This window comes from Passer domesticus, chromosome Z (assembly GCF_036417665.1).
Source record: "Passer domesticus isolate bPasDom1 chromosome Z, bPasDom1.hap1, whole genome shotgun sequence".
Lineage (NCBI taxonomy): Eukaryota > Metazoa > Chordata > Aves > Passeriformes > Passeridae > Passer > Passer domesticus.
In genome coordinates, this window is record NC_087512.1 from 41,324,290 (window position 1) to 41,396,378 (window position 72,089).

The following is a 72,089-nucleotide window of genomic DNA, read 5'->3' on the forward strand; positions in this document are numbered from 1 at the left end:
TGAATTTAGGAAGTTATATTACCTTTTAGAGTATCGATAACAAAATAAGATATTCAGAATGGATATAAGATGTTTTTCCCTTGAGGACAGTCAAGCATAAAAAGTAGGTTATCCACAGAGGCCATTTAGGCACCATATCCAGAAGTTTTCAAGCCCCACTGAGTGAAGCCTTGAGCAACCTGGTATGAGATCATAACTGATCCTTCTGCAAGAAGGAAAGAAGTTCCTGAGGTCCTTCTCAAGCTGAATTGTCCTAAAATTATTTTTATTCTCATTGAAGGGCAAAACCAGAAGAAAAACATATATCAAAAGAAAATCAAACCCTTTTAAAAATTATCTTAAAGAGGTCCAAAATCCAGTATCTGCAGACAGTAAATCTATTATCAGTGGACAGGGTAACCAAAGAGGTTCTGAAGTTCTTTCCCTTTTTTCTTACAAATGTATTTCATTCCATGAAATGTCATTTAAATGTATTTTTTCCACCAACCTTTTAATTGCTGGTGGTCCATTACTTTCTAAATCAAACAAACACCCAAAAATTTAAATAGACCAAAAATGTAAAGTGATTTTTTTCTACTTTTTAAAATAGTTTTATTTTCATTTATAAGATACCTTTAAAAATATATAATCATTACATAGTCCTTAGTATTTCTTAATATATACTTAATAGTATTATATAATATTATATAATTATTTCTTAATAGATTAAGAAATCATTTTTGCTGCATTTGGAAACCCCCACTAAATGCAGTACAAATACTATTTCAGTATTTTACATTTTTACATTATTTACAATAAATATTTATATTTACATATAAATAAACTTGTGGAGTAGAAAACACACAATGATATCAGTAGTGACATCTTGAACTAAAATTTCAAAATGCAGTAGCATTCTGAGACCACAGTGTGATACAGGAGAGGAAGCAAATTAATTGGTACATGGAGTTTAATGAGAAAAACTGAAAAAATTGTGCAGGAATGATAATATTAATCTCAAATAAGCTCATATTTCAATGACTTTAAAAACAATAATAAAAATTTAGTAGATGTTATTTCATTTCATTATTATGTTACTACATTTCATTTCCTTCTATTAAATTACATTTTCCACATTTATAGGAGGATTAATAGGATACTTTAAAAAATATACTGAAATATACTGTTTACTTTTTAACTAAAACCAAAGACCAATAATTTGTTCAAAAGGGACAGATATGATCAACGATTATTAAAAGCAAGCATAAGCTAGAGTTACATAATAACAGTTTAGACAACGTCAAACCATACTAATTTTTTCCAGGTATTAATCTAATTTCATACCCTAAGTTTCACTCCACTGCCAGCTATGTCAGTTGATGCATATCTTGTCCCAGTTTTCCTGGTTACTGACGGTTACCAAAAGATATTTTTTCCTTATAGATCACAGCATTATCAGTTTCAAAGTTAATCCATCAAATTAAGTGGAAACAAAGTTTATTTTGCTGTGGATGTTCTGTGAAATGCACAGTGGATGTAAAATAGGTCATGCTATAGGTATCCTCAGAAGAAGTTTCTGAGGAAAGATAATAGTGAAAAGTCTAAAGATAATAGTTAAAAGTCCAAAGATAATAGTGAAAAGTCAGACAGTTCCCTGAAACCATTCTTCCCACAGACTAATTTAGACTAAGATTTACAAGAAAGTAAAAATTTATTAATAGAATGCAAAATATTCACACACAAATTACACCAATCATTTTGCATAGGCACAAAAAATAATAAGAGAGAAAAAGAATAATTGTAATTCATTTCCTCCCCTCCTTATTATTAAAAGGGCAGACTGTCAGCCCTTTTAAATGCAGAGGACTGAACACTCTGCTATGATGGTAACTAGTAACAAAGTCAGGAGGATTTCCAGCAGTGATGCCAGCTATTGTTCTACTCTATTATTTACAGTGGCTATACACACAGTTTAAAACCATTATATTGCAGAGACTTAATTTCTTAATTTACTCGTAAAGTTCATCATGACAGTGATATTACAGCACTGAAAGAGCTTTCTTCAATTTTCTAAAATTTACATCTTATCTGAACATGAACAAAAGTATTTCCGTGTTATAAATAAGGTGTGTATATAGCAGTCAAGTAGGCTCGGGTTTACACAAGAAAAAATCTAAGTCTAATCAGGCTGTAAAATTGAGTCAATATTTTTAAGAATAAATAGAATCTACAAAAGTACATAAAACAGTCAAGCTACAAAAATATTTGTCTTAGTAACTGCTGGATGACTTTGCTGTTTCTCACCCATCAAATTCAGTGAAAGAATCAGTGAATGTTTTAACTTGAAAGCTTAAAGAGCTGCCTGATGGAATAAACTCTTGGCTATTTAAATTAAAAAACACATCAAGTAACCTTCAGAGTTTTTATGAGACCATGTCCTGACGAAAAAGCTGTACTCAAAATAACAAATATGTACAATACTTGAGACTAATATTTAGGGACACTTCTGTACATTATGAAAATAAGTTTCTGAATATAAACGCAAAATTCAAAAAGAACATTGAAGGAACACTAGAAAGTAGCTGTTAATGTAGGAGACATTAAGAGATTGAAACCCTTTTCAAAGTATATGATAAACATTCAATAAATATCCCCATTATTTTGTACAAATTTTTTCTTTCCAAGTCCTGTGACTTCCATTGTGCAGACCTGAAAAACATTTGTCCTACTTTGCAGACATGTTGACTTTGTAGAGAAGGCTGTTCCTCATGGTGTCCTCCATCTCATTGTTCTGTGCAGGAAATTTAGGGATGTCTGACAACTGTGATAAGGACCATCTTTTTTGAAATTGAAAAGTGAAATATTACCATTTCAACTCTGCCTTCAATGAAGCAGCATGAGTATTGAATTCATTTTGCATGTAAAAACTTCTAAAAAAATAATTATTCTCTCTCGGGTTTTGTTTATTACCTAATATAACTTTTAAATCGATATATAGGATTTTTGTTGAAAAAGTCACATGGCATTACAGATGGCACAGAAGTGATCTATTTTAGTTTAGCTGGTGCTGCTTCACATATTATGATTTTTTATTAGTTAAAGAACTAGTACAGTAATATTTTTTTGAACTTTATTTCTACTACATATGTTAACTCTGTCATCTCCTTTTAACTAAAAACAGACCTCTACACAATAAAAAATTTATTCAAATTATCTTCACCAAGATATTGCTTTACAGCTATGTAGTGGTCAACCTTATCTCAGCCTGAAGTGACAGTTTAGTATAATGTACCTAAAAAAATGTGACCTGTTTATCAAAGAAGACTTAACTTGCTCTGAGGAGGAGGGAAGAGGAGTTGACATTGGAAAAGAAGGTGCTAAAATGTTTTATTCTTTACTTTTCTACTAGGTATGGCTACCAGTGATACTTCTGTTCAGATGTATATGATATTACATTTATACAATTTGGCCAGGACAAAAACATTTTTATCCTGGTTAAACTCAGGTTGCCTGGTTGCCTACTTTTGTCTACCAAAAATATTCTTTCTGTTTAACAAGCATCAATGCAGAATGACTGTGCAGAGACAGACTACATAAATTTAATTCTTGGAGGTCAATTTTACCAAAATCATAGACTGGTTCCCACATTTGATTCACCTCCTACTAAATGCTGGTTTTAGGACTTACTCTGAATCCATTTTTTTCTAGTGTATGTTACCTGTGACACCTAAACACCATTATTTTCAAGTTTTCTGTAATAATTCTTTTCTTCAAAGCGCTAGTAGAAATGTGTTCTCTTTATTGCATGCTTAGGGAAACGTTATCTTATTGCTCACATTGTTGAATCTCTGCTGTGTGTAAACCATGCATATGTGGCAACTCAAGAAATGATACTTCAGTGCTAGAAAAATGCTGATTCACTGGCAGCAAAATGAAATTTACAAAAATTCTCAAAGGCATTAACTAATGTTTTCTTTTCCTTCTGTTCCTACACATAGTCTACATGAAGGGTAGGCACTATGCAGCAAGAAGTAACAAAAATGTAACTATGAGGTTATTATGAGGTTTAAAAAAAAAAACCACGTCAGTTTGAAAAAAGGAAAACAATAAAACAATCAAAGCAAATTGAGAACAAATAACTAATTCATTAATTTTAATCAGATTATTCTTCTGTTAATGTACCACTTATCCAGTGATCAGATATGTTTGTGTATTTTTATATATGCTGCTTAATTTAAAAATGGTTTCCACTTTAACAATCATAACCATCTGGTAGGAGGTGGACTTACACAGAAGTATAATAATTTTCAGCTAACCAAGAATTGTGATAATGCATTTTATAATGTTTCAAATTATTTTATAGGATCATAAAATCACAGAATATCCTGAATTTAAATGAATATCAAAGGATTATGGAGACCAGGTCTTGGCACTGCACAGGACAATCCCAAAAATCACACTGTATTCCTGATAGCCTAATCCAAACACCTCTTGAAGTTGAATAGGCTTGGTGTATTTTAAGATGCCATAATTTAGAAAACAGGACTCATCAATTTCTATGTAATTTCACTGTATTCTGATATAATTAACAAATTGCATATCTTCTCAGCTAGGAAAAAAATCTCTCTGCAGCACTAGCAATATCTCAGTTCAAAAAAGTTCAGCAAGAGAAAAAATATCTGATTTTGCAATAGTTTTGTACACTTGTTTAAAAATTAAATACATATTCTGTACATAATTCTCCCTTTTGTTTTGTTTTTTGTTTTTCCAAGAAGAAGCCACTTCTGAAATAAATTCAAAAACATCTTGCCATTCACTCTGCAGCCACAGTTAATTATTTGTCTTAGGAATTCTACATTGTGAAGGAAGATGATGCAAATAAAATTAATTCCATCTAGTCCTGGTTCACAAATAATGAATTAATTTCTCTTCCTAAATTTTCTCTTTTCAGTGTCACTGTTCTGCTATTTGTTCACTGTCAGGCTGCCTGTGGTGACTTATTCTGGGGTTTTTGCAATTTCACATCCTGTGAAAGCTATTGAACTTAGTCTAATTACTACCAGGGCAGAAGAAGCTACTAAAGGCTAAAGTTGAATTCATCCCAAATTACAGTTCATAGAATTTTAAACTTCTGACTGAGATAGATACCAAATTTTCTGAAGTATAAACCTCTATTTAGAAGAAAAATAAGTAAATTGTCTTTTTCCTGATTAGGACTTTTGCGTAAGTAGCTTATCCAATATTATCATATTTTATTATGCAATGGTTTCCTGGAACATTAAACTACGCCATTATCTAAAAGCTCAAGTGTTATTTTCTTTCTACCAAACATGCATACTAAACTGTCATTTGCTCCCAAAATAGAGAGCAATTCTTTAATAATAGAAAAGTACAGATATTAGTCAGACACTTTACCTCTTTAGCAATACAGTAAATCTACAGCATCCAAGATTTGTCGTATATTATAGTGCACAATTTACAGTATTGATGCATTTCTAATGCCTAGATTGTGCACAGGAGCACATTAGAAATTCATTGTCCAAAACACCATGGTAAGTTTCCATGCTGTACTCAAGTATTAATCAATCAGATTCAAGACCCAGTTCAACCAAATCTTATATTTTTACAAACACATTAGTAAATATTTCTTTAATGGGCAGGACAGACTAGGCAGCTAAAATTCATTATTTGTTTTACAAAGAGTGAAATTACTCCAAAGTAAAATATTTCTGCAATTCTTCATTTTAAGACTGTTACTGAGAGTGACAGAAAACATGGCAAGTTAAGAAATATTTCTACATTTATTAATTCCTTAACATTTTATTGGAGTCTTCTGCAGAAACTTTGCTTAATGTTGAGTTACATGATTCATTGGCAGCTGTATCTATTTGTAGCTGTGCTAAAACCACCCATCATCTTATACAGAACTTGTATAGATTTTTTCCATTGCTGCTGTCTATACCCTGATATATCCATAGTTCAACAGTTTCATCAGTTCTTGACCTTTATGTTGTCAAGCAGTGGTAAACTCACCTAAACACTGGAAACATTTTAACTGAAAGAACCAGAAACACAAAGTCTGTCTCATGTAAGCCTGAGAGAGTTCCTACGAATGGGGACAACCAAGAAGAACATCCTCATCATTATTCATATTGTTGAAATTAGGTTATCAGTTTCAATTAATTGTTCTTAATGAGTTCAGTTTAAGTAGTTAACTGAAGAGTCACAAAGGCCCAGTATTTAAAAGACAAATTATAAGACATACAGAAGTCATTGAAAATTCTTTTCTGGAGCAGCACTGTAATATTCTATTATATTAAACACCATTTAAATACCAGCAGCTTCCCTTCTGTCACTTATTAACTGTTCTTAATATGCAGAAAATAATCTTGGGTGATTGTAGGCAACTATATCTAAAAGAAAATGCAAAAATACAAATTAAGAAATATTTTGATATTTGTATTGCTACAAATCTTAGTTGGAAGCAAAAAAAACCGAAAAACCTGGAGAAAAAAAAAGAGCCATGAAGGGTAATTTACTTTATGTAAAATCACTTCTGTTGAAAATTTGATGTATTTTCAAGGGAGTTTCAGTAATTCCTTGTGTATCTCTAGCTTTCAGGAGCTTCTTCCTAGAAACATTGCATCTTTCACTATATATATATATGTGCGTGTGTGTGTGTGTGTGTGTGTATGTATATATATATATAAAAATTAATCTGTCAGTTGAATAGAAACAAAACATAGTCTCAATTACCATTTTTGAGTTTCAAAGGATAGAAAATCATTAATTTGTAATCCATACACATATTTGAGATGTTTAAAAAAATTATTATTTATAAATTTTAAATTTTTTATTTGCTTCCTAAAACTTTTGCATACATCCCATACCATACTAAAGGGGTGGGAAAAAAATATAATGCAAACATCTGACTGATCTATGTATCTTAAACAAACAACAGCATTACATGTCTTAATGTTTTAGCACTTAAGGGATTAGGAAAAAATGTCCAAGAAAGTACAAAAAACTCTATTTCCTCACTCAGTTTTGAAGAATCTGAGTGTAAAATATATAAAATGAAAGCTGTGGCTCTCTGTCTGAGAAAACGAAAATTATCACCTCCCCCTCACCAGAAGGAATAAAAAAATATTTCTGAAAGAGAGGAATTAGGTTAGATAATTCTCCCATCTTTATGTATTTCTTGCTTCTTCTCCAATCTTACTTAAAAGTTCTTAAAAATTAAGATTCACATGAACATCATGAGTAACAGGAGATTCATTCTCTTAGTAAGAGAAGCAGTGTCAAATTTCTTTGTAATCAAGATTTAACTATTATTTGATATTTGTATGTATTGGACAAAGCTTATTAGTTAATATCTGGTTTGGCAGATGTTCCTCTGCAGTAAAGTGCCACTTAACAAATAATTATGGCCAGATTCAGCCTGGCACTATAAATTTTGAGGGTCTATGGAAAACGTTGGATACACAACACTTCCCTTTTTTGACAAGGGCAGAATACATACAGAAGGATTGCTTCAGGCCATTCAGTGAGAACAACCCCTAACAAGAAATATTTCATATATGCTTAGTTTCATTTTGCTTCATAGAAGTGAAAATGTCCTGGGGTGAAAGAGTGGAAAGGGAATAATTTTCTTGACAATCCCCTGCTATAAATCTCTCCAAGGTGAGGCCTCTCCTGTAGGGATAATGAGGGTGCAATAGACAGAAAAAGCAATTACTAGTTTGACATAAATCAACAATACAGAATATGAATACTGCTTTTAAGTTGTCTTGTTTCAGAAAAGAAGGAGTATGCTTTCATTAGTCTAATTCAAAGTGCTAAAACTACTACAGATTTCTTGCTTCCAGTTTGCAGGGGCATTATTATAGTATTTCTGACAAATACATAGCACTGTTTGCACTTAATTCCAACAGGCCCAGATGTTCACAGCTGTGTTAATTAGATCACAGGTTTCTTTCCCTGCTAGTACCTTGATAACATTCACCCTCTTCAAAGGAGGCAGACTGAGGGAAGTTTCTACATTAGAGACTGCAGTCATCTCTATGCAACACCAAAACTCTAGTCTTTCTGCTTAGATTGGTATACAGAGAATTTACATCTTTATTCTTCCACTTGTCATTCACTATTCATATTCATCGTATATTTATAACCATGTTTGGAAGAGTAGGATTTTCTCTTGCAAGTTTAATTTTCCCTCTAGACTACTGATTTGTTTTTCATTACTGGAGACTCGCTCATGCAACTTAGCTGCCACTGCAGTCTGTCTTTCCTCCAAAGACACTGCAACTTGCAGTTTATCAGCTTTGAACAGCATCTTAGCATCTGTTTTGCACCAGAATCTTCTGGTTTGTTATGATTCCAGTAAGAAAGGCACTCAGACTCTGCAAAGTATCAATTCAAATACCATTTATTAAAGATAACGCTATACAGAAAGAGTAATCTTAAGTCGCTGAGATGCTGGGAATTTCAAACTGTGCAACATCAAATGTGTCTTCGATCTTTGATCAGGACACACCAGACAGTGCAACTTCTGTCTGTGGTAGAATACCTCACTTTAATCATTCACAAAAAAGGAATTTTTTCCACTGCCAAACACTAATAATTTTCACACAAAACTTTCTGGATATTTAGGTGATCTAAAAAAACATATCGTGCAGGTGTCACAATTGCTGTATCAAATGAACACTACAGTCTTTTCACAGGCTGTAGCCTTGACTTCTGCTGCCCCAGTCATTTGGAGAAAGCTATCACTGGGGAATCCAGGTGTCAGTGGAGAGCCTCATCATCAGCCTGTGCTGGTGACACAGAGCACTGGAGCTGCACTAGAACTGGTGCCATGAAGTGCCCCAACATTGCCGCCATGGCTGATTGCATTCCTGGTCCACATGCTGGAAATCCACTGGCTCAGTGCACAGTTGCAGGCCCAGTGTTTGTAGGTCGGTGGCAACTGCATGGCACCACGGCATGGGATTGGGCAGTTTGGGGCTCACAAGGAATGGTATTGCATTATGTGATGTGGAGAGGTGTGAGAGGCTGCAAGTGGGCCCAGAAGCCGCTCCCCTCTTGGCCATGTCCTGTGGGTTTTGCAGAGCACTGGAAGTGCTGCAGAAGCACAGAAAAAGCCTGTAAACATGAGCAGAGTAGAGAGTGGCCCTGGCACCCAGCACCCCACAAATGGCTAACACCTCATGGCAGCAATAAATCAGGGCTGTGCCAGCGTCTGTCCTCTCTTTGCAGTGTCTATCCAGGCAGGTGCAGAAGTGCAGGACCCACACTGACCTCAGAGACACGTTGAATGCTGAGGGGGAACACTAGATCCAACACCAGTTCTCACCCTGTGCCCTACCTCTACCCATTTAGGGCAGTGTTGTCCAATAGCTGAGGAGGCCAGCTATCCACAGGTCCAGCCACAGGGGCCAGGGTCTCTTCCCTCTTCTCTGGATGGTGAATATGGAGGCTTCAAGAAAAGAGGGCCTGTCCCCACTGGCCTAGCTGCCCATCTCTTGGAGCCTTGAGGACCAATATGCCATGGCACAGCTCCATTTCCACAGACTTATTTTTCTGGCCCCATGCCATCATTGACCTGACTATTCTCAATTACATGGAACAATGCCAGTTCTGCAAGGTTGGCCTGAGGACAGTAATGAAGCTGGGGAAGGTCTTTCACTAGGATCCCCACTGGAGCTGCTATCGGTAACAGACCCAAAGCATGGACACTTGCTGGAAATATCAAGGACAGGGAACAGAGCCCTGCAATGTGGAGGTGCACTCCAGCAGCCTCCCAGACATGGCTGTAGACAATTATGTCTTGCTCCTGGAGATTATCCACACCCTCCCACAGAACCAGGTGCTGTCTGAGTGGAACTGAGAGCCACTGCAGGGGTAGCTGGTCCAGTGGAGACAGGTACTAGGGGCCTGCAGAGGTGTCCATATGAAGGTGCCATCGAGATGGGGTTCCTGAGGGATGGTGTCCCGTCAGAGCTGCTTCAGGTGGATATGGACAAGGCTGCAGATAGGGGCATGACCACACCATGTAAGCCCTTCTGTAAGCCCCTGCGCTGGCAGAGCTGGACCCAGAATATGATTAACAGAACGTGAATTTCATTAATCCTGAGCATCCAGTGAATGTCAGGGACCACTTGGGTTACCCCAATCCTATTAAAAATGTGAAAAAAATATTTATGTTCTTTAGCCCTGGTGTTATGATTCTTCTGAGGGGTGCAACACCCTTAATGCCTGATCCCAGTGGGGACTGAGCACAGCTGAAACCCACCAAACTGGGTGTGTTTGGGGTATCTGGCACTCCAGTGAGTGTGCTAGCATCTGGGAGAGTTAGACGGGCTGGAGAACTGGGGGTGGGTACCATCATGAGCAGTGACATCAGTTCAGGGAAGTGCTGATTTCATGGTAGGATTTGGAAGGCCATGAGTCTCCTTGAAGGCATAACTCCAATTATAAGTGCTCAGTAACTGGAGCTGGGGACATGAGAATGTGAGTGGATGAGAAGCTCAACATGACTCAAAAAAGTGCACTGGCAGCCCAGAAAGCAACCACATCCTGGGCTGCAACCAAAGCAGCATGAGCAGCAGGTCAGGTGGTTCATCCCCTCTGCAGTTCTCTCCTGAGACTCCCACTGGATTACTTCATTCAGACTGGATTGTTAGAAATAAGAATCGTGAATTCACAAAATACGATACCCTATCCAGTGCAGATGCTTGGAATTCTGTTCCTTTGCACTGTGAGTTTAGCTAATCTCAGGTACAGTGAAATTCAATAGCATTTTTTCATTTGTCCTCACCAGACACTCAGCTTGCCTTTGCAATTATATATGAATCAACAGGACCACTACATATTTGGGTGATGAAAAATCATCACGACATGAGTATTTAGAAGGGTCTACTTCTGAAGAATTAAGGAAACTCAGAATGTATGAGTGAGTGAGAGGAGCAATCATTGACTAAAGGGATGAGTTCATCTCCATTGTTACTGATGAAAACCTAGCAGAGAGTGACTAATTCTGTTTTTTACTAAAATGATTCATAACTCCTTTTATCATTTGCATAGAAATAAGTGGTGATTAGGATCTTGTTCAAGATCTATATTAGGAAATTAACAGCTTTGGCAATTATCCTGTTACAAATTTCTTACTTTTTTATAAGCACTCTCATAAGACAGCAACAGATTCCTTTCAATATGAGAGTCTTTACCAATGGCATGTCAGTCTGGAGGCGTTAGTAATGTCTTCTCCTGTTTAATGGTGTATCAATGTTTCCTTCTTGAAGAGTAGTATTGTAGCAGTCAAAGAAGAGGTATGGTACTTAGCTGCTGTGGCAATTTTCTTACGTGACACCTGTTAAAATCACCTTCTAAATGTTCCCTTCTGATAAACGTATACAAAGAAATAGTTCAATTCCCTGTCCATACTAAGTCTCTTCTGTTGAAAGCAGGCTAGGTAAGATATGAGTAATGAATTCTTAAGATCCCTCTGGTTGGTAGCACAATTTTCTGCCCTACCATCCAGATCATTCATCACAGAATCATAGAATGGCTTGGGCTAGAAGGGAATTTCAAGACCATCTAGTTCCAATCTCCTGCCATAGACAGCAATGTCACCCACTAGAACAGGTTGCCCAGGTTGCCCACCCAACCTGGCCTTAAGTACCTCCAGGAATGGGGCATCCACTTCTCTGGGAAACCCATTAGTGCCTCACCACCCACTGAGTAGAGAATTTCTTCCTAAGAACTAGCCTAATCTGTCCTCTTTTAGTTTAAAAGTGTCTTCCCTTGTCCTGTCAGTACCTGTCAATGCAAAAGGCTACTGTTCCTCTTTTCTATAAGCCCCATTTCGGTAATGGAAGGTCTCAATAAAGTCACCCCACAGCCTTCTCTTTTCAGGCCGAACTACCCCAACACTCTCATCCTGTCTTTGTAGGAGAGATCCATATCAGTGTCTGCTTATCCAGCCCATACTTGAACAACTTCTCTACAAAGATTGGAGACTGAGGTTTTGATTTCAAAATAAGGATAGCACTCTGTTTTTCTTGTAGCCCATTAGTGACCTTGAACATTTAAAGAGACAGAGGCAATTAACTGGCACTGACTTTACCCTGTGTTGTTAATATATTGTATACTATGTAAATAATCTCCTACACTGCAAAGGGTTTAGCAATTTGTGTTTTCCATAATCATTCTTGTATTTTTCAATTGCTGTAGTACACCAGACAGTCAAAAGCCAAAAAGTACATCAAGATACAATGGGATGCCAACTGTGAGTAATCTATTGCTGTTCATTCTTTTCAATAAAACAGATGCATTTGTTTGTACTTTTAACTTAACAAAAACAGACACTGAAATTAATATTAATAGCTTAAGCAAAGACAAGAAAATATTCCAATATTGTTCACTACTCTGATTAGTTCATATTAGACCATATTAGTCCTACTATTTAATGAAATTCTCAAATGAAGCCGTAATGCTTCATTAAAGAATAATAAAAGAGTTAAAAGAGAAGTTCTCTGTTTCTCTGTCACATTCCTCTACCTTTCTCCTTTTAATGTGAATCAGCTTGTCTAATGACCTAAAATGATTCAATAACCCAACCTTTTTCTTCACCAAAATGTATCTTTTCTTTATACTCTATAAACAGATCTTGAAAAATACACCAATTATCTTAAGACCTTCTTCTTCTCTTCTCAGCCCCTCTGGGATTGCATTTGATGTCTTGCACATAATGAAAGAGGAAAGAAATGCTGTCATGAAAGAAGTTTATTGGAGAGTACTCCTGCATCTACCATTTCTGTAGGCTAGAAGATGCTAGTTTCTAGTGCTACAAATTGAATTGCAGAAGGTAAGTGTGCCAGCACTTTAAAGGAAAAAAAAAAAAAGTAGAAGTAACTGATGAAAATGTATCTTCAATACAAAGAGTATATAATAGGTCACCTAAGCCTCTCCTTTTGCCTTTTATAAGTACTTTAAATACTTTAGGATCCCTTTTCATTTTCTTAGATTATTTACTGAGTGTGTTATTTTTGGTACTGGTATATTTGCTGACAGTCAGCTTCAGACACACAGCAACAGACCTAATATGCAAAAAGTTTTAGTGATCTGTCAAAGTGGTAAGTGCCAACTGCACTTTTCTTAACTCTTCCTTTAGCTCAGCTGAAGTTCCTCACTCAATCAATTCTTTGCCCCAACTCACAATTGTAGAGAAACTTTTCAATTATTTTGGCATCATTCCACATTTGGAGGAAAAGGACAGCACAAAGGAGGATTAACGTTACCCCAAAAAAATTAGGTTTGGTATCCTGTGAAAGCAAAGATTTGTGTTCCTTCTCACCTCCTATACAAACGATGGAAATTCTAAAACTGAAGTGTTTATTAGAATAAAATTTAAGCTCCCTAACTGTATGTGTGCATTGCAGAATCACCTAAAATGCTATCCAACAATATTTTAAGCAGAAATTTATAACAAAAGCTTTCTTTAACCAAACAATCTGTCATTAAGTAGAGTTTAATACATACTATATTAGATATGAGTGTGGTAGGATGGAGAGTCAGCTCCATTAAGGCTCTCTTTTAAAGCAGAAAAGGATGCTAATTAAAGAAGGAAGCCATAAGCAGTAAGACACAGGCACAATCTGATTCATACTATAAGGAAAGCAGTAATGAAATTGATAAGGGGCCACTGGAACATGGGAATGTTCATTTCAGTAGGATTATGTGATAAAGCACCTTGTGAAAGGGGATGTCAAGGAGAAAGGAGAAGCCTTTAACAAAACATACAGAGTGACAAAAGTGACAAGTAAACATAATGGAAGCAGAGTCAACACAGTGACCAACAATGGAAGCAGTGGCCAAGACACTGACTGATGGGCTACCAAGGAACTATGGGCTACCAATAGGGCTACCAATGGGCTACCGAGAGGGGCTTTGCAGCTGGCAGGGGTGAAAACCAGGACTTGGAAGGCTATTGTGACTGTGCAAACTGATGGAGAACTGTGCAGGAGAAGGGGACTGGGAAGGAATAAAGGGAAGGCAGGCAAAAACATTATAAAATAGACTAGTCAAATGTAAAATGGGGCAGGCAATCAGCTTTTCTGACTAAGACCTGCATGTGGTCACTGCAGACCACCCTATCTTCTTAAATAATTTTTTAACTACATCCCTGCATACATTTCTCTTGTCCTGTGTGTGTTACTTCTGCAAGGGCTAACTAACATCCTCTTGTCAGACTATGGGAACGAGTAGCTCTGCATCAGCAGCTGGAGCAGGACCACAGTACAGTAGTGCATGGCTGCTGGAAGGGGCTGAGTGTCTATACAGCTCCCCAAGTGGTGTGTGTCTGCATCCTCTGTCTGTTTCATTTGATTGCAAGCCATAAACAGGATAGTCCTTAACACTATGTCTGTTGTGAAATGTTTTATTCATTCTCTCCAGGACATCAGTACCTCAGTATTTAATTAATATTGGGATGGTTCACGCTAGTAAAATCTTCTTCCAGATAAGCGTGAATTATTGAGTGCTCCCTTGCTTACCATCATATTTATAATTCTCTAAGCATGTCTCTCTTTGTATGAAAAACACCATTCGATTGTATTTGAGGTAAGAGAATTATTTTACAAATTTGTTTTAGTAATATTTTAATATAACAAGGGAAGAAATTTCAGGTGGATTGAGTGAGGACAGACATAACCTTTTTTATTATGCTTCACCTTTATGAACTAGAAGTCCAGGCAAATATAATTACCTTCATGGATGACTGTAGTGAGTTTTCTTTGCATTACAGACTTTTATTATACATTGGTGCCAAATCAAACTGCTATGTTTGCCAGCTATAATTCACACTTAACTTCTTAATTTCTGATAGCTACACAAATAACTGATTTTTGGTCTGTAAAAGAAATAGGACTTCTTCTGAGCTCAATTGTATGGTTCAAAAATAATATGGCAATACTAAATTTACATATTTTGTGAAATTAATTCCTAGGAATATCATTAAGATAACAGATGTTTCATAGGACCAAATTTTAAACCTGAGACAGTAGCCTGGAATCAAGGAAATGTCTTTTTTTAATCTAATTTAATGCTTTACTACAAATTCTAAGAATGGAAATATCATGAACAATGTCATTCTTTATGTTTGTGTGAAAAAATTTTCTATCTCAATTGTTTTCCACAGCAACATTTGGATTTGCAAAGTAGATAAGTAATTGGGAAGCATTACTTCACCCTCATCTAAAAGGTGTATCCAAGACTACATTGTTCCTTCTCCTTGAGCCTCTGTTAATCTGCAGTTCTTCCTGCATAGTACAGAATATATTTACTTGGGCTTTGCTCCGAGTGAAAAATACCAGACCCACTGACTCTAATTTTAATTTCAGTTAACCCATGAGTGGGATACTTGTCTTAGGTTCTTATCTTGGACATAAATCTTAGTGTTGCTTTTAACTTAAAAAATAGACGGCGATGAGAGATTAGCTATATTAGTATCTATGCTGCCCTTTAGAGGACAAAATATTTTAATTTTCATCTGTTGGAGTTTTGGTTCAAGCCAATGAATGAGGTCCTTTTCATTTGTTTGCTTGCTTTGCAGATGTAAACTGATGTCTCTAGCTTTTATATCAATAGAGTTAATTTTCAGTTTGGGAATTTTGTGTATATTATTGAAAATATTATTCTATCTACAAGTCTATTCTATTTACACTTTTTTTTTTTCAAGTAACAGTAAGTTAAAAAACCAGCAAGTTTTCTAGAAGGAGACTTTATTATGCACTTAGTTGGTTCTAAAACCAATCTTCTTTTTCCGTGCCCATATATAGATATATATCCCCATACACAGATGTAAAAATGTATACATTTAAAAATTAGAAGAATATCTGCTATGTGTATAATAGGAATATACACATATTTTTACATATATTTTTATATAGTCATTGTGAATACTCCTGAGTTAGAAATACTGATAAAAAAGCCACACCGTTTCAGGATATGCTTGTTATTAATTTAGTAGATATTTTATTTCAAGACTAACAAAGACCTTTTTTCTGCCCATTTCATCTTATTGCCAAAACTGCCTGCAAACAGGGAACAAGGATACCCATTATTTTTCTATACTGCTGACAGCAGTGCAGCACATGCATGCTGGCTATCATAAATGTACACCATTCTGTATCAAAATGTGAAACTCAACTAAAATCATTTCAGACTAAGCAAAAATACCATCTTATCAAATGAAACAGACGATGTATTCAGAAAATTAGTATGATTTGATATTTTTGATGACCTTGAATATTTTTCTTTTCCTTCAGACTGTAAAATAGTAAGTAATGACTGGAGCTGGAATGCAAGTGTTTTGCTTCTCTCTTCACATATAAGCTCTTTTAATAGGGAGCTTCATATTTTATGACCCTTTTAGGCTTACAGCTCTATGCTGAGTCATGGAGCCTTTGTTGTTATTTATGTACAGATGGAGATTAAATTTCCTGTTTGTAATGATTAAAAAATAAACTCCTAAAAAGCATTTGAAATCTTTCAGAGGCAGTTCCATTTGCCAATCTGTACAGTATTTCCTATTTCAAAATAGAATCTGTTCACTTCTGCCTGAGTCTGAATATGGATTTTAAAAGTAATAGTAATGAAAAAATTTTTAATCCATCTTTGTAGCTGTATAATGAGTAAATGCATATACATCTTAAAGCGCATGTAAAAACACCCATCTTCTCAAAATGCAAAGCAACATGGAAGAGTATGTGTCAAGCCTCCTGTATTGAACTTGGTATAGTAAAAACCTAGGGTTATATATGCTTATTGCAATTAATAACTATAATTTATAATAGCATAAACTATTTAAATATGTCTTCAAAAACAATTCAATGAATTTCAGGCTTAAAAATTTGCTAATTTTATTTTGTATTCTTGCTTCTGCATTTTTATAACACTGATAAAAGAGAAAAAACAAATACTACTTTCAGGTATGAAAACAACTAACCCCAAACTATCCTGCTATTCTGACAGAGAACTTCTGCTCTTTTATTTCAATAGAGAAAAAAAATACCCCCAAAAATTAAACCTGCATTCAGCCAATGACTTTGAAAAATGAAACTGTCATTTAAGAGTGCATCTAAAAAAAGTCCATTGTAAATAACAGAGAAGAAAATCTAGATTTAGGAGTAATTGGTAGATTAGAAATGCTTGACTTGTCTAGAGAAAATGAGACTCAGGTTACTTCAAAATCAATTGAGATGGCCTGAATTGCAATCCTATAAAAAATAAAGCAGAGCATGCCTTCTCTGAAGACTTCTATCCTGAGCGCAATTCTGTATCAGATAATTTGAATCACCTTTACATGTACATATGCAACTTCGCTGTTGTCAGACATGGAAGAAGAGCTGTGAGGCTTCTGAACCAGCAGTGCCACCACATGAAGAGAGGGAAGAAGCTGAGTGTTTGTTCTGTACTGCTGAAGCCACCAGATCATCAGTGTTCAAGCAAGATCTACTGACGAACCCCAAGTACATTCCAGATGATGTGTACATCCCTATACATCCCTTACATTGCATTGTAAAAACAGCCTCTTTGTGCCCCAGTTAGAGACACAGTAGCTTTTCTGTACAGGTGAGTAGCATAGTAGCATAGTTAGAGACACAGTAGCTTTTCTGTACAGGTGAGTAGCATAGTACAGACTAGCTGACTTTACCTGGAATGTCCACTGCAAAAGCAAAGTGCATCCGTCATTGCTGGCAGAACTTTTAACCTCTGTTTAATCATTGAATTTTCCAGTTTCAGGTTTAATTTGGGAGCATGCCATATCAGGGAGGAGAGCTAAACTTACATGGAAAAGTGTTTTCCTAACAAAATAAATAACATCACATTTGACTTAATTGTGAAAGTAAGTTAACAAAACTAAGAGCAAATTAAATTTTAAAAAGGTAATATTAACTGGAGGCTACACGGAAAATAATTTCTGGTAATTTTCTAAATGTTTTTATAGTGATGTGCTTTTAGAAATACTAATTTGGAATAATACTTGCGTTTTGTGCCTGAAGTGGGAGGTGGGTTCATTAACAATGCTGAGTAAGCAACTATAAAGAACACAGGAGGAAAAAAAAGTCATAACATTGACAGGACAGTTGGCGGAGAAGTAATAAGTCTTCATCAGAACATTGTAAAGCTGAAATGTCTCAAGTTGAAAGTTTATAACAGATTTAGTATAGATGCATCACTAACTGAGTGGTTTTGTCAATATAATTTTCTTGCTATGTGAATTTCCCATTCTGAATTTTTAAATTAACATTTCATTCTTGATTTCAGTCAACCAAACCCTTTTTATTTTAAGATATAAAATTTATTATCTTCATTAAATGACATAATAAAATAAATAAATTAATTTACTTCCATGTGATAAATGGGTGAAAATATTTAATGTATTATTTCTGAAAAAAAAAAACCAACGCCAAAAAACCAAAAAACCCAAAAAAAACACACAAAAAAACCAAAAACAAAACCAGAAATAAACCAAAAAACCAAGCCCCAAATATAAGAGTGCAAATTTAAGGGAAAAAAAGACTGTAAGAAAGAAAGTGAGATATAATCATTAGAAATAACTTAAACCACAAATAAAAAGGGCAAATTCAATATTCACACAAAAAGCCAAGTAATTTGCTTTTAAGGCAATATGTTCATGCAAGCCTGAAAAACATATTGTCACTGAGGAAATCCAGATAGTTTATCCCGGTTTGAAGATATCATACAGCCTTGCAGCTACACAGTCACAATTCACTTACTTTATATGCAAGAGATTAAAGAAGCAGAAGAAGTGTTGCAAATCAGCATTCCCAGTAGTATGATAATAATATGCAATCTTTAAGTAATAATTTTGCAAAGAGTATGTACAGCATACCAGAAAGTCTTGTCTAATGGATGCTTTATATGCATGGATACAAATGTATATAGTTGTGTTTCACTAAAAATTCACTAACATAGTTGACTCTCCAGTAATCCTATCTTATAAATAAATGCAAATTTGGAACTGTGCTGCTTCTTTTTAAGAGGCCTATTGATATATTTTTCTATAATTTCAAATGTCAATCAAAAAGAAAATTTATCCTCAATTACACATGAAAATTAATATTTCAGTTGGTAGATGGATCAAAGAACTAGTCTTTTAAGACTGCTTACATTTCAGTAAAACAGAAGTCAAAAGCATAATGTATCCTATATTTCATAAATGAAACTTTGAAAGTACATCTCAAATTACCTTAGAATTTTACTGTGACTAATTTGATATTTTTCTAAGGAAAGAAATATATTTCACCCTGTAATTTGGGCACATGATTTAAGCACCTAATCCTTTCTTTGCTTGAATGCAGATTGGTGTTTTGGTAGGGTACTTCTGCAATTTTTCTTTCCCAGGTGAAAAAAAAAAAAGGAAATTGCTTTAGGAAAACCAATACAAAACATACCACAGGGAAAGTATTTCCCTATGACTGTAGTCAGTAGTTATCAAGGTGATTAACAATCACAATGTCCAGTTGTTTGTAGGCATGAATGAAGGCATCACATGTGCTGAAAAGCAAACAAGATACCACTATGTGTGTCATTAATTATAAGCAAATGGAAATAGTATGCATGTCATCTTGTTTGTACAACTCAGATCTTAGACATTTCATACAAAGGAAGGTTTGAATGTAAGGCTAGTAATGAAGATGGAGGATAGGCTGCAATGAGGGAAGCTGAGGATGCCAGGCTGAATTTCAGAAAAGTTGCTCTTTCATCTGTCTAGTCACTACTTTTTGAGGCTCCCCAGCTCTAAAACTACGTTGACTTTCTCAGCCGTATAGTGAACCCTTAGATGGGCACAGGAAGGATATGTTCACATCTGTGCCAAAGGATAATTGCTAAAGAAGAAAGAATGAAAAGAAAACCCAAATGAAACTTACAAGCAGAAGAATGATGATTAATGGGATACCATGATGAAAAATTTTCAGAGATGGATTTCAAGAATGACTTTGAACTAAGAAGCAAAACAACTATTGTGAGTATAAGTGTTGAATATGAGCTGGGTAAAGGCAAATAAGGGAAGAATCATCACAATGAATAGAGACACTTCAGCAAAACACACTCAAAGATTTCTGAACGACAAAGCAATTCATTATATACGCAATGACAAACAAAATACAGAATTGTACATAATTGTACACAGATGTAGCCTCTTCCTCTAATGGACAAGGTTGCCTGGCTGCTGGTGCTGATGTAAGTAGGATACGTTATAATGTCCCTAAATACATTTTACCACAACTTCTGAATAGCTTGGCTTAATAAGTAGGTGAAGTATATTGAGCTTTGTTGTTGAGGCCAAAGACATGTACAGCAAACACTATTTTAGGGGTTTTGTTTCATTTTGTTTCCAGTACAAATCTTCATATCTTCCCTGACAGCTAGGAAAAGAAAGGAGTCTGACAACAATTCACTCTGCACAGAGGGTACAGGACTAAAACTCAAATGTAACAAAATATTATAGGCAAGATTGCTAGGTTGTTCAGATTAGTTGTTAATATACTCTGTAATATTACTTATGTCAAAACTTCTGAATAAGGTGAAATTCAGATTTTAAATTAATTTTTGAGTGGCTTCAGGATGCCCTTTATGCTTAGGTTCTTTGTGTGCAATTTCTATTACCTGTATGTTCCCTGCACCTATATTTGTTTCATTAAAGGAAATGTTCACCTATACTGTATTTCAGTAATTAATATATGCCAACAACAAAGTTTACTAAACATGAAGTACTGGCCCTTGCTTTTTAAAAATTCTATTACATAATTACTCAAAAACTGGTGATTTTCTTCCTTGTATCATGTTTTTGGCACTTAATCTTCTATTGATAAATTATTTAATCCCTGCCCTTCTTTAATCTTCAAAATTATCTACTGACCACCCTAGCAATGTGGCACTGTTTAAATTGCCATTTTCCGTATGTTTTAAGTAGCTCATTTGACTCTAATTTATTTTCAAGAGTTTTTCTGCACTGATCTTCTACCCCAAGTCCCTGCACTGTTGTTCCTGGGGCTTTCATTTCCATTTATCTTCGCTAGCCTCATCACTGTTGACGCTTGTTTTGTATGTTAGTTAGACCAGACGGTGTACCATCTTGAAGGATCCACCCTGTATGCCATCTACCTAATTAGAGGGGCTCAATTTCTAAGGCAACAGCTTGCAGTGTCTGAGGGATCTTCTGTTACAGATACAACCACAAATCATTATTCAGAGTGACATTAATTAATTGGTCTCTTCCCAGGATTTACTCTACTTTGGCAAAGACATCACAGCACTTTATTTATATTGGCTCCCCCTCCTCTCCAGTCTATTATCAGCTTGACTTAGGAATCCTAAACTTTTATTATTCATATGAAAGAGATAAATATTTTTCTTGCTTGCTTCTGAAGTGTCAATCAATGCTTTGTCATGGGCTTGTGGCCCTTTAGTTGCTTAGCTGACTGGCTGCTTCCCCACATCCACTCATCATTCTTCATAACATAGCTGGAAAGCTTTGGGATTTCCCCAGTGGAGCATTTACTCATTTTATGGTTGAATTATTTCCTTCTTGGAAAAGAGACAAAGAACTTGTGACATAAACAAGTTTCCTCCTTCCTTTACCATGGAAGTGATGGTGAATGTCAGCCTAATCACTAAATCTTTTCAGTACATTTCTTTTCAAGTGTTCATTTTCAAAACTGCTCCAGCAATCAATATTTGCTTCTTAATATTAAAATGCTATGCAAAAATGGAATATGTAACTCCTACTTTAGAACAGTAGCAGAGAACATTCATTGATTTAATGTAACAGTTTCTGCATAGAGGAAGCACACATTAGCCTTCTCCACATCCAAGTGCCCCTCTTCCTTCTGCCATCTCAAAAAGAAAAAAAGACTTCACATTAGCAACAAGAAACGTATCAAGAGGAAAAAAAAAGAGGGAAAAATTGCCAATACATGTTGCAGCATAGAAATTTATGTTAATTAAAGGGAAAGTGTTATACCAAAGCATCTCAGTTTGCAATGGCCAAACTTATTAATTTTATTGCATACATTTAGACCTAATGTTTAGATTTTTTCTGTTCACTAGATATTATTGCAACTTGCTAGCTAATTTTTAAAGCAACCTTTGAAACACCATGCCTTGCATCATGTTCCAGCTGCAAGGTTACTGTGAGAGACACAGAAATACATTATTGCAGTAAGAAGTATTAAAATATAGGATATATCAGTGGTCATGGCATCTATAATCTGAGTTCTGCTTCTGATGCATTGCTTATGGTGTGGGTTTTTTCACACTCATCATTGATAGTAGATGACATTTGCAACGAAGGTAGCTGCACATGCAAATATCAGTCCCAGGTTTCTTTCTTCTTTAACATGTGTTTTTCACAGAGTCTTGTACAGCTTTCCAGTGGTTGGAAGCTTTGCATCACTTCCCTAAATGTCTCCCATGAATAACCATGACAGTTGTAAAGCAGCAATAAAACTTTCCCAAATTGGCTTTTATGTGTTAATTTCTCTACCAAACAAATTTTGCTTAAATATTTTAGCATATATTTATCTTCAATTCATGCTTAAAAAGTTAAATTGATGTTAATTCTTTTCTTATTTCATCAACTGGCTTAATGTAAGAACTGTAAAGCGGCAATTCCCCTCACCCTGTCATTTCTCCAGAATTATTTGTGACTTTGAAAAGGCCATCACTAATAATATTATCAAAACCAAAACAGTAATTATTATTTCTAATATTATTATAAAGTTAATAAGTACTGTTTATTATTATTAACAATAACCTTTAACGCAAACTTTTAAAAAATTATTAAGAAGTATTTTGATGTGTAGCACAGGCAGAAAAAAAACAGTAATGGTATTTTGATTTAAAAAACTTAAACTGCAAAATAGGAAGTTCAAATTTAAACATGACGATATTAATTTTTTGAAGGCGTGTTGCATGGTGCAGGTGTTCAATATATAATCAACCTGATTAATAGGAAACTTTGAGGGCAAAGTTGAACCAGAGTTTTCCTTGATGACCTTTAAAATGCATGGAGACTATCTAAATGCATGGAGATATCTCCTGTGAGTTGATACATATAACAGAGATTCTCCTCAGTGTCCAGGTCACTCAGACCTCTAAGTGCAGTTCCTTTTAAAGGTGGAAAAATAAGAATTTTTTTCTCACAGAAGATTTCTCAAAAGGTGAGAAAGGGAGTTCTTCCCTGTTTCCCCAGAGTGGCTCAAACACCAGGCTACAGGCTCCTCTGGCTGAAAACACTCACCCCCGACTTCTTGAATTATATCACTGTGCAGAACATACTGTGTAAAAGAGCAAAAAGACCACTCTTGCTCTTGAGGAGATTGAATCTTCAGTAGCAAGTCCTGTGTTGCCGGCTGGGGGCTATGTACAAATCACGAACAGGACGGGACTGCTAGGAACGTGTATTGAGCCGTTTTATTTTCCAGCATCAGTCTTATTACATGGTTATGACAATGGGAAGATACTAGCAGCTCACATCCCAGGCAGCAGACCAACAACTTAATGTTACAACTTTATAAGTTTTTTGACCAGTCACACAAAGCAAAAGCATATTGGCAGTAGTTTTATCCAACCACTATAAGCACACGTACCTTCGGTTAAAACAATGTTTGCTTATTTTGAATACAATACTTGTTTGTAAGCCTTAAAACACAATGCACAGAGCTACATTATTAAGCTTAGAAATGCCTAATATCTTGCTAGATATACTTTTCTGCAGATTAGGGAGTTATTCTAGACAAGTGTTAAAACACAGACCATTGTTCCATTTGTCCTTACTTTTCTACTTTTTACATAATTTTTGTGCTAACTTATTTTATGGCTACTGCTTAGCTCTAATCACAGTTCTGCTGTCTCTGAGGCTTGCCTTTCACAGCTTTCCCAAAACCCTCTGATTTTATGGATTCCCACAGTCCTGCACATGCTATGGTCATCGTCCCTAATAATTATTTTTTACCTGTGCTGTTCTATTACTTACAATCTTTTACTCCTAATTTATTTATTCCATACTTACATACAAAATCCTCCAAAATCTAGCAGATTATAGTGAAATTAATTTAAGGCATAAGGGTCATAAATATCTAAATTTTATACAGCTGCATAATCAAGACATTTTTCCTAAGTACTGAATTATCAATGCATGAGTATAGAGGAGTATTAGAGCACATTAAGAATCTGGTAGATGATAAAACACATTAATTAAATAAGCTGTAGTCTGTTTCAAAAGACTAAACTCTGAAATTGATCCAGATATGAAAAAATGATAAAGAAATTCTCAAGGAAAGCATTGGAATAAAATTCTATTAAATACTGATTAGCAAAATTAAGAAATCTGTGCACATATTGTAAACATCCCTTTTTAATATATCCCTTGGACTTAATGCATCCCTTGGATGTTAATACATCCCTTGGACTAGATTGAAATGACACTAAATGATCACTGCTTATATTAACATATATGTGGCAGGTTTATTTTAGAACAATTTGGTTGCAATGGAAAGGAGAAATTTAGCCATTTTGTTTATTATCTAAATTTTGTACAATATAAAATTATAAAGATATCACTAAAGAAAATAGTGATAATAGGGAAAGAAAAAAAAAGAGAAAGAAAGTATAACAGTAGGTAGTGGAGAAGAAAGGTATTACCACCTATGAATCCAGAAACAAGGCTTGATTGTCAAAATTTAGATGTATATTGGTCGAAATGATGGTTGAAGTCTTGATTTGTGGGGGGTGGGGGAAGCACACCTGACACAATGGGTCCAGGTTCAGGCAGGAACTCCCAGGTACCTCTTCAGTGGCAGGGAATATTACACTGTCTGTGGCAACACTGTGGATCATGCTCAATAGTCTGGCGGCTGTTCAGCAGGTCTTTCATGGTCTATAACGCCTCCTAAGACACAACTGCTGTTTCCTCCATCAGTGTAGTTGAGCCAGTTATGCCTAATTGGAAGGGTCAAATACTGGAATTGGACTCGAATAATAAAAGATGGAATAAAAACAGGATCGAGAGCAAAAGAGTGAAAAACACTGAATAAGCTATTAGCCAGATGCTAAGACCAACTGATACCTTAAAAGTAATCTTTACTTTTTTTTTCCAATGTAACAGGAAAGCTATCAGGAGGATACAGAAAATTATACAAAAAAGATTTCAAGACAACACTAATGCAACTAAAAACAACACTGATAAATGACTATAAGAACAGACTCAATCTGCAGTTCAAAAGTGGCTATCAGTCTAATCATCTAGTGTTATCTTTTCTGTACTTTACATGTATGCTCACACTTAAACACAATTAGCCAAATGCTCACTTTGGAACATTTGAGATCTCCAAGAAACTTGTTTAGCAATTAGACTGCAGGGAGCAGTTAAGTGTTTCATATATTCAGCACTGAAAATTTACAAAATTCTTGTTTTCGGTCGCTGTTACAGCCTTCAGTGTTTTTCACAGATATACAGCAAATATGCCCTATGGATCAGAGCACTCTAACCGCCATATACTGTTGATGTTTATTGCAGATTTTCTGCCACATAGTAAAGCATTATGATATGGTGAAAAACAAGCATTCACAACTTAACTAGATATGACAAGGTAAAAGGAGTCACTGCTTGCTGTAGTATTGCATTATCCCTTGGTATAGCTCTGTAATTTACAGCCATTTAGAAATAGCACAAATGAAAGGTTGCTAATCAGATCCTGAGAAGAGAGCAATCTCTAAGTCTAAATTTAAAGTCTTTTGAAGATTATTTGCTGCTGACAGACAAATAGTACATCCATATTCTCAGGCCTAGAGGAGACACGACTGGGACATATGAGCAAGCAGTCAGGATGGGTTTAAAACATTATTGGAACTTCTATGTCACAGAACTTCTCTGGACAATAGCATGGTTTATAGTTACTTGAGGTGGCACTAGGCTGATTGCATAGATGACTACACTTAAAGCGCTATAGTACAGAATATGAGTTGGAGTCCCTAAGTATATAGCCGTGTAACCTTGTATAGTCACATAATCTACACTTACTCTCAAGTTCCAATTTAATTTATTGAAATTATTTTTAAAAAACCAAAACAATACAAAAATCAAGAATGAGTCTTCACACAGACTGTATAATTTGTTATTTCACCAATGGTGCTTCAATAGTTTGGTATTAGTATAATTGCATTGGCAGAATTAAATATAAAAAGGCTTATCTAAACCAACTAAACCATTGCATTGATCTTTTTCAGCTGGACAAAATTTTGTATGTCACTTCTACTCTTCAAGAAACCCTCAAACAGTTAATTTTGGAAACAGTTAAAAAGTTTAAAAATTGCTGAGTGGTCCTGTTCATCAAGATTTTCAGTCTTGCACTGAAAGCTCCTTTTTATGTCCAAACACAATTTATGTGAACTACCTTTCATGAACATCTTTTTAAATTAAACTCTAATTGCTTTGGTACTTCAAAGTTATATCCCTGACCTAAAATTAATTCATTGTTTACATTCGTTAAGCTCCTTGGAAGCCTGGGAGGCTTCATGATCTGTTCTCACTGTCGAAACAGAACCACTGAATTACTCACATACGCAGAATTCTTGCTAGTGTCTTACCTGATATATCATTTATTATTACTGAACACCTATGACACCACAATAAATAATAAAGTTTGATTTATGGTGTACTAGGAGTAACCTCCTCTTCCTAAAATTAATGTGTTCTTAATAAGACCTTTTTGTAAAAATACATTTTTGTAGGGAATGAAGCGTCCTTTCCATTTGTACCAGTATTCCAGACAAACAGGAAAATGGAAGAAAACAAACAAACAAAAATATTTTAAAACACAACAAAATGCAAAACTAACCAATTAAACAAACAAATTAAAACCCAAACCACAAACAAACAAACTTCCACCAACCAACCAACTAAAAATAGCCAACCAAATAAAAAAACCACAGCAGTAAGAAAGGCAGTATGTGTGTTAAGGAACAGTGCATGTAAAGCAGCTTACCTACATTTCATTTTCTTCTAAGCCTAAAACTGGAAATTTATATTTATTGTGCAAATATGTCTGTACAAATATAAATTCAAAATACTTATTCAGAATATTTTTCATATTGGTTACATTTCCCATTTGTAAAGCTTTATGGTCAAACATTAACAAAGACTTTCAAAATCACTGAATTTTTTCCTAACCTGTGTGATTTGAAAACACTGCCTGAGAGAATAACATCTCAAGTTGTGTGTAAATGTGCTTAGAATGGTAAGACCTCTCAATTTTCTAATTCCAAAATTTAATCAAATAAAGCTCATCAATTCTTAATAGTAACCAAAGAAACAAGACAAATATAGTGTTAATACTATCTAGAAAACGGAAAGAAAAATGTAACTGCATCCATATTCAGAAATAGTGCTATTGCAAAAGCATTCTCCAGTCTCTGAGTCCTGTGTCCTGTGTCCAAGTATATGAATGCCAACCTGTAAGAGCTGGCATTCACATACTTGACAAACATAGTGTGTAAAAATATCAAAGCAGTCCAAAAAGCATAACAGAGAAGCAAGAAGGAAACCATGTTACCCTGTACAAGTTTTCATTGGAGGAAGCTTCTAAGGTTTAAAAGAAAAAAAAGGTAGCAGGAAGAATTTCAGTATAATATCTCCATTACAAGAAGACAACTTTTTAAGTACTTGTAAGCAACAGAAATGTTGCTAAGGAAGACACCTCATTATATCACTTTCTAAACACCATGTCGCTATCAACTAAGGCTTAAGAGACAACATATTTCATGCCATGATGAACATTTCTTTATACAGAATATTTCACTCAGCCTGATTCCAAGGCAGACACAGATGCTACAAAGAATGGAAAAGAAAAAGGGGAAAAAATGCAATCTCAGAAGAGGAATCATTCTGCAGTCCTGGGTAATGAACATCGTGCTCACTAGGTGCCCTGCTGGTGACTTTAGCCTCCAAGGTCTTACTTCTCCATTGAGGCCTGAGCAGTCTTTGAGCTGCTTGTTAGGAAGGACACAAACTGACAATAGTAACAGAAAAAACACAGACACTCCCAAGTTTTCCGACAGTGCTTCCAAGACAATCTGACAAAGAATTTAGCTTAAAGATCTGAGGTACTCACTATTGTATTAATTTGTTTAAAGGTGTATCTCACACATTTCTAAAATTGTAAGGTTTTTCTCAAAGTTTGTTTGCCAATAGGATTTAAAAATACTTTTAACACACCTAATCTAGTTGAATGGAGAACTGTGTGCTAAAAAAAGGTGAACCCTCAAGCTTAGTCTGGAAATGTATACCAAAGTCTCTTGCTGTGAGCAAGATTGAGCTGTATCACATAACCAGTTTCTGGGAAAAAAGTCTACTACTACAAGTCTGCAGTAGTAATGTCTACATCTCTACATGGAGATAAGTCCAGGTAAATATATCCATGGATGAACTACTCTCCTTACTCAAGTTTTTGTGAGTTGTAGCCCAACTCTAAAAAAGGGTCAGTATAAAAGTAGATTAAGGACTCCTCGAATTGTGTGCAAGCACAAATATGTCCACTTTTTAGCTGTATATAATTAAAAAGGGAGTGATAATCCTCCAACCTAACATCTGAGATAATAACAAATACTTGGTACTGCTGGAATGAGGTCTTTAATCTCAGTCTACAAAATAGCAGCACTTTTTCACTCCAAAATAGAAGGATGAAGAAAACAAAGAGAAATATTAAGGAAGTGAGATATTCTACATATGAGTAGACTCTTTGAACTCTTTCTTCTCTTATACTTTGGTGTACAACCAAATAAAGCGTAATAAATTAAAACCTAACCTAAAGTAATTTGTTTAACTCTTTGGAACACTTATAAATTGTATTTCTATAAGACTTAAGATAGTAGATAAAATTATAACAATAAAAACTCACTTTTACTTACACTACAGAAGACAAGCTAAAAATATATATGTGTATTTCTTTAAGCTCACAAACTATTCTGGAGGCATGAATGAAACTCAGGTTTTAATATAGTTATTTCTAAATAAATTACAGTAATAGGAAATGGGCCTTATTCATTTACTATGAAATACACATAGTCTTGAAATCCTTGATAATAAAAGAACTGTTAAATAAAAATTGTTCTACTAAGTAAATCACCAGTGCAAAAGACACTCATGTTTAAGAGTGAACAATGAATTCTTCCTGGATTTGTGGGGTGGGGTGGTTTGACTAAAGTTTAATTTATATTTTTTTCTGAAATAAATTATATGAGAAGCTTTCATGATCAAGATGGGCTGGTTGTTCAAAGACAAGCAATATACTTTGCCAGACAAATTACAAATTGTGATGAGTAATACTCAAGTTACAGAGAGATATAGAAAGACAAGTTGTGCACACTCCACATTCCAGAAATAAGCCTGTGAGAACTTTGCTTTTTGTTATCAGTCTTCTTTCTGAAGGAGACCGTCTCAAGGAAAATGAATCTCTCAGTCATCTTATTGCAGAACACAAATTTTCAAAGCTTCCAAGTATACATAGAAAACCAGAACGCTTGTTTTCCAGCCAACCTTATTAAGCAGAAAATTGATGAAAGAAAAAGTAGTAGATCTGAAACATTCTGACAACTCTATGTAATATTTAAGCACTGGACTGCACTGTGATAAAACAGTCAGCAAAGAACTTTGCTATTATTCTTTATCTGTAATTTGAATTTAAGCACTTATCTATGTTCTGTAAAACTTCATATCAGCAGATATTTCAAAGTGTTATATATGTATGTTTTATGCTTTGGAAAGAGACTTTTTTAGAAAGCAGCCTAGAGTTATGAATGCTTAGAAATTACTTCAAAAACTGGTAGTTAACAAATGGTAATGATATGAAAGTTTGGGCTCAAGTGTGTACTTTTGGTCTTGAAGAGCAATTAAGCACAATTTCCTAGCTATGGGGAACCAGGCCTGAGTATATGATGAAATCAGCTTAGATTTCATCAGATTCACTTAAAAAATTGAAGAAAGATGAGCTGAGGGAAAATGATTGCTTTTGTAAAGTGCAGTTGCTCTGTGTTTACTTCACAAACTGGCTGCCTTGAAGGGGTTCTTGATAGGTCTCAAAGCTGCACAAATAAAAGATGTTAAGCATTCAAAGCAACAGAAACTAATTGAAGGAAAGACTTGAAACCCATAATATAAAATATTGCAGAAAGAAATGATCCATTCATGGCTGACCTAAGTGGCAGAACAAAAGTTTATGTAAATTCAGTTCTGTTATTTTTAGAATGAGCCCTCCACCAGTGCATAAGCCTTAAGGGCAGTATTAAGAAAAAGCCACCTACTGCTTCAGAAATATCCTTTTCATAGTCTTTACAAGTAGGACAACAAAGCAAATGCACAGAAGGAGACTAACTTATTCATGTTTTTCAAAGAGCTGTTTTTTCAAAGAAACAATTTGTGTCTCTTACATCTCCCACGGAAACAAACAACAAGAACAGTTTACAATCTCAGTAAATAATATTTATTCCCTGTAGGTACATTGGAAACTTCAAAAGAGAATGAGAAAATATGTGGCATAATCACAGTTGGATGGGATTTTAGAAGATACAGAAGACACAGCATGCCATCTATCACCAGTCAACATACAACTACATTTTCAGAAGTTAGCAAGTGTTTGCAAATAAGATGAGTAGTATCCTAGAATATCCAAAAGACATTTTTTCTTTGATAATGCATTTGTAGATTAAATGAAAAATTATCTGTGCACCATTTTTGACACTATTAATTTGAAAAAAAAGCTGGATAGATTTTAAAATTCCTCTTTTTAAATTCTGGAGTTGCAAAACTTAAGATTTAAGCAGATAGTTGCTTATCTGTAGACATGTAGAATCCTGACCTACGCTCTCAGTGTAAAGGCAAAAATCTCACTATTATAAGTAATTCTAAACTACAAAACCAAATGACTATTTAAATTATAATCAAAATGTAACATCAAATACTAAATGAAGCAAGTTACAAGTACTCTGAACCAAACTCACCAAATAGTGCAGTTACCAAAAGGAAAAATCCTCTTAAGGTTGATAGAGTCAATTTTAGCTCTTTAACTTACACGTCTTGGAATCATGAGACACATTATCCCACCTAGTTTTAAGGGATTATCATTAAAGCAAGTTAATCAAACCTTCTGAAAAGTTTAAGATGCAAAGGAAATTAGCTGATTATCAGACTTTATAATGAAGCTTTTTCCAAGGTTTCTGTAAGTAAAACAATACCTTACAAGTTCCTTTCAATTTGGAGCTAAGAACAGAAAACATAAGGGGAATCTGCCACTTTCATTTGCTCTGATAATTCATATTTTCTGACAAAACTAGGGGGACACTGCAGTTAAAGATGCACACTTTAATATTTATGTCTTAAATTCCACATGCTAAACTGAAAACTCAGCTTTAGGTTTTTAGGATGGAAATGTAGAATATTTTTAATGTCTAAACTCTTCAGCATGAGTAAGCTTTGCACCCATTTGTCACAGTACTACAGTCAAAATAACTGGTTGCAGGTGGCAACACAGCTGCCAGCCTCCAGGATGGTGATCAGCTTAAATGGCCCCCAGCTGCAAGATCTGTTCTAGTTGTACCATGTCTACCTATCAAAGACTGAAGTACTAATTTCATTTAAAGAAAATCTTACAAAGTTACCCATAAATTTCACCAGAGTGTTTTGTCTTATATGAAGACTCCAAAGATCCTTGTGGGTCATATTATTTCTCCTATGGTCGTTTTTTTTAGTAAATTTTCACAATTTTTTCTTGGCTTTACCATATAACTTTCTCCTTCAGCTTAGTGAGTTGGGTTGTTGTTGTTTTTGTTTGTTTGTTTTTGGGGTTTTTTGTTGTTTTGGGTGTTTTTTAATGAGAGGCAAGTTACATTTTCTTTGTTATTTGTCTTAAGTTATTATGAACACACCATAGGGCTGCAAACTTTCTGTTTCAAGTATATTATGTACATTTTTCCCTACAATGGAGAAAAGACACACACACATACTATGTATGCCATGTATGTGTAGAACTGTGTGTGGAATTGCAACAGATTTTTCCAAATTACTTATGTCCACAATGGCACCTTGACATTGCGTCCTGATCGTGGGAGGGGCGGTGGCGCCGGTCGCCCTCACAGCTCGACCTCCTTTTGCCTTTGGCACGTGCGTCAGGAGCGGCCGCGCCCTGCCTCGGCCGCCAGCAGGAAGGATCGCAGTTCAACCACTCGCTGGGGTCCCGGACTGCCAGGAGTGGCCGATAAACGCAGATCCACGTCTAAGAACCAGAGCAAAGGAAAAAGGAAGGACTCTTTGCTTGCTTCTCCAAGCTGCCTTTATTCTTTCCTGTGCAGGAGCGGTGCTGAGGCAGCGCCATGGGGCAGCTGCAGCACCATGTGGGTGCTCTTCCTTCCCACAGCGGGAGTGACACCGAGGCTGGACACAGCGCCACACGGGTGCAGGTGGGGCGTGGAAGAGGGAGCGGCAGCAAAGAGCAGGAAACCAAGAAAAACAGCGGCTTTTTTTTTTTTTTTTTTTTTTTTTTTTTTTTTTTTTTTTTTTTTTTTATTTGGGGGGGGGGGGTGGCGGATTCCCGGAAGAAGACCGTCTGACGAATCAAGGGTTAGATAGGAGGGATCTGGGGGGACAAATGTAAATGTAATACCAATAAAAAATGGAATGAGAAGGGTACCTGCCAATGAGAGAAGGGAAAGATCATAACTGACAGTGAATCTCCTAGATAAACGCATATAGCAAATTATGACAGACAGGCTGCAGGGGCAGGATTTTGAAGGATAGACAGGTAAGAATCTGGAATTATCATAACTGCCACGGAGAAAAGGCGGGAAGACAGGTGGAGGCAGAGACTAAACATATAATCTTCAAAATCTCACTACTACAATCAGGGAGACTAAATTTCAAACCCCCACTGCCACAGCCAATGAAGTCAAGAGTTTCTCAGAAAAATATTTCTAATATTCTACAGAAATCAGCAAGTTATTGATATATAGGAATATCTGATAAACTATATACTGTAAAAAATATGCACAGATAATAGAGATGCAATTTAGGCTTCCAGGGAACATTGTCCTATATCCCTTCTCTTAGATTTAATTGAGTTCCAATCATCAGAGTGCCTTGGTTTGAAAGGCAGGTGTATGCCAAGAAAGGTGGAAACCTCCCTTGGAATGGAGAGAATGACCCCCCCCTCCCTCTAATTTTTATAACTTTGAAATTAAGGGACAAAGATACGGGAAAAGGAATAACATATTTACTAGCATGTAGTGTCCAGTCCAGTAGGCAGGGGGTGTGGGGCTACAGTGCAGCAGAAAGAAGTCAGAGCAGTGGCAAAGAGCGGGGGGCTGGGCAGTGGCAGCCCAGCTCCCAAACACAGCAGAGAGAGGCTCCCATGAGTGGGGAAAGAAGAAGCTTGTGGATGACAGTGTTTCCCTTGAGGCACCCGAGCAGATGGAGAAGGATCCCCTATTTGGTGAGGCAGGGTGATTACAAGGTCCTAGTACAATGGCCGCTCTTACCAACAGAGCTACACTCAAGGTAGAAGAAAGGCAGCTGCAGACAGAATCCCACAGTGGTGGTGAATTCTCCCTACAGTGTCATAGCCTCTCTCCCCTCCCAATGCCAGGAGCTAGGCAAGAGTGCTAGGAGCTGCACCCAACCCCTCTCGCCCAGCACAATTCTCACCTACCTCTGCCCTTCCCAGAGCAATCTAATCCCCAGGTTAAAAAAAAAAAAAAAGAGTAGCTGGACCTCACCCCTGAGCTGTGACCACTTCTCTTGTCTCTCATAAGTACCCAGTTGTTACTGTCACCTAGCAACACATATGGGAGAAAACTTCATGACAGAAAGAAACAAAAGGAAGAATCTTAAACTCCAACACAGGGCTCTCCTCTTGTAGGCTTCATGAGAATTCTATTCTGATGAATATTCTGTTGGGAAGAAAACTTTTCATTTGATGTAAGTATCAGTTGTAACTACATAACTACAAAGCTTATGAAAAAGGTAAAGAATGGACTAAACATGTGATTACCAATGACATGAAAATTTGTGATGCGTGTTACTTAGCTTTCTAGACTAATAATTGAGTTTGATTTTTTTTAAACTAGCAGTCCAAAGGAAATCAGAACTTAAATAGCTCTTTCTCATATGTATGAGTGAACATATATATATATACGTAAGTATATATATATGTAAGTGTGTATATATATATATATGTATATGTATATACAGTACAGATGCTAATTTTGTGACAATATCTTCTTTCTTATTTCTGTTGACTGGTTTTTTTGCATGAAACACATGTTAGGATAATTATTAGGAGCAATATAGTACAAGACATTGCTACCTGCCAAGAGTCTATCCATCCCATGCCATGAATAGCCAGGATCACTCTACTGATATACTCAAACATCACTAGGAAATATTTATGTGCCTGATTCTGTTGTACTAAGTTGTGTCAATCACAGATTCTCATATTAAATGAATCTGCTGTCTCAGTTGCTCTTGAGAGCTCACTAATATTTAGAACAGAAAATTCTTAGTTACTTTACTGATCTTTTTTCCTAGATTTTCCATCGGACATGTTATTAAAAGCTTAACTCTAATTTCACTAAATTTAATGAAAGATAGCTCTGAATTGAAAGGTGGTAGGCTGAATGCTGAACCAGATTTTCTTTATGGCTCGAAGACCTGTTTCTTCTGTACCTAGAGAAAAATCATTCCATCAACTGTAAACATTGACATGGCTTTTAAAAAAGATCAACTGTAGCAGTTAGAATCTTCTGACCAGCTATCAAATCACCATTCCATTGGTGGTCATCAGCTTCCGAAAATTTCTCTCCCTGCTTTAACACTACCCCTGTTTAATTTTTGTGTTTTTGTGGTGCTGCTTCCCACTGAATAAAAAGGTACAGATTCTTCACTATATATGCTTGTTAGATCATCCACCACATGTTATTACTATATATGTGCCAAATGAAATATACTGAGGTGACCATCAGTTTACACCTCAGTTCCTCTTCTACATTTTTGACACATGAAACTTAATCCTACCTCCCTTTTCACACAATACTCTAGCTGTGTGTAAAATGTAGTAAATATTTGCAGCTTTCCTTGTTTTTAAGCTCTTTCACTATATTGTATAGTATATGTTTACACATATATAAAAAATACAGACAACCATCAGTGTGTATGTAAAATAAACAATAATAATGAAAATTCTTTGCTGTTATGCTAGATTACTGCATGCCTACCTATGCCTATTTCACTAATACAAATACTATCCTATACTCAGGGAGTACAATGTTATTAAATAGCAACATAAATTGCCTGTTTGCTGAAAAAGAGCTGCAACATAAAGCATCCCATTTATATTTAGAAAAAAGATCAATGAAATGGGAAGTTATAAAAACAAGACTATCCCCAAATTAAACCTCTAAAGAGACAGTCTCTTAAAAAAGAAGTTAAGGACGTTTGACTGAGATTGTAGCTGTGGCAGGTAGAGTGCTCCATAATTGCTACCTAAGTTTCCAATTCAGATAGAGGTTTCATTTTGTAGCTGTTGAACAATACCAGAGAAGGGTAAATGTTGTTTGTTTTTTTTTTTTCTCATCTAATGACTGAATTGAAATGGTCTGTAATCAGTAGGTTACACATCCTCAGTTATTGCAAACAGCAAAAGCTACACTGACAAAAGAATTACACCATATCATTAGCAAAAGATGTAGGTCATACTGAATAACAAAATTAATGCTTCCAAATTTATACCATGTAGATTTACATAAACATGGTTTTACTCAAATTTAGATTCTTATGAAGGCTATTGATACACAATGATTATGAAAAAGACCATACAGTGGAGTCACATATATTTGATGAGCTTCTAACTAGTCTGTAAACAAGAAACTTATGTACAGTTAACAAGTTATGTTGTTCTTAGTTGAAACAAATTTTTAATCTTGTTCCTAAAATTACCTAATTTGACATTTTTATAAAAGATCAGAAAAAATTGCTTGCATTTCCCCTCATAGTCAAAACCAGTAAAACAGATGGTTTTTAATGCTGTTTTTATCTCTACCCTGATATTTTTGTCTAATAAACATAATGCTGGAATAAAAAAATTCATTTTAAGAACTTATAATTCTTATGTCACTTTCAAATGCACGAACAGATGTACTAGAACTGAAATGCATGCATCCTCTATGGAGACATTTTCTCTGAAATGCATTCAAGATATTGGAGCACAAAAGATGTCTAACATGAATAAACCTAATACATGTTGAATAAAATCTGAAGAGAATTGTGCATGTCCATACCTAGGTTTTTCTGTAAAGAACAGACCATGTGACAATATTTTTAATTAATTAGAACAAATAATAGTTTTACATAGGATCAGTAATTGTAGGGTAGAAATTCAGTCCTTAAAACAGCAAGCATCTTCCCCTAAATATTTTCAAATCTGCATCTGTGATTTTTGTGTGTTTTTTTAAACAAGTGTCTTCATCTGTCTCACTTTAACAAGAATAGCTTTTATAAAACATAAGTTTTACTTTCATGTGCTTTTGTTGTTGAAACACCAGTACTTTGGGGTATTTGTGTTGGTGATTGGTTTGGCTCCTGTTACTAATTGTTGTAGTCTACTAACTTTCTTGGAGCCACTACATCAGCAGTCTCGCAAGATATACAAGATGATCACTGTAACAGTAACATCATTAAGTGCAGAAAAAAAATTATGATAATAGCAGTTGGAAAATTAAATCAGTCACTTAATTTCTTGTTTAATAAACAAAATTATAAACTGAAATGAAATAATTAATTTCTTGGGAGGTTGAATCTAGTCTGTGTTTGGCCCAACATATACAAGTCTTGACTTAAGAGCATCACTCCCTGAAGGTCACTTTGGATCTTCCACTATTTTAATGGAGGCTTATTCCTTCAGAAAAATTTAAAGAGAATGAGTGATCCACAGATATGGCTGTGATGCATTCTCAGAAAAAGACACTGCAAATTTAATTTCATTTCCCTGAAAAAAAAGTGCCAAGTGCAGACTTCAAGACAGATAGTAGGCAGGTCTTGACAAATTAGTAGAGAGTGTGTTCACAAACATTTCTCAAGGTACAGCTGAGAATCAGATACATCAAATAGTATTTTTTCTACAGTTTTTATTTTCTAGCATGTCACATGCCATGCATTTGTCTAAATAGTTGTCAGTTTATGCTCTGGTACAAGACACACATGAACTATACTTCTGTATAGTAGACAGACAGGCTTTTTTCATCATCCTTACCACTGCCTTACTGAAGAGAAACTTTCTTCTATAGTTACTGAGAACTGAGTCACAAACAAAAGATAACAGCTGACTTGATAAGTCACATACCCATTTCCAGTTATAAAAGACAACCATGGAGATGTCAAAGTTATCTCTTAGTTAAGCTAAGGGTCAGTAATCTCTGGATACATGGTACCCTCCTGCTTTTCCCTGCTGCATGATATTACTAGGATGGCTACTGCCCTGGGAATTTTACATCACCTAAAAGATTATAAAATGCTAGTAGGGTAAAAAAAACCCATAAAAACCAAAAACCCAAACCAGAACAAAAGGAAAATAAAGTTTAATACACAATTTGAAAAGGATTAAAATCCTCCATGATTCTCTTACTGTGACCCCTAATGGCTGGACCATGTTCCAGACCAGTACATGTATGAAGTGAGGGAATTTCAAGAAGCCTGTTATAACAGAAGAAATTATAAAATGTAAAATGCAAGAGCATTTGAATGTAGAAAAGATTTATTTAATTCAAGCTTCATAACTCACATTTCATACATTTCATAACTCTGCTACAAAAAGAGATTAAGGGCAAGTAAACACTAGGGGATGATATAGAGATCCTCCCAATCTGCCTGCATAACTCTACAGTGTCTGTAACAGCTGCTAAAGGGTATGTGCAGAAGCATGCTTAGCAACCACTGCACAGCAACTCACTCCACTGCACAGCAACTCACTCCAAAATTCTACCTCTCAGAAAACACAAGCTTCCAATTCAGATAGAGGCTTCATTTTGTAGCTGTTGAACAGTACCACAGAACATGACAGGACTATGAAGACCAGTTCATGAGTAAATCATCACTCTGTCTATCAGGCAATTAATTTTAAATAAATTAACAAAGTCAAAAATAAATTGCAAGATACCCTTTTAATCAGAGGAATTTTTATCAAATCCCTTTAGGAATCTTCTACCAAATCTTTTATGCTTAAGTGAATACTCCTCCTACAGAATCACAATTCCCAGAAAAGGTTAACAGCCAAAGTTCAATAGAAAAGGGAAAATACCTATTGAAGCTATCACAATCTGTGATATAAAGTTCTATGCCAAGTTACAATCCACCATATCAATCAAAACCTATTTTGATAATTTGCTTAGAACAGCAAACATGCCACATTTTATTGCTGAAAGCCCCCTATGAAGAATGGGGAATGGAGGGACAGAGCAGGTGTATGCATAATAAAATAACAGTGAAAGGCATCTGGAAGCAATCCACACCAGTAAACGAGAGCATGTAAAGTCAGTTGGTTTTACGTGAGTATGCAAAAAATAATACTACCTCAGAAAATTATTGCCCCCCCGCACCACCCCCCGCCCCCCCCCTCCCCGTCTATTGTCATGTCTTAGCACAAAGGAAACCATAAAGAAATTTGTTTCAGACACTTTCCATACAGTTCTATGGAGGACAGACTTCTGGTGCAGTCTTTTTTAGCAGTACTATTGTAATGCTTCAGACATAAGCTTCATGGCTTCATACAGCTGCTCACATGTAAGATACCTAGATCTGGAGATATCTAGATTTGGAACTAGCTTATGAAGCTGCAGGAATACTCCTTCTGACACAGCTTACATGTTGAAAAAAATAACTACTGTGGATCCTTTATCTTTGCAAAAAAGGGTTTATTGCTTTATTCAAAAGCCTTCTTTTTTCTCCAGAATTTCTCTGTCTAAAAAAAAAAATTTCTTACTTTGAGGTGGCTATCATGAGTCTATATTTTCATGAGTAACCTAGAGAATTAATCTTTATAGGACAGTAAGGACACAGAAACAACAACTTTTCAAAATAATGCTGAATTTGGAGAAAAGTTCTGTTTATTATTTTTTAATCAGACAGATTGGTTCATAAAAAATATTTTCTGACACCAAGACCAGCTTAATGGTTCCATTGTCAGAATGTTACAGCATAACATGAACTAAGGATCCTGAAATATGACTATTCTCACATACTTCCTCTTATGATTCAGTTTAAACACAGGGGACGAAAATAAGTCTCTATGAATCAAAACCAGAAATGTTCAAAATATACCCAAAAACATGATGAAACCCAAATGAGGTTAGATCTTGGTGCCAAAAGATTGATATTTTTTAGGAAAGGGAAAGGGAAAGGGAAAAGGGAAAGGGAAAGGGAAAGGGAAAGGGAAAGGGAAAGGGAAAGGGAAAGGGAAAGGGAAAGGGAAAGGGAAAGGGAAAGGGAAAGGGAAAGGGAAAGGGAAAGGGAAAGGGAAAGGGAAAGGGAAAGGGAAAGGGAAAGAAAGGAAAGGAAAGGAAAGGAAAGGAAAGGAAAGGAAAAGGAAAGGAAAGGAAAGGAAAGGAAAGGAAAGGAAAGGAAAGGAAAGGAAAGGAAAGGAAAGGAAAGGAAAGGAAAGGAAAGGAAAGGAAAGGAAAGGAAAGGAAAGGAAAGGAAAGGAAAGGAAAGGAAAGGAAAAGGAAAGGAAAGGAAAGGAAAGGAAAGGAAAGGAAAGGAAGAAAAAAGAAAAGAAAAGAAAAGAAAAGAAAAGAAAAGAAAAGAAAAGAAAAGAAAAGAAAAGAAAAGAAAAGAAAAGAAAAGAAAAGAAAAGAAAAGAAAAGAAAAGAAAAGAAAAGAAAAGAAAAGAAAAGAAAAGAAAGAAAAGAAAAGAAGGAAGTGGTGGAAGGAAGGAAGTGGCAGAAGGAAGTGGTGGAAGGAAGTGGTGGAAGGAAGTGGTGGAAGGAAGAGAGAAAGAAACAAAGAGAAAGAGAGAAAGAGAGAAAGAGAGAAAAAGAAAGAAAGCGAGAAAGAGAGAGAGAAAAGAGAGAGAGAAAGAGAGAAAGAGAGAAAAAGAGCGAGAAAGAAAGAAAGAGAGAGAGGAAAGAGAAAGAGAGAAAGAGAGAGAGAGAAAGAGAGAGAGAAAGAAAGAAAGAGAGAGAGGAAAGAGAAAGAGAGAAAGAGAAAGAAAGAGAGAAAGAGAGAAAGAGAGAAGAGAGAGAGAGAGAGAGAGAAAGAAAGAAAGAAAGAAAGAAAGAAAGAAAGAAAGAAAGAAAGAAAGAAAGAAAGAAAGAAAGAGAAAGAAAGAAAGAAAGAAAGAAAGAAAGAAAGAAAGAAAGAAAGAAAGAAAGAAAGAAAGAAAGAAAGAAAGAAAGAAAGAAAGAAAGAAAGAGAAAGAAAGAAAGAAAGAAAGAAAGAAAGAAAGAAAGAAAGAAAGAAAGAAAGAAAGAAAGAAAGAAAGAAAGAAAGAAAGAAAGAAAGAAAGAAAGAAAGAAAGAAAGAAAGAAAGAAAGAAAGAAAGAAAGAAAGAAAGAAAGAAAGAAAGAAAGAAAGAGAAAAAAGAAAAAAGAAAAAAGAAAAAGAGTGGGTGTAGGATGGGTGGTAGGGAGAGAGCGACACGGGTTAGGTAGAACCATATCACCTTTAGAAATGACATCTGCGGCTGCCGTGCCAGCACGGCACGCTGGATGGATGGAATCCGTGGATGACCGTACCTGCGGGCCGGTGGGGACGCCCAGGTGCCGCCCTCGCAGGGCCCCGGTCGGGCCCCGTCCCCTGCAGCCCCGCGGCTCTGCGGCACCGGGGCAGGGCCGGGAGCCCTCGGGGGATCCTGCGGCAGGCCATGGCACCCCTGTGTCCTTCGTGCGGCTGCAGCTCCCCCGGGGCCGAGGGGCCCCTGGGCTGAGCCCTCTGCACGGCCAGGATGGGGTCACTGCCTCTCGCCAGAGCCCTTTCCCCACAGCCCGGAGCCTCTCCCCCTTCGTGTGAGGCCGGTGCGGGCCGGCAGCTGAAAGCCCTGGGCTGCGGCCTCCCCTCCGAAGGTGCTGAGCCTGTGCGCTGTGAATTCACTCTTCTCCCCCAGCCCGGAGATGTTACTTTGCTTATCTTCATCAGTGAGCGGTGTAGGGCCTCAGTCAGGGCTCCATTTAGGGTGTGGGGGTCTTCTCTGCAGCTTTTGTAACACAGTTTTGCTATAATAGGCAAAAGTCCTTCATGAAGATGTTTTAAGTTATAAACTATAATATTTCAGTCTCAACACCTCCTCAGGCATAAATGGACAATTAATAAAGTACATCATGTGGAAGCGTAGTTGGAAATATTTCTGAATCCATGATGGTGTACATTTTAAATCATCTAATAATTTAAAATTATTTGACTTAGTAGATTTTCTCTACCAAGACTTAAGTATTGGCACATCAAAGGAGACCTGGTAAAGAAAACAAAATTTTCAGAAAGTGAAAATAAGTACTACACAACAAAAGGAGAGTTGATATTTCATTAGTCATTACTATGTGGCAAAATGGTTAGATTTATGTCAGATTCCTATAAAAAGACTTTTAGTATCAGGAAAAAAGGTATCTCAAGACAGGCACATCATTCATCATTTAAACAATAAACTGTCTCTGCAATTTTCATATTTCTGTGATTTCTTATAAGGTGATTGTTGTGTATTCGAAATTTATAGAATATCTTTCAGCGTTAGCTTTGAAACATTATTCTTCTTCCCAAAAGCAAGACTAAAAGATACTATATCTATGTGGGTCTATTCAGATTCATCATGATAAAAACTTATCTTGCCTTTCTCCTTGTGTTTGCACACAGCTAGAGTTCATGTTTTTTCAGCTGATATAAATATAGTTCTATGAAATATTGTGAAGTTTTCTGGGCTTCATCACTTAGTAATATTAAAAAAAAATCCAACAAAATAACAAAAAACAACCAAAAACAACCAACAAAGAAAAAATTTGGGTTTTATTTCCTCACAGGGATTTTAGGGAGAGCTTGAAGACATGTGACTTACAAATGATATCAAAAATCTGTATGTGATGTAACTCTGTCAGTCCTAAAGCGGTCAGGCATTTGGAGTGAATTATTGATGAAGGTTCATTCCAACTGGACTATTCTATTCTATTCTATTCTATTCTATTCTATTCTATTCTATTCTATTCTATTCTATTCTATTCGTCAGGCATGAATATGAAATAGGTTGATATATTTTATTTCTGTATTTTTCAAGATGGTAAATGAGCATAATAGTTTAATATGAGATGTCTTTCCTCTGAAATTGGTTTATTCATTTTGAATTCTAACTAGAACTTCTTTTAAGGTTACCAGAGAAAAAAGGTTATATAATATAAGTTGAAGGACTTTTCTGCCACCGTGTTCAGTGTTTATTCTGTCATGTTTAGTGTTTATTTGCGAAAACCTAACAAAAGAAAGAATATACCATGTTGCTATTCAGTTCCATGAGAGGTATGCTATAAATTTTGGGGTTTATTTGATATATGTCAAGAAATTGAACAAAAACTGCATGAGGCAATGCCCTTTTGTGGTTTTTTAGGGAAAGCCCTGGTCTGATCATCCATTATTTAATTATTGAAACAACTGGTAGCTATATTCTGAATATTTTTAATAATGTAAAAAAAAGAAAAAGAAGAAATACTATCTGTTTTTGTGAACTGTATTTTGCATGGAATTTCTTAGTTTTGCAATTTTATGGAAACAACCTTCACAATAGATTAGCAAATGTCTTAATTTTTCTTTTCATATTTTTAAATGTTATTTTTTAACAACGGTACAATTTTTTTTATTTCCCTTCTTCCCCCATTTTCAGAATGTCTTTTTATGAAGAATAAAGATGAACTTTCTGTTCTGGTTGAAAGTTTTTACATTTATTTACTTACTTTTTATTTTCTTAATTTTTTTTACTTCTTATTCTTATCAAATGAATGTTATTTAACATCTGTTTGTAGAAGTTACTGTTGTACTACACTAAAAACGTTGGTCAGTGGTAGCCCTTATGAATTTCAGTAACTGCTCAGAGTATCCAGATATTTTTTAAAAAGCTAAATTAAACGCAGATTACAAGAATTGCCCATTCAGTAGAATTACCTGTATGCAAGGCTGCATCTTTCATTGACTTCAAAATCAAGTGCAATTAACTCAGTATTTAAGAGTTTTCACTTTTGATGCCCTGTGTTCACAATTATTTTTTCAAGACTTTGTAAATTAGATTCCATACTAACTCAAAGATTTCTCTAAGATTTCTAGTACTACATTTGCACACTTGTTTTTAGCTTTAGATTATTATTCAGAATTGTTGAATCTTTAACTAAACAAGCAATACCTGTTCTTACCTAACACACACAATGTCATACGATGGAGGAAGAATTGTAAAAGATTTTTCCATCTTTAGTAGTCATCTTTGCCACATATGTGTAAGTACTGTGTGTCAGTATGGGGATGAAGACTCAAAAGACAAATCACAAACGGAAATAGGCATAAGACTGAAGAGATAAAACATTTAGGTTTTCCTATCACCCATAAGACTGCCATGCTGTCAGGCAATCTGATGCAGTGTGAAAGTGTTCAGTGACCACAGAGATTTTCATACTCCAATTTCAGAAAACATGAAATAAAGAGGAAGGGAAATCCTTTTGAACTTCTTGCATCACTAGTCTCAGGTGTTATAACTTTGAGTCAACAGAAGTCACACACATGTGTAGAAGTACTGGCTTATATGTGTGGTCCTGAGCTTCTTGTTTCATTATTGACAGCTACAGAATTCCTCACACAGTCAGCCACCTCAATTAATCAGTTACTCAAATCAGGTATAGATAGGTTGGAAATCACTTACTCTCCATAGGAGCTCCTGAATTACAAAATTACAGTTTCTTTCTGCTCGCTGATTTATAAAAGAAAGGTAGCCAGCGTTCTTTAAGGAATTTGTGTAACAAAATGCATAAATTTTAAGTGCAGGAAAAATGCACTTATTTTAGAACTACCTATACATACATAGGTCATGAAAATAATTTTCCAGTGTCTAAACAGTAAGTATTCTAACTAAAAAGGAAAAGGCAAAAATATAAATAATACATTTATTGATTAGAATAACTAGTTTAAATTAGGGCTCCTGCAACACTTATATATCTTTTTCATACTAATTAGCAAGATTTCGGGGAAGGGATTAGCTCAAATGGTAGAATACTTAGCATCTGAGAGGTAGCAGGATCAATGTCCACATTCTCCAGGTCAGTCTTTTCTTTGGCTGCCAGGTTGCAGCCCCCTGCTTTTTTCAGCACATTACAGGTTTTTTCATTACTGGATCTGATGGTCACCAGAATGAGTTGATTGGAGACAGCCTGGCCTGCAATGACCATGTACTTTGGAGTTTTCAGTTCTGAGGAATATGTATCAGGTAAGGAGTAAATTTTGATCTCTGAACTTTAGGAAAGCAGACTTCCAGCTCTTAAGGGAAATAGTAGGATCCCCTGGAAGACTTCCCTCAGAGACAAAGGAGAAAACAGAGCTGGAAGATCTTGAAGGAAGTTTTTCATAGAGTGCAAGAGTTAGCAATCCCCAGGAACAATAAATTGAGCAAGGAAAGCAAGATACTAATTTTGGATATGTAGGGATGGAGTGAGGAAAGCAAAGGTGAAGCTAAAACTGAATGCAAAAAGATGCAAAGAGAATAACTGGGAGGGCTTTAAAAGAAAAGAGAAGTAAAAAAGGTATTCTCCCCCTGATAAACAACAACAGTAAACTGATAACAGTGCATGAGGGCAAGGACAATGTAACTCAACAACTTTGACTCAGTGTTCAAGGGCAACTTCTACTCCCACATCTCCCAAGTGGATGGGGACAGAAGGGTGGGTACTGGGGAAAAAAGCTCCCACCCACACAAAGATCAGGTTGTGACCACCTGAGGAACGTAAATGTGCTCAAGAGTACAGGACCCAATAAGATGCACACCAGAGTTCTAAGGGCATTGGCTAAGTAGTTGCCAAGCCACTCTCCATATTTGAAAAGCTATGGCAATAAGCTGAAGTCCCAGGTGACTGGAAAAAGAGAAATATTGTACCTATTTTTAAGGGTAAAAAGGAGGACCCTGAAAATTATCCGGTTGTCAGCCTCTCCTCTGTGCTTGGGAAGCTGTTAGAACAGATCCTCTTACAAGTGATGTTAAGGCAAGAAGGACAGTGAAGTGATTTTCAGGACAGTTAGCAAGCAAAGGTTCACCAAGGGAAAGTGCTTCCTGACCAACCTAGCAGCATTCTATAATGGAGTGACTCCATCAGTGGACAAGGGAAAGGCTACAGGCATAATTTATCTGTCATTTACAGGACTTACTTTGACACCATCCACCACAACAATAAATTAGAGAGAAAGATGGATTCAATGGGTGGACTGTTAGATGGATAAGGAAGTGGTTGGATGGCTGTATTCAGAGGGTAGTGATCAACAACCAAGTGTAAGGTGCTGCACAAGAGTTGAGGCAGCCACTGGTATCAACACAGTCTGAGGGATAAAATGAGCAAGAGCTGCCCTGCCAAAAAGGACTTGAAGATGCTGGTGGATAAGAGGCTGTACACGAGCTGGCAATGTGCACTGGCCAGTCGTACCTGGGCTTTCTTGTCGAACTTCCATTCACTGCATTTCTCTAATGGATTGAAGGATGTGACTCCAGCGGTCTGTTTCTTTCTCACACTCCTTGATAGGCCTTAGGCTCTCCCCTTCCTCTTCAAGTTTAGCCACTAGGCTGAGCTGATCATCTTCTTAAGTCACACTGCACTGTCGCTTGTGCTGTCCATCCATATTAATGCCAGGCTCAAGCAGTCCCTGCAACTGAAGACTTGGACGCTTTCATTCTTCTTAGGGAGCTCCATCTGGGAGCCATGCTGCTGCTAGCAATGGCTTTTGACCATATTGAAATCATTACTCAGTCTGTTCTAACTCAGAAAGCAAAAAACATCAGGTGTATTTGTCTCAGGAGCCAGGAGAGTAGTTGCACCCTCAGACACACACTCTGGGTTGTTCATGCTCCCTGGAGATGTTCAAATAACCCACAAGGGCTTCCAGGTGTGAACAGAGCTCTAGGCTGCTGCTTGGATGTCCCAGAGGAAACTAATGCTCATTCCCAGACTTGACCTCTGTTGCCTCTGCTGCTGCCACTGCCACCCCACTGTCTGGGCATGTTTCTCAAAGTGATTTCATTTTTACAGAAAAGCTGAGAAAGTTTTGATGTTGAAACAAATCAGTATGGTAAGAAGACAAACCAGTTAGTTTAACTGGTTAATTTTGTATTAGGTCTTCAGGGATTATTTGTTTTGCTTTGTTTTTGTAAACTTTTGCAATTAATATAGACGGTGTTTGATGTTTATATGTCTTATTCCACTGCTATGTCCTTTCAGTAAATTCTTAACTCAATCCATAATCTCTGCTATTGTCCCTCCCTTACCAAAATGGGCAGATGAAAGGGCAGTGGCTTATTTGAAGTTTAATTTCTGTCTGGTCTTAAAACCACTGCAACATGACAATATAAGATTAATATTTACACTCAATGACCTTGGAGGTCTTTTCCAACAGTAGAATTCCATGATTCCATGATTCTCTAGGTTTGGGGCTGTGGGAGAGGATTTAGTTTGCTTTGGTTTGATTTGGTTTGGTATGGTTTTGTTTGATTTGGTTTGGTTTGGGATTGTTTATAGATACTGATATATTGCATAGCTTGCATGTTGCCTGATAGCAGTGTCCAGCTGAGTGAAACGTTGCACACTCTACTTATTCAGTGTGAAAAAATGTTTGGGGACAACTCTTTTGATTATTTGTAAGTCAGATTTGAATGGTCTAGGTTTTAGAAAGTAAAATTACCTCCATCAAATAACATAACTACATCACAGAAATTAACAAAGTGCATTTTGACAGGAGTTTCATGTTAAACTCTGTCGGTTGTCTGTCCTTTTTTTCACTTTCTTGACCTTGAGAATGCAATGCTTATGAGCTTACAGGAAGTGATATTTGAATATTAAACAGCTCTTATGGTAGGCAAATTTGGAGAATTGTAAAATTGAGGGATGACTTTATTGAGAACAGACAAAACCTTGGGGATACTACTGGATGAGAAATTGGACATGAGACTCCTGACCTGCATGAAAATAAGTGTGAGCAGCATAGCGAGGGAAGGGGATTTGCCCCTCTACTCCATTCTTGTGAGACCCCACATGAAGTCTGACACCCAGATCTGGGCTCCCCAGCACAAGAAAGCCATGGACCTGTTTGAGTGAGTCCAGGGGAGGGCCACAAAAATGATCACAGGGTTACAACAGCTCTTCTGTCTTCACAGACAAGCTGAGTTGGGATTGTTCAGCCTGAAAAAAGTAACCTATGGAGACTTTATTGCAGTGTTCCAATAGGTAAGGCATCTTGGAAAAAAATGAGTACTCTTTACTAGAACCACCAGAACCAGAACAGTCCTTACCAGTGATAAAACAAGGGATTTAGGTTTAAGTTATTCATAAGGAAGAGACACTATGCAATTGCATCATTGAAAGTGTTCAAAGTCAGTTTGGAAGGAGCTTGGGACAAACATATCTAGTGCAAAATGCCTGTGTCCATGACAGGGGAGTTGCAATTAGGTGATCCATCATTGCTTTCCATCTCAAACCATTCTATGATTCTAAGTCTTGAAGAATTTTGTAAAGTACAGATGTAACACTAAACCAAAGAACTTTTAAATAACTTTTGTAAGTTGTGTCAACAAAAATAAAAGTGCATCTCACTGTACATTTAATACTTTTTTTTAATAATCAATAGACTGAAATGGGAGTCATAATATCAGATGTACAGTGCAGAAATAAAATTCTTTATCCTGACTTTGTCATTTGAAAAAGTGTCAGAAAATCAATTATTTTAAATCAATCTTCTCACATCAAAAATATCAGAGGACATTACTACCTTTGAAATAAAATCACACTGAACAGAAGATAATCTTTTTCTAGTATTATTTCTGAATAACAAATGGCTTAATCTTGTTTTTGAAAAATATTATGGGGGGGAATTTCTGAAACCTTTTCCTCAGGTGTTGTGTTTTGAAAAGGTGCAGGTGTGAAGAATCTTTGTTCTTGAACATCTTGAATACCATTGTTATGCCATTTGTCTATCAGGTACTTCTATACTGGTAAAACAATGAAATCTTTCAGAAAGGAAGAGACAGGAAAAATTTATTTTACTTGATGAATATATGAAGTCACAAAATAGTCAAAGCATCAATTTTTATCTTTAGAGTTCTGTGTATCATGCAGCTTTTGCAAGATTCAGGATTGCCGTACAACAGGAGCAGACAACAGTTTACAAAACAATGTCAGACTTTTCATAAAATATTTATAATCTAAGTTAGGATATCTGAAAAAGTTTTGCATAAATATTGTAAAAATCCCCAAGTGTCTCCATACTGGTTTGGCATATATTATTGAATTTTGACTTTACAGGTAGGAAAAATATTTATATATTTCTCTTATTCTAGGTGGATAAAATTGGCTATCAGAGAGAAAGGATAAGAGAAAGTGATAAACTTTACCGATGTAAGGGCATGCATTTCCATGACTATGAATAAAAGGTGGAAATGGCAGGAAGGGCAACAGTTTGCTAAATCTTGAGCTGGAAGATGAGAAGATCTTGTGTGGTGAAGAATAACCTTGGGAGATAGGGGGATAACATGCTGAATATAGAGGAGAACATTCGTAAAATATCTTTTGCATTATAAATAAAGCCTGGAGGCTGTTGAATGAATGTCAAACTCAATATCTCTTCAAAGTGCTAGTTGTGCAGTATTTCCCCTTTGAATCGAATGAGCATCCCATTTCTGATCCTTTTCAACATCCCATGTGTTGGAAGGTAAGCACTGAAGAAAGTACTTCCAATGTACTACTCTGAGCTGCAAGTGTGGTAGAACGGAAGGAAAGAGACCCTGGTAGCCAGTATGTCTGTCTTTTTCTTTCTGATCAAATATGTTTTACAGTTGATTTTATTTTCATCTGTGATGTTCTCTTAACTGCCAATTTAATGTATGTAAGTATCTTACACATTTGCTATTGAGTATGCTTCTTGGTGGTGCTAACATATCCTGCAGAAATTTGATACATCTCACTATTTATCAATATTGCTTTCTTATTTTGTAATGTATATGGAAACATACAGTACACTGGTTTATTAGTATTTAGACATAAGCTCCAATTTTCCTTGAAATTTGATGTATTCCTGGTGTACATAAAATATGTGTTTTTAACAGTTTCTGTTTTCACTACCATAGAAAAATTTAATAATTTTATGTAATTTATCACTTTATTAGGACTTCATAACACCTTGTGAATTATTTTTTGCTTGGATGGTGTTGAGCAAGTCTAGAATTTTAGAATTAGGTTTTTCATAGTGTTTTCCTCAGTAGTACTTCTGCATGAGTATTCAGTCCCACAATTTACCATTTCATTCACCTTTCCTGGTAAAACTACTACCTAAATTCTATGTCAAGAATACTACCCCACAGATTCCTGTAAAAAATAAAAGACAAAAATCCTAAATACGCTGCATGTCAGGTGACAAGAAACCAGGTTGTGTATGTTTCGCATTTTGGCCAGTTAAAGTATTTTCAGTGAAATTGAGAATCATCAATATCAGTTTTATTTCAAGAGATATGCTGTGACTGAATTATTCTTTTATTTTTTGTAGAGTGCATCCAAATATCATCTCAATAATTTTGTGCCTCACTTTCATGAAGTTTCTTGTTATTTGCCTCAGTCATTTTTCTCTCATTCTGAGTAATTTTAGAAACCAAACTTTTCACAAAATACTGCTTTTGACCATGTTGAAGATGTATAGTGATGATGTGTCCTTTCAACATTTTTCCAATTTTCATCTTTTACATTTATTGACAGTTGTAGAATTATCCATGTACTGAAAATTTATATCCATATAACAAGTTTCCTTTGAAAAATGTGATTAGATTAAAATATTTGTGTAACTGCTGCTCTTCTGCCTGAGCAACACATGGCTCAGCTGAAAGTCCTTATATTTGTTCTGCGGTACTGTAGAACTCTTTGCTGCTGTGAATAGACCATTTTGGACTTTCCACCCGGTTCTAATCTAGGTCGTATCTTTCAGAGATGTTATAATAATAGGTTTAATTACCTTTCAAAAATATGTAGTATGTTGGTGCTGGCTGGATGCCATTCACCCACCAAAGCCTCTTTATCCCTCTTCTCTGCAGCTGTAAGGGAAGAAAAAATATAACAAAAGAGTTCATTGGTTGAGACAATGATGGGGAGAGATCACTCACCAAATAACATCCTGGGCAAAACAGGCTCAAAGTAGAGATATGAACTGAATTTATTACTAACAAAATTAGAGCAGGATAATGAGAAGTAAAATAACACCTTCTAAACACCTTACACCTTCCCAGGTCCACCTCCTCCCCTAGCTGAGTGGGAAGACAGGGGTTGTTGTCATTTGTTTCTACCACTGCTCAGAGAGGGGAGTCCTTCTCCTGTTGTAGTGTGTGTCCCTCCCACAGGAGACAGTCTTTTGTGAACTTGTCTGACATGAATTCATCTCATGAGCAACAGTTTGCTGTGAACTGCTGCAGCGTAAGTCCATCCCATGGCAACAGTTCTTCCCAAACTCCTGTAGTGTCAGTCACTCTTCCACGGGGTGCATGGAAGGCTGTTGTTCCAGCATCGGCTCCTCTCTTCATGGACCTTCAGTGGCCTCTCTTCCTCCTCTCAGACATCCCTCTGCTCTGGCTTGGGCTTCCCCATGGGCTGTGGGTGGATCTCTGCATCCCTGCAGTCCTCCATCGACTGCAAGGGCACAGCTGCTTCACCAGGGGCTGCAGGGGAATTTCAGATCCAGTGCCTGGAGCACTTCCTCCCCCTCCTTCTCCACTGACCTTGTCTGTAGAGTTGTTCCTCTCACATGTTCTCACTGTGCTCTGGCTTCAATTACAACTGTACAAAACTTGCTTTTTCTTCTTAAATATGCTGTTACATAATAATTTCCATAATTTCTAATTCGCCCACCCATGACCAGTGCCACATCTGTCTTTGGAGCTGCCAGGATTGGCTCTGCTAGACATGGAGGAATTTTCCAGCAGCTTCTCACAGAAGCCACTCCTGTAGCCACCACTACCAAAACTTGGCCATGCAAGCCCAGTACAACAGTAATGATGAGTTCATCTCTTTTGTATATCCATCCTGGAAATATTGACTGATCTTTCAAGATTTTTTTTTTTGTCTGAGCAGAGAACGTAGAAGAGACTAGGGTGTTTGAAAAGAAAAAGCTCACCTAAATATGAGAGATATTACAGACTCACAGTCTTTGTCATTATTTAAATTTCTTGCTTTGCATTTTGCAAGTGGATAAAGTTAGTTGTGTGGTAGTAAAAGTGCAAGATTACTGTATTCTCACTTTTCTGAGAAATAAGTGAACTTTCAAGAACAAATATATTTGAACCCTGGACAGGGTTCAAATAATATAGCTAGCTATTAAGAAGAAATAACATAATTTGATAATTTTTGGTTAAAATTTCTAGAAAATTTCTGCCTTCAAAAATGCATCTTTATGCTAATAATTCACTTCTACATTGTAAAAAGTTTCTGGAAAGATTCTCTGTAAGATATTAATGAAGATGAAACTTTCTAAATTATATTCATGTTAATTATTTCTAATACATAAAATATAAGTCATTAAAGTTTCAACTATCAGTTGAGTTAGCTTATAATAAATTTAAATTTAGGGAAATGTAGTAATTAAACATAAAAAAATCTTACCATAATTACTGTAGAATTGTTAATTGGTACTACATAATATTGTCAATAAATATTAGACTTTAAAGAGGATTTAGCAGAAACATATTTTCACTGAGAATAAAAAAGGGTTTAAAGTCAAGGCAAATGCTTCATCTACCCTTTAAAACTACCATGTAACTAATAAGTTTAAAAAAATGTGTATGTGTTTGTTTGAATAGTATGATTGGGCAAATTTCTGCATTACTTTGAAATGAAAAGGTCCCAAATTATGTATGAAAGATTTCAAGGCAGCAACAAAATTTGTATTTTTAAGATGAGTATTTTAAATTGTCTATGGCTTTCTAGGTCTGACAGGAAACTGAGGATACTTGGGTATCATTCTTCCAGGAGTGGACACTTTAATGGGCAAAAGAAGTGCTGTACATCCTCATACATCCTATCCATCCCATTTGATTTCCCATTATTTTGTTAAAGCTACATAAGGGTGCAAGAAACTAAGAAATTGGATTTTTGCCTTGTTTTTACACAAGCAAAACCAATGACAAAAAATTCCCCTGACAAGCAGGTTGCCTGAGTAGAGTGACATCACCCCTTTGCTGAGCTCAGTTCCATGCAGGTGCCTATGTCATTGCCACTGCTCTGCCATGCTGGAGGTTGGCTCTCACAGGTTGCTTCCTCCTTTTGGACTGGTCCACCAGCCTCCCTTTTGGCTTGCCTGCTCTCCCTTTTGGCTCGTCTTGGCACCGACACCTTTGACCTTTGTGCTGTGTTGGGGGAAAAAACAGTCCCGTTGAGTGTCAACTTCTTGTCACCCCAGTCTTGCTGGTTTCAGACACATTTTGCTGTATTCTGTTCAGCACCATGTCCCAGAGCCACACTGCTGCCTCTCCTCAGCACCTCATCCTGCAGAAGCATCACAGAGTAATGTGTGGGCAAAGTGGATGGCAGCACAGAGGAGAGAATCCACAGGTCTGGTGCCAACACCTTCCTGCCAGTCTCTCTGGCAGGAAGGTGTTGAGAGGCAAAATGGTGCACTCCATGGGGTGCTCAGCTTTTCCTCCAGAATCCACATGCCCCACGACGATGGGTGTGGTGTAAAATAACAGCTTGGGCATGCCCACATGGTGCTAAGATCCTCCACCTCTCTTCAACTAGGACATGTCTTCATCAGTAAACCATGTCCCTGAGTGCATGTCCCATCAATCCATGTCCCATATACATATCTTTCAAATATGTGCAGGAATGGTAACCCAGCTACTTTCTTGGGCACATTCTTCCAATACCTGTGGACCCTTTAAGTGAAATTTTTTTTCCAAATATCAAATCTAGACCTCTCCTGGTGCAACGCAATGTCAATTCCTCTTGCCTGTCATTTCTTGCCTAGACAAAGAGACAGAATCCTATCTATCCGTAACCTTCTTTTGAGTTGTAGAGAGTAATAATGTCTCCCCTGATCCTCCTTTTCTCCAGCCTAATCAACCTCACCTCCCTCAGGTGATACCCATAACATTTGTGCTCCAGACTCTTCACCAGGTCCATTGCCCTTTGGACATGCTTCAACATCTCAGTGTTCTTGCAGTGAGGAATGAAAATCTTCAAGGTGCAGCCTTGTACAGAGGCATGATCACTGTCCCTCTTCCTGTTGGCCATAAACCGGGATGCTGCTGACCTTCTTGGCCACTGCTGGCTCATGTTCAGCTGATTGTTGACAAGCACTCCCACCTCCTAATCTGCAAAGAAACTTTTCAGATGCTGCCTCAATCCATTGGCATGGGGTTATTTTGATCACCTCCAGGTGAGGGGATTCCATCACTTCCCAGGGCAGCCCATGCCAATATCTGAAAACCCTTCAGTGAAAAAATTTTTCCTGATGTTCAACCTAAATCTTCCCTGGTGCAGCTTGAGGCTATTTTGTCTCATTAGTTGCCTGGGAGAATAGGCCGACCCCCACCATGTTACAACATTATTTCAAGTAGTTGTAGAGAGCAATTATCTCTCCCCTAAAACTCCTTTTCTTCAGCCTAAATAGCCCCAGCTCCCTCAGTTACTCCTCACAGAACATACTCTCTAGACTCTTCCCCAGCTCTGTTTTCCTTTGGACATGGTCTGGCACCTCAATGTCTTTCCTGTTGTGAGAACTGAGAACTGAACACAGTATTTATGGTGTGGCCTCACCATTGTCGAGTACAGATGAGCAATCACTGCTCTGGTCCTTGTAGAATAGGAGAAGACAAAAAGACAGCTATGCTTCTATCAAATTATGCAGCATGGAGAAATATTTTAAATAACAACTGATAGCTACCAGAGTAATTTCAAATTCAGTTAAAATGCTTAACTTCAGATTACATACATATGTCTCTCACAGAGTCCACATATTGCTTTACATTTGAGGTGATATAGTCAGAAAATGCATAACCATAATAAGCTTGAATATTATAAGGAATATCTTTAGAGGAAATTCCCACATAAATTAACAAAATTTCACAAACACATGGATCTAAACAAAAGGCAGGGCTAAGAGACTAAGAACTGTATGTTAGAGTGATAGGAGGCTGCATTATATAGCTTACTTAGAAAATAATTTAAAATTATGAAGTCCTCATGCTTGGTTTTGATTTTATTATAAGGAATTGTCACATTTGATCTCTCTGCCCTACAGAAATTCCTTAAATCTTATTGGATAAAAAGAGGACACCAGATTATCTGTTCAAACTAAATGATTTTTACCACAAATGTTCAACAAAGAACAGTTTATCAGAAAAACAGTGTTTCATTTTGGGTTTTTCCTCCATTTTATGCTTGATTTGCTCTGTGAATTTTCTGATAGCTGTACAAACTCAGAACTAAAATGTTCATTTGCTCTATCTCCTATCAGACTGCTTAGGAACACTTTATTTTTCATATTGAAAAATAAAGTTTGCAATTATTGTTAAAATAATTTATACTTTTACAGCTTTTAATAGTTTTTAGGACCTTCAATCTTGTAACCTGCAGCATTTTCCTTCCCAATTAAAATTAGACTAATATTTCATACCCATTGTGTAAACAACAACAAAAAAAATAGGCAAACACCAAACAATCTTGCTAAAATGAGCTAGATTTCATTAAGGACTACTTCTAGCTGCTGTAGTGATTTATTTTTATTAAGGATGATCAAACGGATTAAGGAATATGGCATGTGTTTTAATATAATATGATATAATGTATATCAAGAATATGTATTAGCCACATTTGACCTTTGCTTCTGCAAATTCCTGTTAGAGAAGAAAAAACAAAAATGTCCTCCCAGAAATGCCATTATACTGATAAAACTTTCCTAGCTGAAGCTGGAGAAGAGAGAAATCTGATTTTCTCTCAGGCTCTGTATGAAGGATTTTTGCTTCTGTGAACAGGCATTGTTAGTAATTCCCTTATCACTCCCTCTGCAGTCCTTAAAACCTCTTTACCTTTACATATATGCTTTATGAGGATTTTGAATACAAAGCCTTTGGAGTATATGTTACTAAGCCTACCGGGATACTAGTTTCTATGAGCTCACATATATACTTTTATGTATAATTTCTTCTTTTACTGGCATATTTCAGTGGATTTGAAGTAGCTACTGCTTAAGCTAATATATTAAACATAGAAACAAAACACTTTGCACTCAGGAACAGACTTCTTTCTGAGTATGAGATGTTAAGCCTTTTACCATTGTTAGAAATGGACCACTAGGGAGAGATAGATCTTCACAGACTTCCACCAATGTGTGATTTTAAGATTCAATTCTCAAGGGATAAAAATTTAGGAAATTTATTTTAAAAAAAAGAAAAAGATAAGTATTGGAATGATAGTTTTAACAATATTTTGAACACAACTTAAAGACAGCCTACAAATAACACAGGTCAGTGGAATCCACCACAGAAAAAAAAAAACCACCTTGAGAAGAGGCAAATTCAATATGGCTTTTTTAGCTGACACCTGGCAATCTTTATAAATTATATTCTATTTTACCAGATCTATTGCAGAGTGGTTGGATTCCAACCACCTTTTCCAATCTAAATGATTCTCTGAGCCCTTTCTTCATATAAGATTACAATGGGCGTCATAATGGTAATCTTGCCTGTCAAAAGATGTTGGCTTAAATCAGCATCTCTAATGTAAAACTTCCAAAAATCCCTAGTAAAACAATGTTTTACTAATGTCTTTACTAGTGTAAAGTGTTTTCTGTGGCTCAGCTGAAGCACCAGCAACTCCTAGAGATGAAGTTTGCAGCTAATGCTATATTTGCACTGGTGCTTTACATCAACAAATATGAATACTATAGGATAATTTCTCCAGTAGCTAGGCATTTGAGAGAACCTCAGCAACACTGGATCTGGAGTGGGGAGGCGGGTGGTGTTGTCAGAAGAAAATCAGTCAAGTCTTCTCTTACTGGACTTTCCTCATTATACTTCTAATCAGGAAAAAGATATCTGTGCACCACTCATCTCCTGAACTTGATATTTGAAGGGCCAGGCAGGTTTGAGTGCATAAACTTTCCATAACTACCACAAGTGAAATACACTTACTGTGTTCTATATCTGGGCTCTATTCAGTTCCATGAATAGATGTTTATCCACCTGTGACGTGTTCATAAGGTTTCACCTGGAAGTGCTTGAAAAAAAGGACATCCCTTAAAAGATTGTCCTAATTCTATTGCCTCTCCAACCAAAGAGGATGTGTAAGGCCCAGAAAGGACTCTGACTTAAAAAAACTTCATAAGGTAATCTGACATTTTCCTGAAAGCAAAGACAATGGTAATCTACAACGCAAGTTTTAATAGTCTCAGTATTGGATAGATGGCACTTAGAATTTTGCAGCTATTTCCCTAAATCCAGGAAACATGGAATATGTGAAACTAAACAAAAAAACACAAACACCTGACTTAATTATTAACAGAACACTTTTTCTGATTGGACGCTAAGGTATTACACAATTATAAGCAACTTCTAACTAGAACTGCCTAGGTTTCCTTAATATGCTTTCATTTCTGGCACTAGATAGTAAAATGGCTACCCACTTACTAATTTTTTTGTTGGCAATTTGATGGCTCTGCGTTTTGTAAGAGAAAGAACACAAAGGAGAGGAGATGAGGTAACAGTCTAATTAATTTTTAAGAATTTTAACAAGTCCTAATCTTATTTGGGAACAATTCCAAAAGCCATCTAAAACAATAGAAAGAATTTTTGAATTCAGTCATAGCTAAATTAAGACTTATAAATATAAATCTTGACACTACTTTAATTATGGATCTTTTCTAGCACCTCCATGCAAAATAACACTTCTGCAAAATGGCTTTGTCAAGAAAATAGTTTCTCCTCTTTGATATACAATGGCAAGCAACAATTAACATAATTACTCCTGGTTCTCATTACATAATTATGCAATTTATTGTACAAGTAATTAAAATATTGCAATTTAATAAATTGTAGATGCAAAACATCTAATTTATATGCATAACTGCACTAGATTTTTATTGCCCCTGTAGTTAACTAAATTTTACTACAAATTGCAATAGGTTTACTTGTTCACATAGACATTATTCACAACACTCTCAAACATCTCAAATATTATTTACACTGAGTAATCAGAAGACTATTTTAGAGAACCTTATGCATGACAACTATTTAAATTCCTCCAAAAGTTAGTCTGAAAGTTATATATAAATTAATACAGAATTCCAATACCCAGTGTTACATTTAAGCAGTTTCTACACATAAATCATATTACATCTCCATGTTTGGTATAAGTCATCGTTTTAAACTTATGTATTTTGTTATGTCCCATCTTGTGTAAGATGATTTATATTTCAGTGTATCTAAGGTGATCTTCAACTGTCATATCTTTCTTAGGCTATCAACCTCAGAAATAGTAGTATGAAAAAATTTTAGTTTACCTGGTCTAATCTCTCAGAACCATTTCTAATCAATTTTAAAATACTCTCCTCTTCTGTATACTGATGCATAGTCCAATTACAAGATTAATTTAGTGGACTCTTGTGTTTGATTCATTAGACTTTAGATTCAATGTGATTTTATTTTGTTTGTTTTATACTTATTGAAATTTGATAATTATTCATCTTGAATGAGGACAAATTCAATCTTTATTTCCCACACTAAGTTCATTTTCTCAAATGAAAACAGACAAAAATTTAACTTATTTAATAAATGTACAGAATTTATTCTGGACAATGCAATTTACAATTTCAGCAACCAAATCACTTTTTGACTGTCAGAATTTGCACACTGGTTAGACCACTTGTCTATTTTTTTAATTGACTTCTCTGTGATGTACACAATCAGATCAATAAGGAAAAAATTTTCAAATTCCCTACTGCATTCAGTCTAGAAAAAAGATCCTCTGTAAATCAGACTTGTCTTCATCATCACACACACTTCAAAGATTTTTGTGCTATTCTCAGACTTAGTTATTTCATATTTACTTCAAACAATTTAATGAAAAAGAAACTTGGAATCAATCTCAGAAAAAATACATACAGTATAACTTTTTGAGATCTGCATTAGAAATAGAAGAAAATATATAAGCTCTAAGTAAGGAAAGGAAAGAAACTCTTTGCTTTCTTTATACTGGTCTGTAAGAGATTTTGTAGTTTTTACAGCACAAACATACAAATTGAATTCTAAGATTTTATTTTCTCTCTTTCAGCTAATAAATTTCCAACTATATATAGCAAGAAGATCTGTCTAGGATAGCATCTCTAAATATACTATACAATACAATTTTAGATTAAGTTATATTTTTAGGTCAAATTGAAAAACTATACAAATAGCTATAAATAGATCGGTATTGATCCATGGCTCTGTATGCTGTAAAAAAAATGAACACTGGTACTTTAATTCCTCGCATCTGTAGCCCATGACAGTGTTTTACAGTCAGGAATATTAATCTGAATATGAAAATATTCACTCTGAATTAAATTATTGCAAATTTTTCCACTTCTTTTCCAACTTTAATGTAACATTTTGCATCTTTAAGCCCTACAGATTTCTCACTTATTTTTTTCATGGTAGTGAATGTGTTTTGACACAGCATTTATAGAATTCAATCTATACACTGCTTTGTATAATTGTTGCTTCCATATTGTTAATATGAACCTGTGAAATAGAAATTAAATAGAAAAATAATTAAGAAATATATTCTTTTAAATTGTATAAAAGTGTTCATAGTTCTCAGATTTTAGTGGAAAAACTATGCTACTTTAAGCTAAAAGGGTGTAATATTTTTTTCTTTAACACAGTTTCACCTATGGAAGTGACACTATGACAATTTGGTATGAATTTTTATGTCATTACCTTATCCATATTCCTATTTATCTGAATTATTTTAATACACGAAATGTATAGTATTTGTTAGTCACAATTTAATTGTGATTGTTCCATATTGTATGATTTTATAATGTCAAACTTATTTAATGAGATCCAGCTGCTATAAAGTCTCGTGACTAAACAATTTTAAGTATAATCGAGGGCAAGTCTGCAGCATTGTAATTCTGAAGGCAGTTGAACAGGTAGAGATTTATATATGTGCAGGAAGATAAAAAAAAGCATCTTAGATTCTGCATCTCATTAATGATCACAGCAGACCAAACCTTCAGACTTGGCAAAACAGGAAAGGTTAAGAGGACAAGCTAACAGAGAGACTACTTATGAGAGAATGACCAGAGCACAGCGCTGTGAATCAAAGATCAGAAAAGATAGTGCCTCATAGAAATACCTCCAGAATAAATATATGTCTGTGTCTGATTAAAGAACAGGTTTTGTGAAACTGGGCATGCAAACAATTAAAGGCATAGGTAGCAAGCAATTTCTATCTCAGCTACACAGACTAAATTGATGATCTCATGCATGGCAGCTGTAAAATTACCTGTTGCTAATGCAGAGGAACTGTAGAATGGCAGATCCTTATGTACTCTTCTGATCTGAGTGTCTGGAAAATGGCAAATGTTGAACAAAATCGAAGAGTTCTTTAGGCACAGTAAAGACTGTAATGATCACTTTCCACCTCGCTTTCACTGCTCAAAGAAAATGTTGACCTTCAAGAACAATAGAGGCTATCGGAAAGTCTTGCTTTCTTGTCCTTTCTTGAAATGTCAGAGGTGAAGTAACTGTTTGAGAAACAGAAATTAAATGTAAAATGGTTTTTGAAAATAATAGAAATTCAATGAGACTTTACAACTTAAATATCCAGTTGGCATTGCATGGTAAGTACTCAAATCCATGATGATGAATTCTTCAAACTGGTCATACTGTCTATGTATTGCACATTTTAAATACAATTAGCACTTCAAATTAACTTTAATGAATAACTCAATTCCATATTTGTTCCTGATTTTTCAGAAATATTTCTTTATCGTATTTTCTACTCTTATTTTCTAAAAATAAAATTGGTAAGAGTATAAGAATAAAGTAACATTAATACAGAAAGAGTTATGAATCAAAAAGAAGATAAAATCTGGGAAAACCTTTAAAATCAAAAGAGAGCACTTTGAGATGATAATTTAAAATTACAAACACACAAAAAATCTAATCCTGATTAAAAATTTCTAAACACTTCAATATGAGATTATTAAAGTGCCATAATCCTAGTAAATATTTTAAAAAACTGTAAGGCATATAATTTAATTTCTACTGATTTTTAAATATTATCTTAATGTATTTGGTTTTGTTCTTCTTTCTAATACTGAGAAAAGGTAAAATTCTATCCTCTTGGCTGTACTTTGTTGATTTTATTGGCTTCTCTTACAGCAGTAGAATTTTTGGAGTTCAGTTTAAAAGTTTCTGTGTCTGACTGATGTTTTTATTCAAAGGCCAAAGTAAAAAAGAACTCTTATTCCTCCTCGTCCTTCTCCATGTGATGCAGTACTAAAACTTTACTGTAGTTGAAATCTGTTTATTTTAAAACAGTGCATGAAAAGTGCATTGAGCTGTGCTTAAATTTGGTGTTTTAGGCATAAATGTTTGGTCTTGAGAATGTTTGTATAATATTTCTTCTGATGTAGAGAAAGACTGTGAGCAGTGGATGTCAGTTAATATGTCTCTCCCATTCCTCTCCTCTCTCAATGTAATTATCCCAGCTCCAACTGGGAGAATACTGAGAAATTCTCCCAGTATTTTCCCCCTACAGGTTCTAACATGTTGCAGAGAAGAACATTTGAGACATAAACTAAAGAGGAAGATGAAACACCAATTGCTTGCCTATTCAAAATTTAAAAATCACTCATGACTGATCTGAACTGCGAATTGAATAAGGGAAAACTCATATGCTGTCAAACCTAGCTACTTTTCATACTAAGTCAAAATTGTATGTTGGTTGTGATATGAGAAGAGACAAACTTGCTTTGCATTAAGGTGAGAAATGTCGAGTGTACATCTTTCATGATTCAACACTGACTTTGATACTTCACCCTAAAATATGAAGAAGGGGATAGGACAAAGCAGAGAAGTTGTATTTGGTTTAACTGCCAAGGTGTTGTTAGTGGGGTGGGAGGGCTTCAGGGATGGTGTCTGCGAGGAGTGACTGGTGCTGCTCAGTGTCTGAGAAGGCACCAAAGTCAGATGAAGCAGGTGAGGAAGAGCTTCAGACCCTGGAGCATGTACCCACACTGCAACCTCTGGAGCACTTAATGTTAGACCAGGTGGATATTTCCTAAGGTCTGTGGAAAGCACCTGCTGAAGCAGGGGAAAAGTATAAGAAGGAAGGATCCACAGAGAGGAAATGCTATAAACAAACCACAATTTCCATTTCTTGTCCCCCTGTGCTGCTTGGAGAAGATGGAGAAGCTAGGAATGAAAAATAGTGAAGCTGAGACTGTGAGGAAGAAGGGGGTGAGAGGCAGTTATTGCAGTTATTGGTTTTGATCCTTTTTACCTGATTCAAGTTTTAGTTTATAATAAATTAAATTAATTTAATTTTATTTTATTTATTTAATTTATTATAAACTAAATTTCAGTTTGTTACCCTGTCAGAGCAACTGGCAAAAGACCTCTCTGTCGTTACTTTGACTCGTGAAAGCTTTTTTCCTACCTCTGTCCTGCTGAGGAGAGGAAGTGAGAGACAAGCTGGGTGGGGGTTTGGAAAGCAGCCACCATAAAAGGCTTTCAAGAGAAAAACTCCTGTTATCTATGTATTTCATGTAAACAAAAAATCTGCTAAAGTAGATCATAAAACATAGAAATCCCTACATATATTTGATATAGGTTTAATACAACTACGTAATAGTGGTTTGAACAAAATATTTCATCCCACCTGTTCTATATTATCATTTTAAACAGCAAAAATATAATCCAAATTATTATTAACATTTATATACTTACTTACCAGCAAACACCACCTGCATTGCAATGCTATTAATATGTAGTTGCAGTGTTCAACAATATGCTTTCTTGTATCAATTATATGAAAAAGGAAGAAATGTCTACTCTCTCACAACCTATTGTAATTGGCTTGAATATTTGTTGATCTGGTAGTTTATTTTGTTAGGTATTATTGAAAATAAACAATTTTAAATATATTCAGAGGGAATGAGGAAAAATTTCCTTTTTAACACTGTTACCCAGAATAACTCTGAATTAAATCTCTGCAGTACCATTATTCTGCATTTTGGAAGGGAAGGGATGCCAGAAAATGATGCCTCTAGAGCACATAAAAGGGGCTTAAAATTTCCCCCAAGATTCATATTTTGAGGTAAATTAATATTTACTTCATTTTGGAGAACTACTTTGTCAAAAGTAATGCATTCACAGCTATGAGCTATTAATGAGAAAAAGGCATAGTGACCTTTAAAAAGCAAGGAGATAAATTTTCCAGTTTTGGAAATTAAGCTTAGATAGGTGAACTTTAACTGCAGCTATCACCTGCATTTTTTATTCAGAATAAACTTTTATCTAATGTTTGCTTTCATTATTCATTTTGCATGTTTCCTGATAGTGTGACTAGGAAGTGTTAAATTTGATTCTAGACAAAATTTTCAGTAAATGCATCTGCATTTGCTGGCTAAAAGTGCACTCATCAACATCCTGGGAAGGAGTATCTAGGGAAGTACAGGTCAGATCTTTGAGAAGGAACTCAAATCACTAATATTGGGTAAAAATGCCAGACACATTTCCAGTCTGTTGAGACTAACAAAGAGCCACATAGATAATGATGATAATGGGGGTGTCTGCCTTCTTGCCTGGATGGTTGTCAGGGGCCGATCCCTGTGCTGGCAGTGGGGACAGGCTGTAACAGCCCCTGCCTCACTGCGTTCCAGCAGCTACAGGCTCTGATCCTCTGCATATTGTCCAGGGCTCTTACAACCATATACACATGCAGGCTCCAGCAGTTCTAATCACCCCACCACTTATTACCTGCTACCTAGGCCTGTTCTCCTCCTCCTTGCACCCTCTTTCCCCAGGCTCAAGGGCTCTGCCTCTACCAACCTGCACTGCCCAGTTCAGACCCGCTACAGCAGCACCCGATTCCCTCCTCTTGCCTGGAGCCATGACTTGGTGCTGTTCTCTGCATCACCACTGGCTGTGTCCTGGCAGGAGCCCAAAGAAGTTCAATAAGTTTGAAGTACAAAGATTTCATTTCATCTAAAGTGCCTCAACAATGTGTCCTTCATGTTCTCCTGCTTCCGAGTTTTGCTGCTATCCAAACCCTTTGACCAGCTGCCAGGCCACAGATCCAAAAGACTTGTGCATCACCATCTGCCATAGACATGGTTCATGTGAACAGTCCAAGCCCTGCTGGGTCCTTCTGCTGGTGCTTCTTACCATGGGTACCTTCTCTACGATAGAAATAAAATCTGCAAGGAATCTCAGTGTCTGGTCTATAGCTGCCATTCTTTTTGGTTACATAAAAGTCAAAGTTTACTCAATTCTGTTCTTCCCATGAAGAGAAGTAAGATTATATTTTCAAAATCCATTGCTATTGGACAAAGTCCATTTTTACTGGACATTAATTAATGGCTAGAACTTACATATAATATTTCCTAGGAAGACTGCACAAGTCTAGCTAGCAGACTTAAATCAAAAATGTCAGAAATACTGTATCAAAAATATTGTGGCCAGTAGGACCAGGGAAGTGACTGCTGCTTTGTGCTAAGCACTGGTGAGGCCACACCTCTGAGTGCCATGTCTAGTTCTTACATTTCAAGAAAGACATTAGGGTGCTGAAGGGTGTCCTAAGAAGGGCAACAGAGCTGGAGAAGGATCTAGAGAGTAAGTTGTATGAGGAGCAACTGAGGGAACTGGACTTTAGAGAAAAGGAGATTCAGGAGAGACCTTGTTGCTCTCCACAACTACAAGAAAGCAGGGAGTAGCAGGGTGGGGGTTGTTTCTTTTCTCCCAGACGACCAGGAACAGGACAAGAGGAAATCACCTCAAGCTGCACCAGGTTGGAGGTTCAGGTTGGACATCAGGAAGAATTTCTTCCCTGCCAAGATTTTCAGGTATTAGAATGGGCTGCTCAGGGAGGTGGTAAAGTCATCCCTGGAGGTGTTCAAGAAACAACTGGCTATGGCACCTAGTGTCATGGTCTAGTTGACGGGGCCTAGCTGATCAATCAAAGGTTCGACTTAATGATCACATATGTCTTTTTCCATCTAAATTATTCTGTTATTCCTTGATTCTGTGATAAAGGCCACCTCAGATGCAGTTATATTTTATTATTTGCAGATCAACGAAATTGAAATTATTTACCTGCTTCATTCAGTAGTAGAATAAAGTCTTGTTACTAATTCTGTATAGCATTATATAGCAAATTATACATTTTAACTTGAAAGTGCCCAATGACATTCTTTATTTACTAAATAAAGCCCTATTGTACCAAATACCACCTGGGTTTTTGTCCATTGTAGTGCTTGTTCTTATGTCAATTATTTTACCTTAATACAAAATGTGCCAAAAGTACAGCTGATTTATTAAAGAAATTAGGTAGAGAAATTGCTATTTAAAGTAAGGTTGCTTTTCTGCACATTATACTGTAATATGCCTAATGATGTCAGCTCTACGGCTGACTAATCTGTAATTCTGAGCAACTGCTGTATCATAGATTTGTTTACATTTAAAGATATCTTTATGATCATTGAGTCCAGTTGTTAGCCTAACACTGCCAAGTCCACTCCTAGATGAGCAGAGGAAACATGATTTATATATATTTGTGTATGATTTAATGCAAAAACATTGTTTTACAGTGCAGCGACCTGCAATAAAAGCCTCATAAATTTTCTAGTACTTTTACCAAAAGAAAATAGTAGTAGAAACTTTGTGAAACGTAAAGATAATACAGATATGTGCATTTAAACACACTGAATTTACTTTCATGAGATCTGACAACTTACTTACAGTGTATCATTCTACCATGGAGAAAGACAATAAATAAACCCTCCTAATGACCATGATTTTGCAGAGTCAAAAACTATATTTCTTGTTTGGAATGTTATTGTTAATATTACAGAATAGCAGATTTCTCCACTTTACCTATTAAATGTGGAAAACAATTCCAATTAAAGCAAGATTTATATTAACTGATTTGCAAATCTCTCTAGAGCTCAGTATATCTTTCAATATTACACATTACATTTAGTGCAGTACTGCATTAATATTTAAAAATAATCAAAAATAATTCAGACCACCTACAGAACTGAATATAAAGTAGCTCTCAAGTGCTGATATAGCTGATATATATTAGTAAAAATGTTTATTTAAACTCCAAGAAATTGTCCATTAAAATATTCTCACACAGAACATTGAAAGTACTGGAAAATATGTAAATACTAACTGACACACTTGAGTATAATAGGGACATGGATTCACTGGTTTACTGCATAGTTACCAAGAGAAAAGCTGCAGCATTAACATGTTAATAAATAATTATAATTGTTTCTAATGGAGACACTGCATTGTCACTGATAAATAATACATATTTTATATCATGGTGATAAAGCAATTAATTAATGTCACCAGCATCCTTGTATTACTTGCTGTTATACTCTGGGATAACAAGTATCTTTCTATTATCTACTAAATATTCAGAAGGACATCTTGAACAGCTTTAATTAAAATGTTTTAGTTGTTTATGAAAACTGCTAATGAAAATTACTACTGTGACAAGAGTGGCAAAGCCTTTCATACTGTGATCATATAGATTTTCTTCATAATCCCCTTTCCTCCAGAAGTGTGGAATTGATACAGTTCCTAAGAGTGGAAAGAGTTAATAGGATCTCAAAAATAAATGTATATTGGGAACAAAACTACGTCACTATTTATTGATTCCTTCACACTAGATGGCTGGCTGAGAAAAATTCAATTTGAATGGAAGTATACAGTTGCTAACATGCAAGTTATGGAATTTTATCCTAAAAAGAATTTTGACAATGAAACCATGATGCATGGGTGGGTGAAATTGTGAAATTCTCTAACCTTAGAGCTAACAACTTAGACTGTGACACATTTTCTGTCAAAAATCAAGATATTTAAGAAATAAAAGCAGAGGTAAGATTTCCAATTGAAATATATCCTCCATAGAGTATTTGGGAGTTTGTAGTCGCTGAACTCATATGACTAAGTTTTCAGAGTGCTGTTTCTTCTCATAAGATTTCCATGGGAAACATCTTGTGAGTGGATAGCAATTCTTTGAAGGCTTTGAGTTTCATCTGCAGATCAAAACTCCAAGTTTTAAACTCATCACTTAAGTAATTGAAAGTTGGCCAAACTTCAATAAATACCAACACTGCTTCTTGCTGTTCCTGTATTTAAAAAGCAGTGCAGGTGTATTCTAAGCCTGGTACCTATACTTCACTAAAAGTCAATCTCTGTTTTAGCAATTTCTTGTTCAAGGTTAGAAAGATATTAATCTTTAATAAAAAGAGATCTGATATTTCATGGATTCTATGCACAGAAAATAGAAGGAATGAAGGTTATATCAAGCTAGTTTTATTTTGGCTTTGCATACTGATATATAAGCAACCTACAATTCAGTAAGTAATAAAAGAGAAAGACAACTGCTCTCCTTTCTCATATATGTTACTACCTCTGTGTCCTTGCCATCCATTAATAAAAATAAGTTTAAGAACAGAACAAAGAATGGATAAAAATGTAGATCAAATGAAGTTTGAGTTGCCTTGATTTCAATTAATATTTTGAAAAACAATGTTTGAAAATATAAACAGAATCCAAATATGTCACCTTAAGACTATAACTGAGAAAATTTCTTTCTCTATATTGTAAACAACTATTTCCCTTCAACTTAAGGTCAGTTTGTGGTAGGTTACTCACGTCTCTGTCATCAGCCTAACTACTCTGAATATTTCTGAGGATTGAGATTAAATCACAACTACACAGTTCAGACTTTTCCATATTTGCAGACTGCTTCTTAAATTTGCTCTTTCCAGATAGTTGCCTATGGAAGCATTTAAACAAGCTATGAACTTTCATGAGTACAGAGTGGTAAATGAGTTGGATTGTTAAATAGAGAGGCTGTTTCACAGGCAGAGAGTAGTGGTAGTGGTAGTGGTAGTAGTAGAACCACTGAGTAGTGGTTCTCACAGCAATTTTGGAATACCTGCTCTGTTCTCTGCCATCATGCTCTAGGTTTACAGTTCCCTAACCCATTTCCAGTTTACTTACCCAACAACATCTTCTGACATGTGTCTCCCATTAGCTGGCACTCATGATAATATCAAAGGTCTGCAGCAGCACTAGCTAATATTGTCTTCAAAATTATGTCTGAGTCTTACCCAACTTTACAGAGGGGAAAGAGGTCAAAAACACTCATGACTTTCCTTTAAATCAAGCATGATGCACTATTCAGTAAAATATTCTGTTTATTATGTTTATTCTGTGTTTAATATTATTCTCTGTTTATTCTGTGTTTATTATAGATCTTTTACAAACTGTGATTTTTTTGGGTTTTTAAAAATTATGCTACTGATGCCCACAGCAGTATAAATGATCATAAAGCCAAAGGAATTTATGAGATTTTCAAGTCCCTGGAACTTTGAAGGACTTGTAGCACTGTATTTCTGAAAAGTTTTAGAACAAATCCTCTAAAGCTGGTACTTGTGAGTATGGTGCTGGGACTCTCTTTTTGTGATCTGGGAACTGTTTACCTGATGATACCATATATCAGAAGCCTTCAACATCCCACACAGTCACCTAGAGGTAATTCTTCAGGCCTTTGTGAGGGTATATCTCTGGCTTATTTTCTAATGGAAATATACACTATTTTTCCAGGTATTGATTTTTAAAATCGTCAAATCATTGAATTTTAAGAATCCTGTAATGAACTGTAATGCAGTTACTTCAAATTATGCATAATCCCAAATTAAGACAAATGTCATATATAAACCATCCATATCATCTAAAGCATACAGCATTGTTCAAGATATTCATAAAATTCTTAAGCAAACAAAACAAATTCCACAGCTTAACTGAAGATACAACATAAGGACTCTTTCCTTCCTGAAAAAGTATCAATCATGTTTTCTACTTGGATGTAAGCATCTTCAATTCATGGAAATTGGACCGGATCTCTACAGATGCCACAGGAGATTTAAAGTGATAATCAGTCACGACAAAAATTCTTTTTTTTTCCATTTTTCCCCTCCACTTAGTTAGAGGAGATGCTTTTTCTATTTTTAATTCAATTGTTTATCGGTCATAGTTAATTATACATTTATTATATTAAGAATACTTGTTTACATTTAATTTCTCAGAAATTCCCCATTTTTTCCTAGGAGGTGTAAAACTCCCTTTCCTCCAGTTCATTACTAATTAGCATTCTTCATGTAATTTTTTCTCAAGATCTTACACTCAGTAGCCATTTGTAGATTAGACAAATATATGATCCAAGGATAAATGTTTTCTGCTCTCTATCTAAAGCAATAAATTAAAAACTAACAAACAAACAAAAAAGAAAGCTGCTGTGGTTTAAAGAAGTCTGGTTTTCAGTTGGGAGCGTATGGTACCCTGGGTAGGGGAATCTCCTGGAGCAAATAAACCGGCTGCTTTTGAAGACCAATCACCTGCCTAGTTTGGAAGATTGACACCTGAATAACCAATCAGCAGGCTAGTTTTGGAGATTGACACCTGATTAAACCACTTAGAAGAGCTGGCTGTGCCTCTATGAAAACACATTTGAGGACGAGGTAGCGCGCGAGAAGCTCTCTTGGCTTCCAGCCCCTGAAGAGGTGACTGGTTGGGCCTGGTTGGTAGGCGGCTTGGCTGGGATTTCAGCCACCACCGGACCATGCCACTGGGACTGTCCCAGCGCCAAGAGTGACCGCATGGCCAGGACTGCTCAGCTGGAGTCGCTGCAGCTGGGACAGTGCCGCACAGCTGAGGCTTGTCTTGGCATGGTTCAGAAATGAACTTTGTTTTACTCCTGCCCCAGTGGCCCCACTGCCAGCAGTGGCCCCAGGGCCAGTGCTGGGGATGGTGCCAAGGCCAGGAGCAGCCGGGGCCAGGAGTGACTGCTGCCGGCATGGTCTGGAAGCATCGACACGGCCGGGACTGCGTGGCTGCGGCTATCTCGGCATGACTAGCAATGGACTTGCTTGCTTAGCTGATTTTAGCCAGCCATGCTGTGGGCAGAAGGACAAAAGCAGCAGCAGCAGTTTTGTTTTTTTCTCCGTGCCCCGCATGAAGAAAAGGAGCAGGGATGGTGCGGGCAGCCAGCACAACTCACACAGTGCTGGCAGGGACCACACAATCAGCAGCGAGAGACGCAGCAATTCCTCAGTTGTGGAGCCTCGATGAGATCAATCTTTCAACACTGCAGGGCTCTGTAAAAGATGTTTCAATTGATAAAGATTGAGAACAAACAAACCTGCAAATACTAATTATTTCCTAAATTAGGAAAAGAAAAGGGTGAAGACACGTAGAGAAAACAACATGGGACACTGAGGTCAGTAAAGGAATCAAATTCTGTGTGGGAGGACATTGAGGAGTTTTAGTCTTGGGCTGAAATACTTTTGTGAGGCTATGGTGAAGATATATTTTTTGATATATCAGACTTTGTTTTTTCCCTGTAATTCATGAAGTGCATGGGGGGATGCATCATTCACCCGCAGCCCATGAGCAAAGGGCACTCATGCTGAAGTGTGTGGATGCTGAAAAGCTGTAATCCAGCGGGATGCTTCAACAGAGAGAGATGAGAAACTTTTTCTCAGAGATAGAAGAAGAAAAACCTCTGCTCCCCAAGATAAAATAAGAGAACTTTTGTTTTTGTGCTAGAACAGCTCATCCTTAAAATAGTACCCATAAGTTGACATGGCCCATGAATGCACCTTTGGGAAAGCTGCAAGGTATGGGAGAGACCTTCACACTGCAAACAGATTTTCCTTTCCTGGGCTGATTCCTTTCCTTTCCAGATTCGCAGTGACATTGAAGCCACGAGAGAGCTGTTTCTTGTGGAGAAGTCTCCACGACATGGCAGGAGAGACTCCTCTCCCTAAGTGGACTGAAAAAAGATTATTTTAGAAGTGGTAAACTGACTGAAAGTTCCAAGTTTTGTCTCTTTATGTTGTCAGTGAGACCGAAAAGAATGTGTGTGGGGAGGAATATTGTTCTGAAGGTTTATTCTGATTTTCTTATCATTTTTTCTTTTAATTCTGTTAATAAAGTTTTCTTTGTACACTTTAAAGTTTTGAGCCTGTTTTGCCCTCCTCCTCCTAATACATATCTCACAGCAGGAAATAAATAAATAATTTCTAATGGGTGCACTGGCATTTGGCCATCACTAAACCCACTACATAAATTGCTGCACTGGCCAGGAAACAGATTGGCAAACCCAAATTGCCACAAAAGCCAAAACAGATACTGTTACATTCCATTTAGAAACCAAATCTGTGCTTTTCTTCCAGTCATTGTCAAGAAACAAGTAATTAAAATTACTCATAAGTTAAAAGGCTGTGGGATTTTCTCTCCCTCAACTACAGCATTTTCCTACAGTTAGCCTTAGAAATATGTGGAAGTGAAATAATTATTTAAAGTTAAACTAAAAGCTCAAAGGTCAACTCAAATGATTTTGTAGTTTTTGCTCCAGAGATTTAAATAAAACTCAACCAAACAAAAAAACCCTAATACTTACAATCTGAAGTTACCCTGTAAATACTGTTCTAAAGAGAAAACTCAGGATGTCAGTGTAAAATAGCATCTAAAAAGCAGCCTAAAAACCAAATAAAAATATTAAGTAGCAGTCATCCTTACTTGAAAACTATGCACTTAAGCTGAATTTTCAAGCCTTGCCTGAAATGTGCACAAACTTTCTTACAATCTTAACACCAATTCTTGTTGCTGCCTGAAATTTCCATCCCTGGCCTGTGCTGCTCCACTGCTTATAGTCAGATGCTCCTGCTTCTATGAATGGTGGTAGTAAAACACTTTTGTGAAGAAAAGTCAGTTCTTGTGAAGTGCCTCTGATGACTGTCAATATTTGCAGTTCTACCCAGCCCTAAAAGCATTTTCCCACTCCCCCCACAGAAAGGTTTGAGGATTAACCCAGATCATGGAATATCTATTACAGGCAGGAAGTATAATGTCATACCTATTCAATTCTCCAGGCTGAGTGCCATGTCTAAAAATGTCATATTTAAAGGACCAGTTAGAGTCAAAGAGCATGTACCCAAGGATTGAGTCCTTGTGGAATCTTATATAGAGCTGCACAAAAATAAAAGAGTTTTGGCATAAGGGCTGTTTAACTATTAACCTCAAGTCGCAAAATGTATGGAGAGAGGCACCGTGGACATTAACTCTCCACAACAGCATTTGAATTAGATACATGGAGGTATACAACCTGACCCACTGCTCCAGTACTGCTCAGCATCGTACTGACTGCATTAGATTATATTGAGAAGGGAATTCTGAGTTTGCCGGTTCTCTTTCCCCAGCGAGCTGATGACAAGAGAAGGGGGGGCGGCTCTGTTGAATCCCAGCTGTTGGTTGTTTTGGCACATGATAAAACACAGGCAGTGCACACGGGTACCAGGGAAACTTTATTTGACGGTAAACTTCCACTTTTCCTCTCCTGGGACCCCAATCAAGGGGCAAACAAAGACTTATATGTGGGGGGAGGTCAGGGGAAGGCGTAACTTTCAACAAATCAGGAGAGTTGGGAGTAAAAAACTCAGGCGGGAATCACAACAG

The 72,089-nt window shown here is 36.2% G+C and overlaps 1 long non-coding RNA gene across 1 annotated transcript; it reads left to right on the plus strand.

The window, feature by feature from the left end:
• The first annotated feature begins 32,629 nt into the window (after positions 1-32,629).
• On the plus strand, positions 32,630-48,972 carry LOC135290799 (uncharacterized). The gene is made up of 4 exons (XR_010353623.1): positions 32,630-34,033; positions 44,422-44,540; positions 47,466-47,535; positions 48,645-48,972. It is a non-coding gene; the product is annotated as an uncharacterized LOC135290799 (long non-coding RNA).
• The last annotated feature ends 23,117 nt before the right edge of the window (positions 48,973-72,089 follow it).